Raw genomic sequence first — 72089 nt, forward strand, 5'->3', positions numbered from 1 at the left:
GTCATAGAGGAAGGGATCTAGGGCTCGGTGGGATGACTCCGTATTGTTTGAATTACGGGGGTTGTCACCTAAACCTGTTGCATGCAGGCGTTCGACCGAGGCGGCTCCTCCCGACCACGCGCAGCGCGGTTCCAACGCTAGCTCCGGGGGCGGAGGGGGCCGGTATTCGAGCTCTGCAGGGAGGTCACCTTGCATTGAACGAGCCTCCTGGGCCAACGCCTCAAGAGTTTTAAAGCGATGGGCTCTTAAGTAGTGCCGGAAGCGCGGGTGGCACCGACGGATAGCCCGTGCGACGCGCTGCTCTTCCGTAGCAGTGGGATCCGCTCTGCTGTACAGATCCTGCAATGCCCGAACGAATTCAGATAAGCTTTCCTGAGGATGTTGAGTTCGTTTATGTAATTCGTCTAGGACACGGTATTCGTAATCCGGGGGAAGAAATTCGTTTTTGAACCGCTTCTGGAAGTCCTGGAAGGACGTAAACTCCGATTGCAACCGAAGCCAGGGTGGGCGTCTCCGACCAAAGCAACCTGCAGGATGCGTTGGAGTAGAACTTCGTCCAAAATTCCCATACCCGTCTGATAGGCGGTAAGGTCATCCAGGAAATCGGCAACAGCGGTGTAACCTGAGAAGGTAGGCACCGGTAAGTTGAGTCGTAGAGGTGCTTGTGCCTGCGGCGGCGAACACGACCCGGCATCTAGGCGTTGAACCACCAACGAGCACAGCTCCGTCGTGCGTGAGAGGAGTTCTGCCGTTGCGATGGCGTCAGGTTGCGGCACTGCAGATACCTCAGTCGACGTAGCTTTTGGAACGAAGGCACGGCATATGTGCCTCCTTGCCCTCGGCTGGTCCTTTCGGATCCGATGGCGCCGAGGCGTTGGAGTCCAGCCTCTGTTCCGAAAGGGTCCTCTCCTGTCCAGGGACCTCGGATCTGCTACGGAGGTCGTACCTGTGTAGCGGCGGTGAACGCTGCATCCGCTCCGGGACACAGGAACCGGGCGGGAGCTGTAAAAACTCAAAGAAAAACGCACACGCAAACACACACACACACACGCAAACAAAATCCGACAGCAAAAAACTTCAAACTAAAAGAACTATAGACTGCGCAAAAACTATCACAAACTACGCAAACGAACAGTGCCGGAGACAGTCGAGGATTTTTAGAATTCTTATACACTAACGAGCTTCGAGCGACTGTCGAAGGACCTGGAACTGCATTTGTGCTCCGGTGGAGGATTAACGACTTCATACTTCAGTTAAATATCATTGGACGCGCGAAAAAAAAAAAAGTGTGATCGTTTATATTATTTCGGTATTCTCGACGATGCATTAGAGAAGGTCAGATGTGATTAACGGCTGGTAGTAATTTTCAATAGTTATTATTACTAATTATATATGACAACCCGTGTGCTTGTCTTCGCATTAGTGTCTTAAAAGGGCTTTGAAACAGTTGTATCGCTTTGGAAGAGTCGTCTTGTTGATGCGGGAATATTTTTCCTGAATGTCCGGAGCGAAGTCTTGCACCGAAGTGATCCGTGTCCAAGAGATTTCGCATACCGAAAATGTGGTACAGGCATGTGGGCTCTTTCATTCTGTCCCTCAGTCTCCACAAACCTGCAGCACTATTGTAAAAAAACGACGCTCTCTCCTCTTCGTGGAAGGCTGTGACGCTGCCCTGTTTTTCGCTATAGCTCTGTTCGCTCCTCCGCAGAGAATGTCCAAGTTTGGCGCCGCGTTCCGTCTGTCGAACTTTGGAAAATCATTTTTGCAAATCCTTTTACGAGTACTGTCGACACTGTGCATTGGGACGTGTATTTCCTGAGGAAAGTCTTCCAGTTTATTATTCTTTACGTCCGATGATGATGACCATCACCATCACCACTTTTCATGTCTGAAGAAGGAGTCATTTAAAAGCTCCTTGCAATTTACAGGAAAATATGCAGCATACATTGTGCAGCATACAGCACCAACGCCGCGTGAACTGCGAGCAGGGAACGCTGATCACAGCCCCATCTTGAGCCAGAAAGACGTTGAATTGCGGGGAGCCATCGCTGCACTTTAGTTTCAAGGTGCTTAATGTGGCGAGCCCAGCGCAAGTCCGAGTCGATTACCACGCCAAGCAAGCGGTGGAAGCCGACCGGCTCAAGCTTCTTCGCACCAACCCAAAGAGGGAAATTGGTCATAGCCGTGTTCGCATACAGCTGTGAAAGGGAACTTATACTGTTGTAGATGTAATTTAAAATCAGGGAGCTTGTTACGCAGGCTTCGAGGATTCCATTGCATCGCCATGGGCTTTCTATACAATGCCGTCATGCTGATGCAAAGATAATGCCTCCAGTGCCAGAAGCGCTTGGACCTTGTGCAGTTGCGACGCACCAGGAAAAGCAGAGACAATTGCCTTAAGGGCAGAGAGTATCGCTGAGAAGAGTCCCAGAGAAGGCACATCTAAAATAAAGATTGACATGCGATCAGAACGTTTTTATGTACACCAAAATCTCCATAATATTTTTCTTCCTATTTCTTTCACTGGCTTTTTGGGGACTTTTTACTGCCTCTTTAGGCGCCTAAAAGTGATGTTTTCAGTGCCTTAAAATTTACTCTCTAGACTGATTAACTGTACCTGTTGTGTGCTTTTCGCCGACACACTGAGACGATGTCAGATGGTCGGTTGGCCTAATTCGCATCAGCATTGGCCGGACATTCAATGTCATGCTTCCTGTTGTATGTCCTTTTGATCCTGATTTGGTTGTATGCCGGGTTTTAGTGTTCTAAATTTCACAGCACTTATCAGCTTCACTTATTAGCTCTTTTGTATTTTCGTTATTATACTATTTGAGCAAAATGCCGACATTTCAGCCGTTTGAGCACGGTGCCCTCGTCCTTGAAACGTATGTAGGTGTGCCCCCAACCTCGACGGAGCCTGCGCAGCTGAGGACTCTCTGTCCACGCGTAGGATCGGACAGTTCTTTTACAAAGAAGGCAGATTTCTGCCAGTAGACCAACAAGCATATCAATTGAGACAGGACCAAGTACTTGTCTTTACGAAATAGGGCATACTGCGTGTGGTGAATGAGCCCGTTCACCTCACGGTAAGCTGGCCTACACCTGGTGTGGGGAGCATAGTGGGAAACATCGAGACACAGGCACAAAAGATGGTTTTGAACATGGTTTTACACCCTTGGTGGTATGGGCTACCAATGATGTCGCCGGACTGATGGAGAACCCTCGTACGACGTGACAATGAGGCGGCATCTGGGATAGATCGGGAAGTGCAGTGGAGGTTCCGTCCAGTTCCTTTTTCCAGCGAAGCCAGTCTGAACCCTCTCTCGAGCTGCACCTGCAAGGAACTGCCGCCGCCGCTTCCCTTCGTCCTTCTTCCGCGCTCCCATGAACCAGCGCCACCACACTGCGTGACTTCTGAGGCTTTTACCTCTTTTCCAGGTACCTCAATGGGACTTCCAGCTCATATAACATCATAGTATACGATGGCAATGAAGCAGGCGAGCTGATGTCGTATAGTTTGTTCTTGTCCCTCGGGCTCAGGGTTGATTATGGCCACTTCTAAGGGAACTGTTCAGAGCAAACAAACAAAACACCGCCGGTCAATCAGGTTTTCGGTGGACTCGGGCGAGGCTCCAATATTAAAAAGAAACCAAGCGTGATTTGTTGATTCGAAAGATTCGATGCACTGTTTTGGCCACTGGGACTCGGAATCCTGAATCTCGTATCCTTTCCTATGTATCAAGTATTCGAGGATTCACGGATTCAGTTAGCCCATCCCCAGTACAAAGTCAATTAGCGACAAGGTGACATTTCCCACTATAGCTTCCATTGAGGCTCGTCTGCCAAACACACGTCTACATAAAATACAAAAGTCATTTTTGATCTTTAGAACTTCTTTATTTTTCTTGGTCTCCGTGGCGGTGTTTTCTTGACCGCACGTCATGCCCTCGTCCCACGTAGCTGCTGCAATAAAACACAAAGTTATGCTTCGTACATCATATCACATAGATCATCACGTGCTTCGTACACATGCCGGTAATTCCATTAACATGCCCGTTACCATACGGGTGCGGACGAGCCACGTATCGCCTGCTTTCTCAATGGCTTGTAGCGGATATTTTTGTCGGTTAACGCTGTCCATGAGGTTGGATGCGAAAGGCGACACCCTTGCGCTGCACCTTCGGATGGTACTACAAAGGTTGATATAGGCATGCCACTTCTAGGAGCGCCATCTTGCGTATACTGCTTCGCTTTATACAGAATGTTTTCTGTGCACTTTCTTTAGATTCTTTACAGACTTTTTATTTAAAAAAAGCCATAAGAACAGCATAGATATCGTTCTTGCAGTTGAATTATACTGCGAGACGGACATCCCTTCGGAGACAATATGTATGACTTGTTGGCTGGCTATCGTTTAATTCTTGAATTAGGGGCCATCAGGCAACACTGATATGGTATTAAATGGGAGACAATCCTCGTTGGAAGCGTTGATATTTCTAGAAGAAGTCCATATACGTGCATGCGCTTTGAAATTTCGACGTCAGAAATACCACGAAAACCGTTGAAATACCACGTCAGAGGATCACTCATATTGAAGAAGCTCGACTTCGCGTTGAGCTTACAGCGGCAGTTTTCTTGGACATAAAGAGTGCATATGATACGACGAGCTACAACCATGTCCTTCACGACCTATATACAATTTCAACGTCACAAAATCGACCGTGCAAAACGAGGCTATTTGGGAACTTGAGCCCAGCCTCCAACTGTCTGCTATACAGCACACATTGGAGGCTACATATCCCGTTTCGTTGTGTAGGAAATTTCTTGTGACAATTGTTACCAAAATGTCTCAAAAGCAGGGAAAGCATGCTACTGCTGGTGGACTAACGAATCACTAAGACCGAGGAAGGCCTGGGCGCGTAATTTCTCTCTATGTAACTTCTCTACATGTTTGAAGTACTAAGACAGCTCACTGAAGCTGTGAGAAGGAACCACACTGGAAGCCGCTGGACGGGAGGGGTTGTTGTTGTTGTTTTTAAGTGTTGAGGGAGGTCAGCCGAAGGAGGGGAGATGACAGGAGAGTTTATTATGCCAGCGTCGGGAAGTATTATGTGAAACTTTTGTTTAGAAAAACCGCTAAATTTCGGCTATTTTTGGTATGCAGAGCTAGGAAAAGCCAACTTAAAATGGTTCTAATATGCATATTGATTGATTTGTAAAAGTACATGAAAACTGCATATTTTGCAATTATTATGATGCAATATTTTCTTGTGCGAGAGCTTACTTCTTTTTTCATGATTTTCCTGGAATCGGGACGGCGGGGTCGTCTTTCGGGAAAATTCTGGTCGAAATCGAATGGTATATCCATGTCTCTGTGGGGAGAGGCGCGGTGTTCATCCCTTACCATGTGTGCTCCACACCTCACATCATGTATGACTGTGGGCCGTACTACTCACCTTCGACAGATCAGCGTTACGAAGACGGGCGCCCACTTTAATCGTCATGAGGGAGTGCCAAAGCAAAGCCATGATGAAACAAGCCTGGGAATGGGCATAACGTGAAAAACAGGAACATAGGCGGATGTTCGCGTTCTTCATGTTGACCATGCTCAGGCTTGTTTCGTCATGGGTTTCGTCCACCAGCTATAGCCTGCGTTTAAACTATCTTATCAGTCGTCAATCATGCAATCAATTCATGATTTATATGTCTTGGCTTAAGTAAGGGAAGTTGCAATGCCACGTGTATTTACGCTTCCGGTCCGAACTTCTGTTGGAGTGGTATGGCGTCAGCGTGTTTTCAACGTAAAATAAGCAGATGGCCGACGCTGAACTGCCCAAATTCCGCGGAGAAAGGACATAAAGTGTACCTCGTACGTTGGATCCTGTGCCTTTGGAAAAATGTTATCAGCGTAAACGAAAATTGGTGTAATGGGTGTAGGCATCACTTGTCACCAAATGCCATGCTGACTACTTAGCGTGTTGAATTGTGCGTGGCTGAGATAACAGTATCAACCCATAATGTGAAAAGAATATCGCTAAAGTCAGAGCTTTGTTTCAAATTAAAAGGAAACGACTACATGCGTACTATCCTCATAGTGGAGAAGATTGCTGCGTGTACATTTTGTTGTGCCATATCTGAAATGTTGGTTGTTATCTTTGTTATCTGAAGCGTCAAACTGAACGCGTTGAAGCTGAATATTTCGCACAGCAAAACATCGCGATTTCAAAGCGCACGCCAACCGAAACCGAAACATGCACGATGTGTCACGAAATCTTATCTTTGTCATAAGAAAAGTACGTGCGAAGTATTTGTTAAAGTGAGTTCTTTTCTGGGCAGGCGTTCCCGGGCGAACTCATCTCGGTTGTCGTTTAACCCAGAATTTATAAAGTTTTGCTTTGCTCCAATTGAGCGAAATTTCGGACCGGAAGTTCGAAAACCCAGCAGGCTTAGCGCCACCTCTCAACTTGAAAACCACCTATTCGTAGTTGTGCGCTGCAGACCGAAGGCGGTTATATTTTACAATGTTATTCCTAATGAAATACTTTTTAAACAAACAAACATTTCATACGTTGCCTTCGTCCTCGGAGCAATGGAAAACCTTGCACATATTGAGGATTTTTCCTACATATTTCAGCGCACAGTTGCGCATACTTCGGCAGTTTTAGTGATAAAAAATTCTAACTGGCTACGTACTCGCCGGAGGATTGTTGGACTTTCGACAGTCACCTTCTGGAGACTTTTACCACCATTGAGGAAGGCTTTAGACAATTTCTAATTGCGGGAAATTTATTTTTTCAATTGAATTTTGAAAATTGCCAAGCGAACCCCATTCTTTCTTTTTATTTTTACAGAAATATGAAGTCCTCCACGGATAACCACAGACCCAACCAAAACTATACACAGTGTCGCAACGGAAATAGTCTTAAAAAATTAATAAAAATTTCGCTTTTGTCCCGCCTGCTTGATTTTCGCAGAGAAGTGCCCGCGAAATCTGCGTCTAACGAGAGAGTGTCCCCGCCTTCATTTGTCCTGCCTTCAGAGATGAAAACCGGGCGTGTTGGTGTTGATTGTGCATGACGAACTGGCACTGGGAATGGGACAGAGAGAATAGACGACAGGACAAGTGCTAGGTTGTCCTGGCTTATTAGTGATAAGACGGTCCCCAAGCAACACAATGTACTGAAAGTCGAGTGCAATAGGGGTGGACGGGTAGGTCGAAGGCCTTGAACAGATTCGTGAAACTAAAGAACATTGAAAAAATGGCTAAGAGGAGACTTCGTGTTGTGTCTGTCCCTTCGTGCTCCCTAGTCTCGGGTTTTTTACATTATGTAAAGAACATTGATAAGACACATACCGTCCACCCCTATTGCACTCGACTTCAGTGCATTGCGCTGCTTGGGTTGTTCTGTTTTCTTTTTGATAAGTCAGTTGTCGCCAGCATCAAGGTCAAACCGGAGAAAAGAAAGGTAAAACAAGAGACGAGAACACTTCCTCCTCTCCTCACAGGTACCTTGCGCTTTCCTTTGCGACAACTGAGCACGCGGGTGCTAAAGCTGAATTTTTACTAATTTTTTAGGCTATTTCTCTTGCGATACTGTGCGCAGTTTTAGTTGGGTCTATGGTTATCCGTGGAGGACTTCGTGTTTCCGTAAAGAAAAGTGAGGTTCCCTTGGTAATTTTCAAAGTTTTATTGAGGAAAATAAATTTCCCGAAATTAAACGTTGTCCAAAGCCTTCCTCAATTGTGGTAAAAGTTTCCAGAAAGTAATTGTCGAAAGTCCGACAATCCTCCGGCGAATACGTAGCCAGTTAGAATTTTTTATCACCTTAAGTGAAACACCTTGTATTTACCGGCGCTCTGCTGATCAAATAACTTACCGTGCCGGTGTGGTATTAGCTAAGGCATTTATTCTTGCACTCAGCCTCATTGCCAAATTCGTTCCTGGTGTTAGATGCACGGCCACTCACGGGTACTTCTGTGCACTCTCCACCACTAAAAGTCCACTTCCAATCCGCGGCGTCTCCACGAAAATAGCCCAGAGGCGTTTCGTCGCAAGCCGCTGCATGGAGGGAAGGCAAACACACACACGAAGTTTATTCGCTTCTTATCAATTTCATCCACTTTGACTCAAAATGAGCCCAAGCAGCACAATGTACTGAAAGTCGAGTGCAGTAGAGGTGGACGGTATGTGCATTATCAATGTTCTTTAGTTTCACAAGTCTGTTCAAGGCCTTCTACCTACCCGTCCACCCCCATTGCACTCAACTTTGAGGTTAACAGGAACGACGGCGGCCTGGAAGGGGAGTCAAATACTCTCTCTCTCTCTCTCTCGCATTTTTCTTTTTTTGTTTGGATTCCGCGTTAACGCCGCGAAGCAACTGTGCACCTGCGAAGCAAATGAGCGGCGTATAGAGACGTGGTCCGACGGAGAAAGGACAGCAGGTAGGAGTAGTGGACAGGGGGTTCGTACGCTTCGTGGGCCGACATCACGGGGAACTGTGCCGACATTCGTCTGAAACGCCCGCAGGAAAACCCAGGGAAAACCTCAGCCAGCACTGTCAGCCGTAGGATTCAAACCCACCCCCACACAAATAGACTGACACGCCTTAAGTGTGAGTCTTCTCTAATTGCCTTCACGTTCCTGCGTGCTATGAAGATAGCACAAGGAGTTGGGTATGGTCAAACGCAGAGCTACTGGTTATGGTATCTTCTCTTTTTACAGACCCCGGAAGACAAATAAAAGGATCCATTTCTCCTCTAGCTTAAAGTGTTTCACTAGATAACTAGCTAAGTCTTCTCTAAACGCAGAGCTACTGGTTGTCATAGTGGTGGTTTCCTATCTTTCCACAGACCCGGGAAGATAAATAAAATGATCCATTTCCCTTCTATCTGAACGAGCGCCTTCTTTCATTCTTCCAGGGACGGCCCCGTCTTAGAAGATGTCTTAATCTCTGCTGTAATGATTTTACAAAGTACTACATAAGACATATACTCACGGTCCTTTTTTCCGTGTACGAGGACGGCGCTCACAAGGAGCAGAAAAGCGAAGAGAAAGATCTTTGCTTGCATGGCTGTATAGACGACTGGATACCTTCGATGAAGAACGGTGATACCGACCGGTTGTCCGCCGGGTTTTATACGATGGACAACAGCGGAAAGGTTAAAGGTATGGAAACGATGTGTTCCGCTAATCCGAGTGCGATACAATTGTGTCTTAAAGGTTTCTCGGAACTCTACGCGTCAACATGTCAAATTAATGTGAAATTAATATGCTTCGCGTCCTTTAAACAATACCGCTGTTATGAGGGATAATTTTCAAATCATAAGTTTTCTCATTCATGGAAAATTGACTATTGTTTTGTTGTGAAGAGTGTGTGGTAGCTGAGGTTCATGACGTCTAGCAGGAGTGTATTAACGTTGCGCATAATAATAGGTCACCAGTTTAATTGAATCGCATGCACAATTTCTTATAGGGTTATGGGAAAGCTATTAGCTCTAGAGATATTAGAAAGCTATTGATCATTCTGTCGGGTGAATTATTAGATTGAGCATTACCTCGACCAGTTGCCCTTTGTCTGGACGTTACTTCACCGATTAATATTACTATTGATCCAATTGAACGCATTTGAACAAATTACCCATACAAAGGCGTCGGATTAAGTTCAGCTGGCAATTAGTACGAATGATTGAAAGCAAGGCTGACACCAACTGCGATTGAAGCCAACCTTTTCTGTTTTCATCCTGTTTCAAATATCAACAACAACAACAACTTTATTGCTAGATGATGACTTGGGAATTTCATCGCCAGGGGCCCAAATATCACAGACTCGTATTAAAGACACAAAATTGATTTATGCCCGTTCCGCAAGGGCAGGAAAAACCACATTAGTGTGTAATGTCAGTCAGGCCCCAAATGCCATTTCTTACGATAGTCGTGCTACACGTCAGATTGGAGTGACATTGAGCGCGATGGTGTCGATGGTGGGTCTCCCAGTAGACTCTAAGAGAGAGAGACAGAGAGAAAAAAAAAGAAAAAATTGAGTAAAATGGGCAGTAATTGCAGCGTCTGTTCCCCTAGAGCGCAATTACTCCCGACATTAGTCCCATAACCTCGACATTTACTCCCCAGGACTGCATGTTGTCACTGAACTTTGGAAACTGGTCTTCCGAATGCAACATCCTATACGTAAATATGTGCTCTTCGTGAACTTGGTGGCATAAGGCTATATGACTTACCTAACTTTGCAATTTTCCACCCCCACAGAGTAAGAAACAGTTAGCGCTTCTTTCTTCGCAAACTGTACCGTATGTATGGCGCGAGATTTTACATCACTCGATATATCACGGTTGACGGTTTGATTCAAAGGATTCTCATGCATGGACAACGAATTATGTACCTGGAACTCCTACAACAGCGTGAGAAATGCGGTCTCCACTCTGTGACATTAATTTACTCCCGTGTACTTACTCGCGAAAGGAACTATTTTTTGTGGTCATGCATTTAGTCCCCAAAAAGAGTAAAATTACTCGTTTTCTTTCTTAGAGTGTAGCCTCGCACGAGATGCGGTACTTGAAGAGCGTAAACGTGTTCAAATAGATTGAAAGCGCCTATAATATCCCACCCAATTAGAAAATTTGCTTTATTTCATAATCGATAGTCTGTACTATGCCAGAAACCTGTCTCGATCTTGTTCTCGACACAGCAGCATTTCATTTCATTTATTTTACCTTAAAGGCCCTGGAAGGGCATACGCAGGGCACTAAGGGCAGCAGCAGCAGCAGAAGAAGAAGTGGGTGGTTGACGTTGATGAAGAAAATACTAGGGAGAGGTAGGTACCGGCGTGGTGTGTATTTCTTTTTCACGTTAGCAGCCATTAGCAATGGCAGGTACTCTACCCATAATAACGCTTGTTTTCATGTAATTCACAAAATAATTGCGCGGCGCGCAGTATATCGTGGCTTTGTCGAAGTTCCGAAAATTCGAATACGCCTCCGCAATGTGGGATCCCGCTCAAGCAACCCTCATTGATAGTCTTCAACGCATCCAAAACAGGGCAACACGATTCATATTCGACAATTACTGCACCACGACGCCAGTAACTGCACTGAAAGCTGAGCATAAACTCTCGACCTTAGCACATCGTCGAAGCTCTTTCACTAATCTTTCCATACCATTCCCACAGATCAATCGCCAATCTTTCGTGTCGATATCATATTCCCTCGTCTAGACCATACTAATATAATCACGCGTCTTCAACACAAACGCGCTCTCAAAGACATTCTTTTGTTCCGCCATAGTCATTTGGAATGACCACTCAGAACACATTGCCCCTATACTGACGACTGCCAGCCATTTCTGAACATCATACGACGGTTAAACTGAATTTTTTAAATTCTTAGATTGATTGCAAAATGTATTGAGTATGTTCGTGTTTTCTCTATAGTGCACTCACTCTTTATGTCTTGTGGCCTCTTTTCTTTTTGCCTCCTAATTGCAAAATGTTCAATGTAGTTTACTGGCATTTTATATGTTCACTGTAATTGTTCCACTGTACTGCAATTGCAGCTATGTTTATTCCACCCCCATGTAATGGGGTAACATAAATAAATAAATAAATAACAAATTATGATATTGTTGGAGGACAAGGCTGAGCTCCGCTCTTGTCAAGGAGAGTTGAAAGGGTGTTCCGATGTCAAAGAAAGAAAGCAGAAATAAATATACAGAGCAGAATTCTGAATTTCACAGCTCTCGACCAGCACAAATGCGGCGCGTATGGTTGGGACAGCCAATGTCCTCTGCGTTGGTGGCCATGGTGGCGCGTGGCGCCTCCCGCCGCAGCACTCCGCATTTTTCGCGAGGGCCTCCGCCCACTGCGCTCGGCGCGAGCTGGCAGACACAGAACCATTTATATTGGAGGCGCTGGGCGCACATGTACCCGTGCATGAAACAGAACGTTACTCTCAGTATTTAAGATCCCTTTATTTGGAATTCTTGTCGAACTCTACGGTCGAATCTTCTTGACTGCACGTGACGAGCTCGACGCACGAGGTCTCTGCAATGGAAAACAAGTCGAGTATGAATCTTTGTCGTCCTTCTTATTAGCGCAAAGAGAGCCCCGTTTGTTGTTTCAAAACTGAACGGCGAAGAGAACCTGTACTCAGCTTACATGGCCTCCACAGTAAAACGTTGGATGACCTGTAATGTGGTGAAAGACTACATTATTTTACTGTGATTGCGTTAGACCATGTATAATTGTGTCTGATGTATTCACGTATTCTGATGTATTCACGCGTATTCAAACGTGTCTGAAGACTGCGAAACACGTGTTTATTTTGCGGGGTGTTTGGGCAAATACTCAACCACCAGCATGAACTAGGCGCACCTATAGATATAGCGGGAGGAAACTTGACATCGCGAAGCGATTTTTGGAGAACATTAGTGAATGGTAGCCCCAAAGTCGCGCCCAGTAAGTTTTGGAGTAACCTTGAGTGAAGGAGCTGGGACGTAGAACGTCATCCAGCGTACAATTTGTGCAGTGCCCACTGTATATTTCTCGCACCTCAGCGTATGCGCGGCAATAAATCAAAATGTGTTCACAAGCCATGATGAGCAGAGCCTGAGATCCGGCAACGAACAAACACCTCACACATTCGAGAGCGCAAAGAAAAGAAAAAAAAAGCATTGAGCTCTTGTCTGTGTGCCGTGTGTCTTTGTTGCCGAAGCTCATGCTCTACTCATCATGAATATGGTCCACCACCCTGCCTGCATCTATTCCATCTTCTGTTCAAAAGCTTCCGTTTGCGGACAGTGCAGAGATCCAGAACGGTGGAACTCAAGAACTCCGCAAGAACACGAAGGCTTCGCATCTGGTGGGCAGCGTTCCACTACGGTCCAATAATCTTCGCGAGGTTGAACGACCGTTGGTCAATACGTTGCATAGCAACCTCCATGAGTGCACGCTCTTGGTGATGTTGCCCGAAAGCCAAGATGACGTGGCAGAGATCGTCGTGCGCCCACCGATGAAGGCGGGATGAAGACGAGGCGAAGTCGAGAAGGCGTTTAAAGGCAGGTGTAAAGACAACGTTCAGCCTCATGTGGTGGAAGTGTGCAGTTAAAGTGTGCGGTAGTCGGGGAGGCATTTCAAGGGAAGGCGTGGGGTCCGCAACAGAGTGAAGGGAGCAGGCTATACGGCGTGTTGCCATTGGGCATGCGTCTTGGGGCCGGTGAGGGTCGAAAGGAAGTACCTACGGTCGCCAGGAGATAGCACTGTCGGGGAAAGATCTGCGTGCTGAAGGGCAATCAAGGCTTTTCTCTCTGCTTCCTCATTACCGCTGATGCCCACATGTCTGGGAACCCACTGCAGTGCGACAGTGCGCCCTGCGACGGTGAGCTTCTTATAAACTTGGAGGATGTCCAAGACAACAGGACTGTGGGAGCTATGTATCCCCAAGTTGGCCAGGCACGGGAGCGCGCAGCCTAGTCTGCTTCCTCCAGGAAACGGAACTTGCCCAAAGATTATGACTCAGAATTTATTTGCTCACAGGGCTTCTCACCAATCGTAGTAATGACCTGTCTACAGCTTAACTTTCGACCGTCATCTTTTCATTATGTCCTCTCATCTCGACTACAGTGGTGACGCTGCCCACATGGGTGAGGTCACACCGGCAAGTCAGAATCGTCACCACCGCCGCCTGAAACATGTGGTTCTTGTTTGGACATCGTCTTTTGTTGGGTAATCTCCCAGACTCTAATCTCCTTTCCCCATCGATGTTGAATCCATGTTTCAAAGCACAATGTCAACTCCAAGCTTGTGTTTCCCATTATTCCGAGTCCAACCAACGGGGTCAAACCGGGAAAGGAGGAAGCGGGAAGGATACGCGGATTGTTGACTTACTTGCATGGCACACTCTTTCGAAGTCTAAAAACCGTTTTAACGAAAGAACCTAAGATTTTGCATGTCGCGGCAAATCGTAGAAAATGCGGTGTTGAAAAAGCACGGATTTGGCACCTAGAAAGAGAAATTTATAAACTTTACTTTTTTGGGTGCAGAAAGATGTGAGTTTTGCTTCTGCTTACGGACAAAAATAGCGCAACGCGTTTCGCCATGATTGGTAGACCGTTCTTTCGCCACATTTTCTGGCAGATCGAGTCATCCAATCGTAATCTCAAAAGAGTACAAAAGCATATTCTTCCAATATGCGCAAGGCCGCTCTGGTGAAGCGAAAAAACCGCCACACTTTCGGAACGTACTCGTTCAACAAAGTAGGAGTCTTGCTCGGGTCTACCCATGATTCAACTTCCAGGTTTCGATCCACATGTCACAGAGCGGAGACTCAGCAAATTAGGAATTTTGCTCTGCTGCCAGTGCGAGCGTCTCGACAGGAAAATGTGGTCGTGTGACTTGTGTCGCTACAGCTCTCCTTTGACAGCGCTGCGATGACAACGTAGAAGTTACGTTTCGGTACAAATTGTGAAAAGATTCGAGCACAATATTTTTGTGCTGTGTATCACTCGCGGGAGCAACTGACAACAGCAACAAATAAGTAATGATGAAGTGAAGATGTAGTGGGATGTTTCGCCGCTGAGGCGGCACCCTATCCCACTGCTTGAGGCGGAGAAGATGGCGAATGATGATGAATGTTCAGAGTTCTCGCAGGAGCCCTGTTGCAACTAAATGGCACACGAAGCATGAAAATACGTAATCTGACTATATTGGCGGCATAGTTTTTTGCGAGAGACGTCTATGTTTATGTTATTTGTATTTCATGCTAGCGCCGCGAAGCAACTGCGGCCATGAGCGACGTACAGACATGGAGAGAGGACAACAGGAAGGGGGGAGGACGGGGGGAAGGGTCGATTTCGAGGGAAACTGTGTCGACAAGACGTCTATATGTAACGCTTGAATGTTATCGTTGTCGTGGAAATTTGCGACGAGAGGGGTTAATATGCCAGCGTGAGGCACGTATTATGTGAAATTTTTGTCGCGGAAAAAAGCTGAATTTAAGATATTTTTGGTACGAAGAGCTATGGAAAGCTCAATCAACTGCAAAAAACTCAATGCACGAAAACACAAACAAACAAAGAACGCCACAGAGTGTCGAAGAGTCACTTGGGCGAAGCAGAAGGGCTCTATGGTGTATATAAATGAATGTGTTGCACGTTGTGACATATTTCCCACGAAAGTGCATGTAAAGTGCATATTTTGCCATATTTTCAAGTGCGGGAGCTTACATGTTTTCCATTGATGGTTTTCGTGGACTTCGGGAGCGTTGGGTGGTGTTTCGCGAAAATTCCGGTCAGAATCGAATAGTTTCCATGTTTCGGTGAGGTGATGTGCGGCGTTCAGCCCGTACCCTGACTGCTCCATACTCCACAGCGTGCATGACCGATGGGCCGTCGCACTACACCCCCCCCCCCCCCCGCCACAGTAACGTTACGAAAATGCAATTTAATCGTCATGATGGAGTGCCGAACGCAAATAAAGCCATGACGAAACAAGCCTGGGAATGGGCAACATGAACATAGGCGTATGTTCGTGTTTTTCATGATCCCCATGCTTGTTTCATCATAGGTTTCGTCCACCAGCTATAGCCTGCGTTTACATTATCTTCTCAATCACTAACGCAAAGCTTTCAGCTCCATGATTTATATCTGTGGCGGAAATGTTATTTGTTGCGTGCTGCCGAACGAAGGCGGCTATATTTCACCGCGTTATCCCTAATACAATACTCGCTTTAAAAAAAAAAAAAAGATAAATTGTCATTTGGTGCATTGCCTCCGTACCATGAACAACGAAAAACATTGCATATATTGATAATTTTTAACGAATATTTCGAAGATCTTAAGCATAGTTGCATAGTTGCATGCATATTTCGTTTTTTTTTAGCGCATATATTTATACGCGGTCTAGGGATCAGATAACTTACCGTGACGATGCGGCGTTACCAAGTCCTTATGCATTTTTGATAGCAGTCGCTCCAACTGCCAAATTGGTTCTTGGTTTCTTCTCCTCCACAGATCTGTACTTCTGTACAGTCTTCATTATTATCAAAAGTCCACTTGTTTCCCCCGGCATCTCCACGACACCCCACTAGAGCCGTTTCGTTGCATTCCCCTGCATGGGGAGAAGACGCACACACACACTTCTCAGTTTCTCTAGGAATTTCATCCACTCTGGCTAAAAATGAAACGACCTGAAAAAGTCGTGTGCTACTCGATGTTTGAGAAAAGACAAAATTGAAAGGCAACAAAGACATCGCGTTTTTCTTTTTTTTTCTCTCTCTCTCTCTTGTGTGCCAAGTTATTTTCAAGTTGTTATTCTTAATTTTACTATGTCAATTTCTCTCTTTTATCGCTTAAATGTAAGCAACATTTCAATGTGAAAGGAAGGACACAATCGTATCAAAATCCGAATCGTCATTTATATGATAAAGCGTGAGTGGGCAAGGCCGTATATCGGTAATGGTTATTATGATAAGCGGATCATTTTGTCACGTGCCACGTGCAGGGTCGTTATCGCTGCAACCTGTTGTTCCCCTCAAGTTTGGTGCACGGTTGCTAGGGCGGTTGCTAGGTGCAGTGTGTGGGATGCTTAAGGATTACTGTTCTCGTAAGGGTCATAAGGATTAATAAACGTTCTCTTGTGCCTCTGACGTGGACCGGTGCGTGAGTGATTACAGCAGCGATTGGCAGAGTCCCCAAAAATTGTGCTTAAAATAGAGCACATAGTACCCGCTGTCAATGATACTTAAAGTACGGTACAAAGTACCACATTTTAAATATATTTAAGGTAAAGTACGAAGTACTGCGAATTTTCCTTTAAAGTACCCGCCAAGTACACTGCAACTGAGTTAACGCAGTATTCTATAGGCAAGTTGGTACATCTTGAACAGGAAGAACTTGCAATGTGTTGCGAAAATGTTGCTTACATGTAAGCACCTCATCATCATTCCATTTATGTGTGTGTGTGTTTGTCTGTTACATGTAAACTTTTGTTGTAAATGCTACTTCTGAAGCCCAGCTACTTACGCTTGCCCACGATTATGAACTGTAACAGACGTCATAATTTATTTTTACAGCTGCTCAAGCACCCAGCTGTACTAGGGGAAGATATTCTTTGGCTCCAGTGATGTAGGAAATGCCTTGATTTGGATGGGCACATCAAGGTTCATCACAGTCTCTAAGAGTCTAAAGTCGTGGTCGCAGTCAGAGTCTAACCGTGCATTCACACGAGCGGCGTCCTCACGGAATATTCTAGTGGAAGAAGAAGCGAAAACACTGCTCACAGTGACGAAGTTCCGTCCCGTGCTATGTCGAGCATTCACACGGTGCGGAATACCGGGAGTGGCGTACTGTGCATTTAGCAGACGACACCGACACAGTGTTTTCCTGTCGTCTGCTACGGAATATCTCGTGACTCTGTAGCAGGATATTCCCCACGGTTAGCAGTGTACGTGAAGACACGACGTTGAGCGCTCGTGCTCACGTGACAGGAGAAAGCTATGACGCTTTTCGCATCTTCCGCTTCTGTGGAAATGTCGCTCGTGTGACTACACTGTAAACATAACATAACTCGCGTGTCGTTTCTTGCTGTCTTCGTTGTTTTCGATCAAGCAGCTCTGTGATAGTATCTCCTTCCTTGCTCGTGTCCGCACACCAACACTGTAATTTTTCTTTGACATGAGCTTTCCAACGCTCATGCATTACTAAGATCCACTGACTCGAATTAGAGGATAACTTTTTAAGATGTAATATATTATATACAAAGCGATAACATGTGCGCAACATTAACGACAACGGACGGTAGTAACTTGGTGGAAAGGCAGTGGTGTAGCCAGACCTCCAAGGTATGGGGGGGGGGGGGCTCTATACGAAAACCCGCCCCACTCTCCTCCGCTGATCCTGGGTGCGACAACACACAATACTTGTGCACACCGCAGCATGCGGTTGAAAAAAAGACAACACGAAAATAACGGATTTGGACATTCACAATACGATTATACTGTGATGTCCAATGAGGTGGTGTAACGAGATTGGAAGGATTTTGAAAAGCGCATACTTTGGAAACGATTCAAGTGTGCCACTTAGATAGACGCCATGAACTGTAAGAACTTTCGCGATCGTCACACTGGTCCCCCCCGCCCATATATTATTTTCTCCTCGGATTTGCACGATTTGCGTGGGTCGGTCAGTGGCAGGTAGGGGGGGCCCTAGCCCCCCTAGCCCCCCCCCCCTCGTGGCTACGCCACTGTGGAAAGGTACAAAGGTTGGCTGACCTCTCTCAACACTTAAAAACAACAACAACAGGTACACTTTGCTAGGACACTCCGTCTTCCGCGAGTAAGGTTAAATGTGATGCACCGTGTGGTGAGATTTTGGCGCATGTTAAAGAACCCTCCGGAGGGCAAAATCAATCCACGGACACTACTACTAGTGTGTCGCTCATGATCACCGTTGTCACGTGACGTAAAGCCACGAATTCCTAATTATTATCATTTCCTTTGACTTCAATTTGAGAAGTCTGTTCATTAGACGCAATAGAATCAAATCAGCAGTAGACCCTGTAGCCCTATAAGCTGATGACCGAAGCCAACCCTCCTTCAAACGCTCTTTCTTCGTCCATATTAACTGTTATTTTTTGCGATGACACCAGGTGATTTGTGCAGTCGCCGCTACTCTCTCAGAAGGGCTATCGCGGATGGAAACGATACAAACCTCTATACACGAAAATGACTGCATTGGGTTCGTCCATTCACCTTTCTGTGCGTCGGCAGGAAAGTGGCTATATCCATCTTTGCTGATGACATTTTTCTCTGGACCAGCGACAAATCTCGTCTTGCCCTCCAGCGACGCCTCCGACTCGCGCTCGACGCTATCCAGCAACGTCGCTGTCACTGGCGGGCTTGGACATCTCGACGGAAAAGACAGTAATATTTTCCGTATTTTCTCCGTATTATTTTTAGTCCGTCCAACTCCAACTCCAAAAGACAGTAATACTCCCTTCTACGAGGCAGATCATGAGGCCCTTCCAGCTTTCGGTTGTCTGCATACCATTGAAGCACGTGTCTAAAAATAGGTTCCTCGGTTTTACCGTTGATGCTGTTTCGTGATTCGTGAAGATGCATCAACGCATCATCAACAAGCGTCAACTGCATCGTGAAGCTTGGATTGCAGTGATCCGTCGCTTGACAGGCATGGGATGGGGCAGTGATAGGAGCTCTCTGTTGGCCGTCCACACGGCTTTGGTTCGAAGGTCCCTCGCGTATAGTTTGCCGGTGCTTAATGGCCTCCCTGCATCTTCAGACCATACGCTGCAGTGCCTCCTTGTGCGAAACATTCGTGTATGCCTTGGCGTCCCCCGAACAACAGAGACCAGAACAGTTATTGCTGAAGCGAAGGAGACCCCGCTGGACGTTCTTCGCAACAGTGAGACCTGCCGACTTTTCCTCCGCCTTTTATCCCATCATCGGCGGCACCCGCTCGTATCGGAGATCTTGAGGCGCAAGCACTGTAGAGTCTACCCGGTGATTGCTCAGCTGAAGCCTATCATTCCGCGTTTCGTGGTGAAGGCAGTGGCTCCCAGTGCCCCTCCATGGTTTCTGTCAAGCCCAACCGCCCGCCTAACTGTTCCTGGCCTGCATGGAACGAAAAGGGATACAGCCCTGTGTGTCGCCAAACAGCTTACCCTGGGCATGATGAATGACGGATACACGACGTCAACGTCGGTTTTCACTCACGGATCGTCTGGTCGTGATGGCTCGTCCTCGGCATTTGTCATTCCAGTCAGTCTTCTGTGGTCACCATCTTTCTCACAGAACATCGGCTACGTGTGCCGAGCTCTACACCATTCTTTTTGCTATGAAAAAAAAAAAAAAAATCAGCCAGCCCAGCTCAGTCCTGGGGCGTCTTTACAGACTCAAGACTCGCGCTCCAGTGTGTGGCAACTTGGGGATACCTGGGTCCCTCAGGCCTGTTGTCTTTGACATCCTGCAAGTTTATAAGAAGACGGCCATTGCAGGGCACACTGTCGCATTGCAGTGGATCGCCGGACATGTCGGCATCAGCGGCAATGAAAATGCAGACAGAGCCGCCTTGAGCGCCCATCAACACGCAGCTTCTTCCCCGATAATGATGTCTTCGGGCGACCGAAGACACCTCCTTTCGACACTCACCAGCCTCAAGATGCAGGCTCAGTGGCAACACGACATAGCTCACTCCCTTCTCTCGGATGTAGACCCTACGCTTTCTCTCGTACTTCTTCCGCGTCTACCGCGCCCCTTTACTGCACTCTTCCACCGCATGAGGCTCAGCGTTGCCTTTACACCTGCCTTTCAACACCGTCTCGGCTCCATCTCGTCTTTCCTCTGCCCCACTTGTGGAGTGGACGGCGACCTCTGCTACGTCATTCTGGCTTGTGGGAAATCTGGAAGTTTCTATGCAACGTATTGACAAGCGGCCGTTCAACCACGCGAAGGTCCTCAAACCGTGGTCGCACGCTGCCCACCAGATGCAAGGCCTTCGTCTTCTTGCGGAGTACTTGCGCTCCACCGGCCTGGTGACGGCCCTCTGCAAGTGCTCCCCCCATCATCATCTCCTCATCCGTTCCCAATGCGCAATAGGTCACTGTACTGCCTCAGCGGCGGTGAATCGCCCACCACATCAACATTCAATGTATATGTGTGTTCACCTTTCTGTCCCAGTCGAGGACGATAGCAATGTGGGGAAGGTATACATCGCTCCCAGCACTGTGCGTCGAAGATTTTGGCGCACGTCAAGAAAACCCCAGACATGGTCCTACCATACTGCACGTACATCATTTCGCCAAAGGAATAGATTGACACTCCTTAAGTGTAAGTCTCCTCTAATTACCTTCATGTTCCAGTGTGCTATGAAGATTGCACGAGGAGTTGGGTATTTGTCAAACGCAGAGCTACTGATTGTGATAGTGGTGGTTTCCTCTCTTTCCAGAGACCCGGGAAGACAAATAAAATGATTCATTTCTCCTCTAGCTTCACATGTTTCACCAGGTAACTACCTAAGCTAACTAGCCTTAACGAGCGCCTTCTTCCTTCTTTCCAGGGACCGGCCCCGTCTTAGAATGTACCTTTATTTCTGCTATCTTATTTTACAAAGTACTATAGAAGACATATACTCACCGTCCCTATACCCCTGTACGAGGAGGACGCTGACAAGGAGCAGAAAAGCGAAGAGAAAGATCTTCGCATGCATGGCTAAGACGACTGGATACTTTCGATGAAGAACGGTGATAGTGACCGGTTGTTTACCGGGTTTTATATAGCGGACCACGGCGGAAACGTTAAACGTATGGGGGCGAAAAGTTCTGGTAATCAGAATGCGATACAATTGTGTTTTAATGGTTTTTCTCCGAACTCTACGCGTGAGCATGTCAAATTAATGTGAAATTAACATACTTCGTTTGCTTTGAACAACAAATTTTCTGATTCTAATGGAAAATGAAACCATTGTTTTGTTTTGAGTTGATGAGTTCGAAGAAGCTCCACTTATTGAAGTCTACCAGCAGTGTATCAACAAAATAACGAATAATAAATAAAATAACAAAGCACAAATAAACGCGCAAAATAACAGGTCACCGGTTTTATTGAATCGCACAATTCATTAGGCTTATGTGGAAGTTATTAGCTGAAAAAGTCGAACATTGTGTCAGGTAAACTACTAGATTGAGTTTTTACCTGAACTAATTACCCTTTGTCTGGTCGTCACTTCACTCATTAATATCACCATTGATCTAATTGAACGCATTTAAACAAATTATCTGGACAAAAGCTTTGATTTTAAGCAAAGGGGAAGTACGAATGATCGGAAGCAAGGCTGACACCATCTGCATTTGAAGCCAACCTTTATTGTTTTAATCCTCTCCCAAATATCACCGACTCAACAAAATTGACGCAAGACAGAAAATAGACTAAGGCTATGGGTTGAAGGCCGTGAAACCGGCGAATGAGATGCCAAAAAAATGAACACAAACTCGTGCATTTTTTGTTTTAGTTCCTGCGTGTACGCGCACGACACATTCGTCTAGCAGAGATAGTGCTTACTAAGCTTTACGCATACTGTCGTGCTACGTACAGTACAAGCTCAGGGCGCTGCATGTACAAATTTCTGTTGCAAAGATACCGTGGTCACCCTAAAAAGTTGTTAGTAATCTGTTCCTTTATGAAATCAAGTTTGCCATGTTGACTTCAGCATGAACCTCATGGCCCGAAAAGCGTCCGAATTCTTTCCGAACCGAATTTGGGACCTACCTTTTTTCCGGAGCACAGAATTCCCTGCCGCTTCGGCCCGATTTCGCCAAGCCAGATTTCTCCTACTAAATAGGAAGTGACGTGAACAGAAAAAAGTAGCTAGCATCCAATGGCTATTCAGCCGAAAAGAGAACGATAGCAACAGTGACGTAACAACTGGGTCGGCTGTTGCCAGGTGTGCGGCTTCTACAGGGGTTATCCCATTGAGCTAGAAAGACGATCTGCCCTAAGGTCAGAAGCCTTCGGCCGAACTTGTTCGGCCGAACAGGTTGTGAGAAAAGTTTACGGAAAGCGCGAACGGTGTATTTTCTACTCGGCGCGACACCGCAGCAACGGCCGGAAGTGGGCCCTTTACTCTTTCAGAAGGGCGGGAGAGGAGTATACGCCGATAGCGACACCTATCCGAACCACTTTGCGAGCACATTCAAGCGATACTGAAATTACCGCGGTGTGTCGCGATCCCTCGGGCGACCAACTATCGGTCCGCGGCATTCCAGTTGCTTTGGCGTCGTCCGCGGAGCCGGCTTTGGATCTCGCCTTCCCGCTTGTGGAGCTGGACTCTGCGCTGCGGGACTCTCCTCAGCACACATCCCCCGGGCAGGACCAAGTCACATATAAAACACTACGGAACCTTCCGGATTCAGGTCGTGCTTGCCTCTTGCGGACGCTCATCTCACCACCACCACCACTCACCAGCTGGAAAAGGGACGACGTCATTCAAGTCTGGAAGGCCGCTATGGTGGTTCCCCTTCTCAAGCCTGGCAAATCATCCCGCAACATTGACCCCTTCCGCCCGACTGCCCTTACAAGCTGCGTTGCAAGACGTTGGAACGTTTGTTTTTTCGCCGCCTGAGTTGGTACCACGAGACCGTGCGATTCTTCCCCGAAGTAATACAAGGCTTTCGGCAGAGTCGGTCGCCGATAGGTTATCGACCTAGTGACTGAGACGCAGCAGGCAAGAGCTGAAGATCGCATGACCGGCGCGGTCTTTCTGGACGTAAACAAAGCGTACGACGGCGTTTTCCATAGAGCCATCGCGGCCCTGCAAGAAAGTCGTATCGGTCCCCTTCTTTGGATCCAGGAGTTCCAGAGTGACCGCTTCTTGTTTGTTCGGACCACTGAGGGGGACACTGACCTTCACCCTGTTCGCCGCGCCGTTCTTCAAGGAAGTGTGCTCAGCCCCCTGCTCTTCAATGTCTTCATGGATTCGCCTTCCGACTACCCTACACAGTGTCCTTCACGGATGCGGAGCTGCTCGGTCTGTTCGACGCACTGCGGCATATCATAGGATATGTGCCTGATATGTGTGTCGTCCTCACAGACAGCAAGACATCTCTCGCACTCACGTCAACATACCACCCGGCCGTCGTTAGTGATCTGCGTACCATGGTACTTCAGGAGTACGCACACCTCTCCTCGGTCGGCCACCGTATCTGCCTTCAGTGGGTACCCGGGCATACAAGGCTACATGGAAACACCTGTGCTGACGCGGCTGCCAGACGCTCCGCGCTTTCGGCCACACCGATGCCCCCGCTGCCGCTCCCGGTGTCTGCGTGTCGCCTGCTAATACGGCGTCTCTGCGGCTACGGCACCCGCCACTTTCTTGTAGACGCTATCCAACCTCATGCATTCCAGCATTCCATCGACCCTCACTGACCTTGTGTCATCGGCTGCCGCTGTACCCACGAAGAAGAGTCCCTTTACATCGTCTTCGACTGAACGTTTCCCTCACACGTTCACTCCTGTTCAAAATGGGCCGCGTGCCATGTCCCACTTGCCTCTGCTGCGCCGTAGAAGGCGATATCTCCCATCAGCTCCCCCAGTGTCAGCGTCACCACCATCATTGGGCCGTGCCCTGGCAGCGCCTCTCAGAGCTTCTGTACATGGACGTTTCCCTCGCAACACTCATTGGCCACGTGCAGCGAGCTCCTTTCGCCCTTAGTCCTAACCTCCCCTCCCCCTCCCGGTTTCGATCACATCCTTCCCTTGTTGTGAGGAGTGGAACTGTAAGCATGTAAACTGTAAATATTCCACGGAATGAGTGCAGTAGACCTGCGGTGGGAAACGCATATATAAGCGCCCGTCGTACGAGTGTGTGTGAGTGAGCCGTCATGGTGTTTAATAACTTTTCCTACAACACCAAAATTAATTCTGTGTTATCCGCCGATGATTACAGTTTACGCTGACCGAAGCAACTGTAACATTGTTCTTTTAATGCATCAGCATTAGAAGTATCAAATTCGAAAAAGCTGTATGTGTGTGTGTGTGTTCGTATATGGGATGGCGAAGCCTCACGGAGGTACAGGTATCAGAGGACATGTAAAGGGGATATAAGAGGGTAAATGTAAATGGAGGCAAATGATTTGAAACTGAAGAGTCGAATGTAATTAAGAGTAAGAGGTAAGAGCAATTCAAGGCAACTACATGTAATTAAAGGTAATTAAAGCAAAAAGTTGAGTTTAATGGCACATCATAAAAGCAGCACAGGAGACGCATACACCGAAGAACTTCACAGGACAACTGCTTACTTGCAACTAAAGACGTTTACTAAGACAAAAGTTATTAAAAAGGAAGGAAAGTTCATTGGAATGTGCTACGTCATACACAAGCATCCGAACTTGGATGAGCTCTCCCAACTACAGCAGTCAGGCAGCTTCTTGCTCACGTGGACTTTTAAAGGAGCCTCGTTGCAATACTAAGTCAATTGATGGGAACTTACGCACGTGTCCTACCCTGCGCATTCATTACATATGCTTCCTGTATTTCTCCGGCCATTTTCCACATATTTTCGAACAAGGGGGGCGGGATATGTTTATTAAAGATTCGAACAAGGGGATGTACGAGGGGTGTTCAAGTCAAATTGGGACTTTCTGTCTCCTGAGTGTACAAATGGCTCGCGCTAGACTCCCGAGCGAGCGAGAATGCGAGCTAGACTCCCGCCCCCCCCCCTCTCTCTCACAAAATTGCTTGGTCCCTGGCCACATCCAGCACAGCACCCCTCTACCCTCAAGGGGGCAGAGCGGTTCTGCCTTCACCTTTCTGCGCGCCACAGGACTTCGATCCTTATTGTGAAGGGGCTCATTATTTCATTCCCCGCAATCACCTCCAGCAATGGGGTAGAATATCGCGTCCGGCGATGAAAATCCCCACCCGAAATAAAGTTGTTGTTGTTGTTTAGGCTCGCGCTACTTGTCTTCCGTCATTTTCACACGCGACAGGCCTCCGCGCTCACCACCTGGTGGTCCAAAGTTTGTGCAAGGCAGAAGACACGTGCCGGACAACATGGCCGACAACAAGATGAGCGCGCACATCGAACAGCGAATTGTCATGAAGTTTCTCGTGAATGAAGGCGTAAAATCATCTGAAATTCGCAGAAGACTTCAGGCTCAGTATGGCCACGATATACTTAGCTGCAGCAAAGCGATTGAGCAGGACGATCCTGGCCAGGACGGCTCACAGCCCAGTGTCAGAGTTCTTGAGAACATCCAACTTGTGGAGCGCCTGATCCTGAAGGAACTGGCTCGAAAGACGCACCTTTCTGTGGAAACGTTGAACACCAGCATGAACATCCAGTGTCGGAAAGTTAGTCCCCGTTGGGTCCCGAGGCAGCTCTCCGTGTTTGATCGGCAGAGAAGACTGGAAATCTCCCAAGAGGAAAGGTACCGTTTCGGCACTCAAGGACAGCCGTTCCTTGATCGGACCATCACGTGCGATGAGACCTGGGTGCGCCATTCCATTCCTGAGTCTAAACGTGCGTCAAAACATTGGAAGCATCCGGGCTCGCCAGCGCCATCAATAGTGCATATTACTGCCTGGTTCTCAGGGATGTGCATAAGGCGCTGAAGCAAAAGCGGCCGGGCCTCATCAGCAAAAGAGTCCTCCTCCTACAGGACAATGCACGCCCGCATACCGCGCATCTCACGACACGCACCTTACAGGAACTTGAAAAATAAAACTAATTTCTCGCCTGTAAGTTCATTTTACTTTTGCGAAAAATGTCCCAGTTTGACTTGAACGTAGGTCGTTTTGTCTACGTATTTGCGAAGAAGGGGATGCATTTGCATTGTCTACAGTGATGTGCTCGATGGCCTGCAGGTGTGCTGTTTATTACAGCGTAGGCCTGCTCTTTAAGTCTAGTATACAGACACGCTACCTATTATACCCCACATCGCAAGTGTAGTAGAGTCTAAAGGCGATGAATGTAAGATATAAGTAATTAAGAGTAATATTAAATGAAATTACATTAGCGTAGGTAACCGCAAGTTACAGGATGTAATTAAATCTATTAAAGGTAATTAACGGCAGTTAAAAAGGGAATGCGGAGTAATTCAAGCAACTAAATGTAAATAATGGAAATTAAATGAAATTCAAGTTTACCACAGGTAATTAAGGAGTGACTACAGGGTAATTGAATGTCGTTGAGGATAATGAAAGGTTAATTAAATGGACTTACATATCGTAATTGAAAGTGTCATTCTTTTCTTCCGCCGTAGTCATTTGGAATGACCACCCAGAACACATAGCCCCTACTCACTACTCACGACCGCCAGTCGTTTCTGAACATCATACGCCCGTCAAACTGATTTTTTTAATTCTTAGATTACTTGCAAAGTGCATTGAGTATGTTCGTGTTTCCTCTGTGGTGTACTTACTAACTCTTTTTGTGTTGTAGCCCTCTTTTCTTTTTTCCTCCTAATTGCAAAATCTTCAATGTATTTTACTTGTATTTTATATGTTCACTGTAATTGTTCCACTGTACTGCAATTGCAACTATGTTTCTTCCACCCCCATGTAATGGGGTAACATGAATAAATAAATAAATAAATAACAAATTATGATATTGTTGGAGGGCAAGGCTGAGCTCCGTTCTTGTCAAGAAGAATTGAAAGGGTGTTCCGATGTCAAAGAAAGAAAGCAAAAATAAATATATACAGCAATATTCTGAATTTCACAGCTCTCGACCAGCACAAATGCGGCGCGTATAGTTGGGGCAGCCAATGTCCTCTGCGTTGGTAGCCAGGGTGGCGCGTGGCGCCTCCCGCCGCAGCACTCCGCATTTTTCGCGAGGGCCTCCGCCCACTGCGCTCGGCGCGAGCTGGCACACGCAGAACCCTTTATATTGCAGGCACTGGGCGCACATGTACCCGTGCATGAAACAGAACGTTACGCTCAGTATTTAAGACCCCTTTATTCGGAATTCTCGAATTCTGCGGTCGAATCATCTTGACTGCACGTGACGAGCTCGACGCACGAGGTCTCTGCAATGGAAAACAAGTCGAGTATGAATATTTGTCGTCCTTCTTATTAGCGCAAAGAGAGCCCAGTTTGTTGTTTCAAAACTGAATGGTGAAGAGAACCTGTACTCAGCTTCCACAGTACCGGCCTGTACCGGCCTCCACAGTAAAACGTTGGATGACCTGTAATGTGGCGAAAGGCCACATTGCTTTACTTTGATTGCGTTAGGCTATGTATAATTGTGTCTGATGCGCTGTCTTTAACGAAGGCATTCACCTGTTCCTACAGACTCCGAAACACGTGTTTATGTTGCGGGATGTTTGGGCAAATATTTAAGCACAGCATGAACTGGGCGCACCTATAGATATAGCTGGAGGAAACATGACATCGCGAAGCGATTTTTGGAGAACATGAGCGAATGATAGCCCCAAAGTCGCACCCAGTGAAGCGCGACGGTTTGGGCCTTTAGGGGCGCGTTTTCTTGTTTGGTTATGAATTCCGTGCATTTTCACTTCTATGTGTATTGGCACGAGGATACTTGTGGGCTCTCTCTTCGAATCTGAAACGATAACCATACCATTCGAGGTAATGGTTGGCGCTCAGGGTGCTATGCGGTGAAGTTCTGTGTTTAGAGTGTAGTCTGCTTCCACCAGGATACCAGGACTTGCCCAAAAATTGTGACTCGAAGTTTATTGGCTCAAGGAAATTCTCGCCGATCTTAGCAATGACCTGTCTACAGCCTAACTTCCGACCGCCATCATTTCATTATCTCATCTCATCCTGGCTACAGTAGTGACGTTGCCCACATGGGTGAGGTCACATCGGCAAGTCAAAATCGCCACCGTCGCCGCATGAAACACGTGACCCATTTTTGGTCATCTTCTTTTGTTGGGCTAATCTCCTTTCCTCATCCATGTTGGAGTCATGTGGAAAAGCACACCTTCGACCCCAAGCTTGCGTTTGCCATTATTCCGAGTGCAACCAATAGGGTCACAGCATTTACAAACCGGGAAAGGAGGAAGCGAGAAGTATATGCTGATAGGTGGCTTACTTCCATGGTGTACTCCTTCAATGTTTGAAACAGTTTTAACCGTCCTGACCACAGTGGTGGCAGTGCCCGTATGGGTGTTGGAACACAAAAGAACGACAACCGTTCAGAAGACATGCAAGTGCCCAACTGAATGTTCAATGATCGTGCTAGGCATGCGCACGAGATGAAATGAAATGAAACGAAATGTGTCGCAAAAGAGTGATGATGCTGATAGCAGCTCTGTTACATGGGTGAGGGCACACCGGCAACTCAGAATCGTCACCCCTACCGTCGTCTGAAACATGTGACCCTTGGAAATTGATGTTCTGAGACTGGAACACAGAAGAAATGACAGCACAACGCACAAGCCACAACTGCCTCAGAACAATGAAAGAGAGAAGTCACTGAAAAGGTTAGCCAGCTGCAGAACAAAGCCTGGCTACAACAAGAGTCACTAAATAGGGGCCAGAGTAGCGGCGCCGAGCCACGCCGGGGAGCGAACACGCCATTTTGGGTCCGGCGCGGCCGCGTTGCCTAGCAATGGGACGCCAATCTCCCCCTTCTCCGCCGTAGAACAGCGCGCAGTCGAGCCAGCCCGCAACCGAGCAAACCGGATTTGTATGAAGGGGACTCAACATGGACGGTGCGTTCTTGGGAGGAGAAACCACGTGACACGATCGGCCCAATCGCGGACATCGAATGGCGGCTCCGGCACGTAAAAGAAATGCGGTACTCTGTACCCCTATTCAGTGACTCTAGCTTCAGCTGGCTAAACTTTTCAGTGAGTTCCCTCTTTCACTAGACCCTTGTTTGGGCATCTTCTTTTGTTGGACTAACCTCCTTTCTTTATCGATGTTGGAGATATGTGGGAAAGCAGTGGTCGACCCCAAGATTGTGTTTTCCATTATTCCGAGTCCAACGAATGGGATCACAGCATTTACAAACCGGGAAAAAAGGAAGCGGGAAGGATACGCGGATAGTTGACTTACTTCCATAAAAAGATGTCTAAGAAGCAAGCGAGCTTGTGAAGCCATCGACTTTGGCTTACTTCGCTCAACCCCTACAAAGAAGCTGATGCATAATGTAAAACCCCGAGTTGTTGTGTCGTGTTCCCTAGTCTCGGGGTTTTACATTATACTTCCATGGCGTGCTTTTCCAATGCCGGATAACCTTGGATATCGCATGACACGGCAAATCGTAGAAAACGCGACGACAGGGGAAAAGGTCCATCAAGTGCGAAAATCTCAATGCACGAAAACACAAGCGAACAGAGAGCCTCACAGAGTGTCGAAGAGTCCCGAGGGCAGATCAAAAGGGTTCTACGGTACATATAAATGCATGCTTCGCACGTTGTGACATATTTCGCACGAAAGTGCATGAAAAGTGCATATTTTGTAATATTTTCAGGTGCCACAGCTTACTTCTGTTTTCATGGTTTTCCTGGATTCGGGTCGGCGTTCGATCGTCTTCCGCGAAAATTCTAGTCGGAATCAATAGTTTCCATATTTCGGTGGGGTGAGGTGCGGTGTTCAGCCCTTACCATGTGGGCTCCATACTCCACGTCTACTGCGTTTGTGACCGATGGGCCGTAGTACTACCTTCGCCACATGAGCGTCATGGAGACGGGCGTCGTTCGCATTTTAATCGGCATGATGCAGTGCCTAACGCAAAGCAACACAATGTCCACAACACAACACCACAACACAACACAACACGATGTCCATGGCCACCCTCCTTGGTCCCGTCCCTAGGCCTACTCAGCTGGTCGTCACACACAGTCCTGCTCCGTTTCCTGAAAGACTCGGGCCTTGCGTCTGCCCTCTAACTGGACTTTCTTGCGTCATATCGTTCCTGTGCTGCACTAACTGTTTCTCTTTCTTTTTTCTTACTTTTTCATTCCCTTTTCTTTCATTCGAGTTTCTTTCTTTCTTTTTTTTTTTTGAGTAGCAAGCCGGCATTAGCCTGTCTGACATTTCCATTTCTCTTTCTTTTCATCCCATTAAACGTATCCCCCACCCGCACCCCTAACGCAAAGCCATGACGAAACAAGCCTGAGAATGGGCAACATGAAAAAGACGAACATACGTGTACGTTGGCGTTTTTTATGTTGTCCATGCTTGTTCCGTCATGGGTTTCGTCCACCAGCTGCAGCCTGCATTTACACTATCTTTTCAGTCAGTAACGTAAAGCTTTCACCTCCATGATTTATATCTGTGGTGCAAGTATTCTTTGTTGTGTGCTGTAGAGCGAAGGCGGCTATATTTTACCGTGTTATCCCTAATAAAATACTTAAAAAAAACTTTAGAAAAGGCATTGGGTGCATTGCCTACGTACCAAGAACAAGGAAAGACATTGCATATATTGATAATTTTTAATGCATATTTCGAAGATTTTCAGTGCATAGTTGCATGCATATTTCGAGAGTTTTTAGTGCACATATATATATAGGCGCTCTAATGATCAGATAACTTACAGTGGCGATGTGCCATTAGCCCAGGCATAGGCTCGTGCACTGAGCCTCACTGTCAAACATGTTCGTGGTGGTTTCTCCATGGCCACTCACGCCTTCTTCTGTGCACGCTCCGTCCTTAAAAGTCCACTTGTGATCCGAAGCGTCTCCACGATAATGGGTAAGAGCCGGTTCGCTGCAACGCGCTGCATGGAGAGAAGACGAGCACACACATTTATCGGTTTCTCTGTCGTGGGAATTTCATTTACTCTGACTAAAAATGAGACGACATCGAAGTGCCGTGCGCAACTTGACGAAAGAAAGACGAAAAAATAATCGCGTTTTCCTCTCTTGTGCGCCAAGTTTTATTTCAAGTTGTTATTTTTAATTTTAGCTGTGTTGATTTCTCTTATTTTATCGCTTAAACGTAAGCAACATTTCATAGTAAAAGGAAGGGCATTCTCGTATCAAAATCCGAATCGCCGTTTACATGATAACGCATGAGTGGGCAAGGCCATATATCGGTAATGGCTGTGATGGGCAGATTCCCCAAAATTGTTGTCGCGGAATCGGGCAATTTTGTCCTTTTTGCGGCATTTCTCTCATGTTCTAAGGAGACCCGGGGAGCCAGACCCGCGTCGCCAGAGCCAAAGTGGCTAAAATTGTGGCCTATACGTGGTTCCATTTGCTCGGAGAAGGGTTGTGTACAAAAGAAGTGTTATTCTCAACCTGGATGGGACAAGCACTTAGACGGAGTAAATTGGTCCCAGCCGTTACTGATGGCTTATGCCGTCTCCACCTATCACAGGGTCTTGGTGGGGTCGAACGGATTTTTGTTCTGAAAACGGCTTTGTTATCTGGTGACCGAAGAGATCAGATGTTCTCATTGGAGCAACTTCGTAGCTTTTATAATTAAAAAGTTAATTATTGAAAGTTAACTAAGACATTGCCTTAGGAGTCTGTTAATGCCCCCCTAGGGAGTGCCCTCCAGCATATGCTATATTGCAATTGATTTCATCTCGGAAAAAGTGATTGATATATTTTTAAAAAATCTGTTCACACTTAGCGTGGACACCCTGTATAAAAAGGCTGTATAAACGCTCTATATATAAATAACGCATGTAGCGGCGTCCCTTTGGACATCCGTAACTAGTTAAGAGCCAATGTCTGCTGTGGGCCTTAGGGGTTTCCTCCTCCTCCGTTGTTTACCAGTTGTGTCCCTCCGCTTCTGTGATCAATTAAAGTGCATTGTAGCAAGTGTGTGTTAGGCGCCAGATGTATGCGGCGTCGGCGACTGACAAAGACGTTAAAACCTTGCGACACGGAATAAAACTCTTGAGGACCCCTGTTTAGGGACAGTCCGTCAAATATGTGACCAGAAGTCGGACGTCTCAGCACCAGCTCCCCAAAATTATATTTAAAAACAGTTATCTCATCCGCAATTGTTCATCAATACTATTAGTGAAGTGAAGTGAAGTGTGTGCAGTGATCATCGAATTGGACTTTGTCTGCCAGCCACACCAAGAGGATTTGACTAAGACTTTGATTCTACTTCCTTCCTATACGTGCCCGAACTCTAAACGACCAATTATTTCGACCTAACTGTTGTCTGTTTTCCCTTTGTACAAATTTTATCAAGCTGTTGATATTATTGCTTAATTCTAGTTAGAAATTGTTGCGTTCATTAAATTAGTTGTTGTTAACGTTACTAGCATCTCTCCTTTGTCTCATTGTGTGGCGCATGGGGATGGTGGTGGTGATAGTGAAAGGGCTTGTCGTTGTCGGCCTCACGTATGTGGGCAACGTCACGACTGACGCCCTGGGGGAATGTCCGTCCTGGGCCGACTTCTAAGGGAACTGTGCCGACATATGTCTGAAAGCGTCTGAGGAAAACCGAGGATAAACCCCAGACAGCACAGCCGGTACCGGGGCTCATGGGGACGTGTGCCGTTTGACATAAGGCAGCCCAACCACTCTTCTTCATTGATTTGTCCGGAACGGTGTTGCTAAGTATCCGCTGTGCGGCCGGAAAACTTTTGCCGGTGAATTCGTCTCACCTTTATCCAGAGGTTAAGGACGGGCGATATTTCACCTGGTGCGATCGCGAGTAGGTCCCAGTGGTAGAGCATCCCGGAAACGCACCAGGTTTCCGTGAAAATTGTACTTAAAGTAAGGTACACAGTGCCTGCTGTCAATGATACTTGAAGTACACTACAAAGTACCGCATCTTAAATACACTTAAAGTAAAGTACAAACTATTGGGAATTGTACTTTAAAATACCCGCAGAGTTGGGTTGCTGAAAGCTCCAAGGTTTATCTTATTTTACTAATTTACTAACTACCCACCAAGTACATTGCAGGAGAATTCTATAGTCCATTTGGTGCATCTTGAAGAGGAAAAACCATGAATGTGTGTTGCGAATTTTTGTGCTTGCGAATGTGTCGCTTACATGTAAGCATCACATCGTCATCCCATTTATGTGTGTGTGTGTGTGTGTGTGTGTGTGTGTGTGTGTGTGTGTGTGTGTGTGTGTGCTACATGTAAGATTTTTTTGCAAATGCTAGTTCTGAAGCCCGAGTGGTTACGCTTGCCCACGAGTGTGAACCGTAACGGACGGCATAATTTCCGTTTACAGCTGCTCAGGCAACCAGCTGTTGGAAGATATTCTTTGGCTCCAGTAATGTACCGTAGAACGTGAAAAAAAAACAATGTGCAAGTTTCCGGCGATAACGATTTACAAGTAAAGAGAAAACGGTTGAGAGCCGTTGAGCTCAGTAATGTATAGAAGAAGCTCTTGATTTGGATGGGCACGTCAAGATCCATCGCAGTCTCTGAGAGTCTAAATTCGCAGTCGCAGTCAGAGTCTAAACATAACATAACTCGCTAGTCGTTTCCCGCATTCTTCGCTGTTTTCGTTTAAGCTGCTCCTGTGATAGCATCTCTTTCTTTCTCGTTTCTTCCTCATGTCCACACACCGACACCGCCGTGAGGGGCTTTCTCAGAGGGGCTATCACGGCTGGGAACGACACAAAACTCCATACACGGAAATGGCCTTCCATCCTTCACCTTTTTGTCTCGGTCTAGGACGATAGCAAAGTGGGGATAGTAAACATTGCTTCCAGCAACACCGTGTGTCGGAGATTTTTCCGCACGTCGAGTGAACCCAGGATGGAAAAAAGTTATCCAGGGTCCTACCATGCTGTACGTGCAGCGGGTCTCCACATCAATAGACTGACACGCCTTAAGTGTAAGTCTGCTCTAATTACCTTCACGTTCCTGCGTGCTGTGAAGTAGCACGAGGAGTTGGGTATTTGTCAAACGCAGAGCTACTGGGTGTCATAGTGGTAGTTTCTTCTGTTTCCACAGACCCGGGAAGACAAATAAAATGGTTCATTTCTTTTCTTGCTTAGCGTGTTTCACTGCATAACTATAGCTAAGCCAACTAGCTATCGAACTAGCTTAACGTGCGCCTTCTTTCAGTCTTCCAGCGACGGCCCTGTCTTAGAATATATCTTTATCTCTGGTATCTTATTCTATAAAGCAAGCCTATACTAGACATAGACAGAAGACATGTACTCACAACTACTTCCGTGTGCGAGGACAGCGCACACAAGGAGCAGAAAAGCGAAGAGAAAGATCTTTGCTTGCATGGCTGAGACGACTGGATACCTTCGATGAAGAACGGGGATACTGACCGGTTTTCCACCGGGTTTTATACGATGGACAACAGCGGAAATGTTAAAGGTACGATAACGAAATGTTTCGCTAATGAGAGTGATGTACAATTGTGTTTTAAAGGCTTCTCGGAACTATATGCCTGAACATGTCAAATTAATTTCCAATTGGCATGCTTCGTTTCCTCTAAGCAACAAGATTTCTGATTAACGAAAAATGTCACTGTAGTTTTAGGGTGATGAGTTCGTGGAAGCTCCGGTTATTAACGTCTACCAGTAGTCTATCAACATTGCGCATAACGGTAGATCACTGTTTTTTTTAGATCGTACGCGCAATACCTTAGGCCTCTATGAACGTTATTAGCCGAAAAGGTCGATCATTCTGTCGGGTAAACTATTAAATTGAGCTTTACCTCAACCAATTACCATGGCCACTTCCTGAACCAATTAGTCTGCTGGTCACTTCCCAGACTAATATTGCTGTTACTCTAATTGAACGCATTTAAACAAATTATCCGTACAAAAGCGTTTGATTTTAAGTCCACGTGAAGTAGGAATGATTGACAGCAAGGCTGACACCAACTGCAGTTGAAGCCAACCTTTACTGTTTTCATCCTGTTTCAAATGTCACAGACTTGTATTAAACACACAAAACTAATTTAGGCTCTGCATGAATGCCGTGAAACCGCGAAATCGTATGGGTTAAATCAAAAACGACAAATGAGTTGCAAAAAATGAACATAAACTCCTGCATTTTTTGTTTTAGTTTGTGCGTATATACGAGCACTACACATTCTTCTAGTAGAGATAGTGCTTATACTAAGCCTTATCTATGCTGTTGTACTCTAGAACGAGCTCCAGCCGCTGCAAGTAGAAATTTCTGTTGCAAAGATATCGTGGTTACCATAAAAAGTTGTTAGTCATCTGTTGTTTTATTTAGTTAAATTTGTAATGTTGAACCGCGTGGCCCGAAAACCATCCGAATTCTTTCCGAAGCGAATGTGGGATTTAACGTTTTTTTTTTTTTTGTTTGTTTTGGGTAGCAGAATTCCAGGCCGGTTTTGCCCATATATCGCCAAGCTAGATTTCTCTACGAAAAGGAAGGTCACGCGAACCGAAAAAGTAGTTAGCCTCCAATGGCTATTCAGGCGAAATGAGAACCAGCCATAATGACGTAGCAATAGACCTCTACCCGACAGACGTCATCATGACGTTGGTAGACGGACTGAAACCGAAACAAATCGGGAGGGGAGGGCTGGGCTCCACGAATGGGCACTTGTTCGCTGACTCCCATTGAAAGAAAAGTGGGATCGAAGGTCGCCTCCCTTTGAGGGACCATCGTAATCCCCTCAAGACCGTGGCTTTCGGGTGCTACATTGTTCACCCGTATCTTCGAGTGTAGTTCAACTCAACCAAATTAGTGGCGCTGTCGAACACTATGACGTCATTTGTCATGTTTGTATGTCATTTGTTTACAGACAGGGAGAGGTCTATTGGGTCGACCGTTGACATGTGTGCGATTTCTACCCTTATGAAAACAGGGATTATCTCATTGAGCTAGATGGTTGAAAGGCGATGTGCCCCAAGGTCAGAACTCTTTGGCTGAACTAGGGCTTGCAGTTCGGTGCATACCGTAAGGCGATGCACGGGGAAAAAATCCGGTCCCGATTTGGGTTCGGGCACTTTTTCGTGCCATGCGGTTCAGCCTTGATGGGTCGTTTAATTATTTCTCGTTTTGATTGATTCAACAACAACAACTAAACTTTGACAACAACTTTGATTGATTCGTTAAGTATTGTTTCACTGTGATTCTAGTCCCCTACTGTTTGTTTGATGTTAGCATAATATTTATCTCGTTGAATAATGTAAATTGTTTACTCTACTTCTCCATGCTTTCTCAATTTATCTATTCTGTTGCGCTCTTCAGCTGATAGAGTCGCATAATGCGAGCAGAGAATAATTATTTCCTTACATCTATTTGTGGTAATTGTTCAATTAGAATAATAAAAAAATATCGCCTCTGTGTAAGAGCAAGCTTGGCAATGTTTCTTCATTCCTTCACGGCATTCGGCCTTGGGAAAAGCGTCGGTTTGGGTGTACAGAGAGAGAGTGTCCCCCGCCCGTTTCGAGGAAAGAAGGAAAACACACACACACATAAATGGGATGATGATGTGGTGGGTCATTCACCGCTGTTATCGCGGTACACTGCCCCATTGGTCTTGCGGAAGGGATGAAAAAGAGATGATGATAGAAAGGTGTCCTATTAGAGAAAAGAAGAAAGGAGGATAACGTATGTTTTAAAGAGCGGGAAATCAGCTTACATGGAGCTCACCTTGATTCGTCGTTCTCTCGTTCATATCTTCTGTCTTACTGTGGATTTGTGTGGCTCCAATGGATTCCCCAAAAAAGTAAGCTCTATGGTATCTGGTAGTATGGTATGGTTTGTTAATAGCAGTCAGAATAATCGCCTAAATTGTACCATAATTTGTTAATTGAATCCCCAAACCTTTGATAAATGATCCACAAACTATATACTGTGGATCAGACTGTTAAATCATCCAAATCATCCAATCAGACCAAACTGCTAAATCAGATATTTATTTCGTGCGAGCCAAAAGTGACACACTACATATTTTCATCAACTTACCCCACCCTATGGATAAGTTGAGGACATCAAACAATTAATGCCCGGTTTAAATATTGTCTTTTGTTTGGGCCAGCCGAAAGGTCAGGCACGAGTAATGGGCATGGAAACACAGGGCAATGACACAGCATCATAACGGTGAGGTCATATTTTATTACCCGAGGAGCAGAAGTGAGCAAATTGGAAATCAATGCTCGCGAAAGTTACATGGGACAAAAAAAAGGCCCCTCTTACCTCAACCACATCTGCAAAACAGCGTCTGACGTCTTTCTAAAAAGCCACGTGCAGAACAACATCAACACGCTACTTCAAAGCCTATACAACAACTTTGTTCACCCTGGTGTCACAGACGAGAAAAAAATCATTGCTAAGACAATGCCACTCGAAAACCCAAACTGTCCTCAACTTGCCCCCGTCTTCAAGTAGCCCCCCTTTACCCTACCCATGGTTCAGGTGGTGGCAAATCAAAGGAGGGGGAGGGGAGGGGCGATCGCCCCCAAACGTTATGTTACACATTAGTTTTCCTTCTCTCTCCTCCCCAATTACAGTGTGCACGCCGACACTACCGCCGAGTGTCCACGACAGTACCGCCAAGGATCTTCGTCGCAATGCGCTGCATGCATGGAGAGCAGGCGCTCACGCGGATATATCAGGCTGTCTGTTGTAGAAACTTCAACCACGCTTGCTCGTCGCGAGACAAAAGGGGCACAAATAGCTAACTGAAATACGGCAGTCGTCGACATCATCCGGCTCCTCGTGTGCATTTGTTATCGCGGAGGCGAATATTGAGAGAGCGGTGCGGCTGTCTCACGTCACCTCTGCAACGGCCGCTGAACTTTATGGAGTCCTCTTGGCAATAAGTTTCATCAACTCACAATCTTCGGTTGCTCGCTGGACCATCTATAGCGACTCAAAATGTGCGTTACAGACCCTAGCTACCATATTTACTACGGGATCTCTGGCGACAGCAGCACAAGATGTCTTACACGCACACCATGCAGCAGTTTTAAAAGGTCATGACATCCAAATGCAGTGGATCCCTAACCACTGTGGTACTGCAGGTAACGAGGCTGTGGACGCTGCTGCACGCCGGGCTCTTCAACTAAGGCGCGCCCAGGTGTTGCCCATTTATTTCACCAAGGGTGACGCGGGGCGAATGCTGAACGAGTTCAAACAACTAATGTGCAATTCCTCCTGGTTAACAGGATCGGCTCGGGATTCGCTTCTGTACAAGGTCGACCCGGTTACGCTTTCGGGTACCACCTTCCTTTACGCGACAAACGACAATTGTCCTACATATGCTACGGCCCAATGTACCGTACAGCGCACGTCTCCTCTTCAAAATCGGAAAGCGAGACTCTCCGAACTGTAGTGAGTGTGGTGTTGTAGAGGATGTAGAACACACCCTTCTCAGGTGTCAGAAATACGTCGATGCTCGAAGGGCATTAGAGACGAGCCTCTCTCGTGTGGACTCCCGAGCCTTCGACATCACGAAACTGTTAGGTCCTCCTTCGTCCGACAAGGCGCTAAGGGCACTTGAAGACTTTTTGCATGCAACCGGGCTTATGGACATCCTATGACACGGTGAATGTGTGATGTGTCCTGTGTGTGCCCCCGGCGATTCCGCCACTTTACTCTAACTTGGGCGCAGCTCTTGAACTTTTGACCTACATGTTGAACTCCATTATCATCTCTGTTCGTTTCTGGACATCATCCTTTTGTGTTTTCATCATCTCATCATCGGATTGAACTTTCTGTATTAAGTGTACTGGGGTAGCCAGTTTGACTTCGTCGAGACTCACATCCCCATTTTTTTCTTTATTAACATCACATAACATCACATCAGTCGTCGAAAACCCCAGACAGCGGCAGAATTCAAACCACGCACCTCTAGGTGTCACTGCTCGATAGGTATAGGTTGTAGTAACCCCTAAGGAAGGAGAAACGCTCAAGTCGGAGGCCAGGGAACAACTGTTTAGTCACGATGCATCATGGCGGCTCTAACGCTTGAGGAGCGTGCCAGGCAGCAGGTGATGCGTGGGTGGCAGGCACGCTCGTCGTCTTCAGCAGCTACTACTACATTCTTCCCGCCCCACGCTGCGGAAACCGGACGGGAGGTGCCGCCGAGGATAGCGCCGTTGCAGAGAAGCTGGACTGTAGTGCGAAGGACAGGGCGTACCTGGTTGTGCCAATGCGGTAGACGCCAGTGTTCCCTCGCTAAGACGAAGCGGCATGGTAGAATCTATGCTCTGTGGCAGACCTGGAGGAGATGTAAGGGCTGCGGGTGGTTGATGTATAGAGAAATCCTAATCTTCACTTGATCAGGCGACGGAGGCGTTGATCAGGGAGGCGAAGATTCATACATCCCTCCAGCTCCACCTGGTAAATGACTCGCCCCAACTCCTGTCGAACAATACCTTTAACCCGGTGCTGCTTCCTTGTGGGATCTCTAGCCCAAACTGTGTCCGTTGGAAGAAAGGTGCGCGTCGACATCGTAGAACTCTCTGGCTGCGGAGTGTTCATGCGATGTGGCCGCACGAAGTCTAACGTGAATCGGAAGACACTCTTATTCATCAATGCACTGATGCATTGCGGACTGTTGTCCATCACTAGCTGGTGAGGCAATCCTTGGCGCGAAAACACCTCCTCAAAAGTATGCACTGCATCCTTCGCTGCCGTCTTACTGAGCTGGATAACCTCCTGCCACTTACTGTAAGTGTCGACGATTATAAGGAAATACTTACTGCGGAACTCAGCGAAATCAGCATTCAACCTGTACCATGGCGTTTCGGGGCATTCCCATCGGTGAAGTGGAACTGAGTCCTTGTTGTCTGCTACGGATGCACAGGTGTCTCACCTGATCTGGTTGTCAAATTCAACATCTTGCCCCTGTGCAAGTCGCGAGAGATTGTCAGCATTCCCAAAATACTGCGTTGACTTGTACTCGATGTGCTTGGTATAACCCATGAAAATCAAAGCCCATCGTTGCAACCGGTTAGCAGCAGTTACGGGTATACCTTTCTTTGAACCAAATATCGCCGTAAGCGGTTTCTGATCGGTATACAAGGTAAACCTGCGGCCCCATAGTTATTGATGAAACTTCTTCACGCCAAAGATAAGCGCAAGAGCTTCGCGTTCAATCTGAGCGTATCTCTTGTCTGTCGTTGATAAAGTTTTCGAAGCGTGAGCGATTGGCGCGTCTTTACCATTGATCTTGTGGTAAATCACAGCTCCTAAACCCACACAAGAAGCATCAGCAGCGAGGTAGAGTGATTTATGCGAATCATAGTATACCAGCGCGTCCGCGTCCAAGCCGTTGTCTTCCGTAACAAATTGTTGAGCGGCGCACATGTATCATCCAACCCAGGTATATAAACTTCCCGTAATGTTGAATCATACCTAAGAGTGCTCGTATCTCGGAAGCATTCTTTGGCTGAGGCATATTCAATATGGCAGCGACTTTTTCCTGCGAGGGACGTAAGCCATGCGCGGATACAACATGACTCAAGTATTCAACTTCGCCTTGCATGAGGGCGCACTTGGCTCCCTTGAGCACGAAACCGTACTCCGCCAATCTCTGGAACACCAAGTCTAAGTTACGTAGATGGTCTTCAGTAGTTCGGCCTGTGACAATAATGTCGTCCAGATAACAGGCGGCATGGTCGAGCCCTGCTGTAACTTGCTCCATTGTTCGCTGGAAAACCGCAGGAGCCTGAGCGGTTCCAAGGGGCATACGGTTGGACTGAAACATTGCCTTGTGGGTATTCACGACCAACATCTTTCTGGCCTCGTCATTCAAAACAATCTGCAGATATGCTTCTGATAGGTTCAGTTTAGAAAATCTTTGTCCGCCGTTTAATTCCGCAAACAATTCTTCTGGACGCGGTAGGGGATATTGATCGATGTCCAGCTGTGGATTTACTTACGCACTGAAATCCCCACACACTCGGATTGCTCCGTTTGGTCTCGGTACGACGACTATTGGTGTTGCTCAATCGGATGTCTCAACCGGTGTCAAAACTCCTCGACTGCTTTACGTAAGGCGAACGGAATCGGCCTAGGTTTGAAGAATTTGGGACATGCTCCATCTTTCAAACGCATTTGCACCTTTACTTTAGCGCACCTTCCCGGACCATTACGAAACAAATTGATGTACTTATTTAGGAGACTTTTCAAACCGTTGGATGAATAATCGAGAAGCCCAACGAAAAGATGATTTAGGTTCAGTCCTAGCTTCTGAATCCGCACTCTTCCCAAAAGATTACTATGAAGGTGTTCGATCACGACTTCTTCAAGCATGTGCTTCTGACAAGATACTTCCACTATAACTTGACCTTTAATGTCGATCTTGTGCTTGTTGAAGCCTTGAAGACTGTACTGCGGCTTGTACAGCTTCGGTTTTCCAAGCTGCGCCCATGTCTTGCGACCGATCAAAGTATGCCTTGAACCCGTGTCCACTTGCAGAAGGTAAAAAGCGATAAAAACCCAGTACAGGTGACACAAAAAGACGACACGCACACACGAAGCACTGACTGAGAAACAGATTTTTTAATGCATCAGGCACACGCTTAAGTACACCACTGCTCTCATCGACCCCAAGTGGAAGCAAGGCCAACATGCGGCAATCACAAAACCCGTTATCGCACAAACCAAGAACAAGCAAACGCCCGCCTTTCCGGAACCGTTTGCTTTGTTGTCCTTGTTTTGTGTGATAACGAGTTTTGTGATTGCAGCATATGCTGGCCTTGCTCCCACTTGGGGTCTATGAGAGCAGTGGTGTACTTAAACGTGTCTTTTCTTCTTCTTATTTTTTTAATTTTTTAATTGGGTGGTTACTCCGCGAGACAACTGAGATCATGAGCGACGCCACAGCGGTCGGTCTGTGGATTGCTTTGGCCCACCTGAGGGTTCTTTAACGTGCGGTGAAAGCTCACCACACGGCACCCTGTATTTAACGTCCTTCGCGGAAGACTGCGTGTCCTATCAACTTGTACCCCACCACGGAGTTGCTGGAGTCCTCGGCCGGGTTCGAACCCGCGATCTCGGGATCAGAAGGCGAACACGCTACCGACTGAGCCACCGAGGCCGGTGCTTAAGCGTGTGTCTGGTGCATTAACAAATATGTTTGTGAGTCAGTGCTTCGTGTGTGCGTGTCGTCTTTTTGTGTCCCCTGCACTGGGGTTCTATCGCTTTTACACTTGCAGACCCACGTTCTGACCTCGAATGCAACAACAAACAAATTGGTAGCCTTGCTCCTCATGCATAAAAACGTTCGCTACGGCCTTAACCCTGCCTTTCGATCGTCGACTTACAGGTAATTTAATACAATTAAAGCAGAAAGTTGAGATTAACGGGCACACCATAAAAGCAGCACAAGAGGCGCATACACCGGAGAGCTTCACAGGACAGCTGCTTACTTGCAACTAAAGACGTTTACTAAGACAAACGGTTTTAAAAAGGGAGGAAAGTTCATTAGAATGTGCTACGTCATACACAAGCATCCGAACTATGATGAGCTATCCCCACTGCAGTAAGGCAGCTTTTTGCTCACGTGGACTTCTATCGGAGCCTCGTAGGTACAGTATCTCTTGCGATATTAAGTCAGTTGATGAGGAACTCACACACGTGTTATACGATGCGCATTCAATTAGATATGCTTCCTGTATTTCTCTGTCCATTTGTCGATGTATTTTCGAACAAGGGGATGTACTTGCATCCTACAGTGTTATGCTAGATGACCTGCAGGTGTGCTGTTTTTTACAGCGCAGGCGTGCTCTTTAAATCTAGTATTCAGACACGCTACCAACTATACCCCACCTCGCAAGTGTAGTAGAGTGAATGTAAGTAATGAATGTAAGATATAAGTAATTAAGAGAAATATTGAATTGAATTAAAATATTGAACTGAAGTGAATGAAATTAGATTAGCGAAAGTAACGGCAAGCTACCGGAGGTAAATAAATGTATTAAAGGTAACTAACGTCAGTTAAAAGGGAATGTAGAGTAACTGAAGCAAGTAAGCGTAAATAGAGGAAATTAAGATTACTTCGGGTAACTGAAAGTATTTGAGAATAATAAAAGGTTCATTAATGGACTTACATATAGTAATTTTAATTACTATAGTAATTAATAGTTGTTATGATCTTTTTCTGTCTGCTGTCCTTTTCTTTTGTTTTTTTTTTAGTCTATGTTCATTGTTTGATGTACAGTGCCAGTGTGTTGCATACGTGCTCACTCCCTCATGTAATGGCCTAAAGGCCCCTTGATGGACCAATAAATAATAATAATAAATAATAATTGAAACTGTCAAACTGGAAGTCAAGTATAGAGGGTAAGCGGACAACCGGCAGTCAGGTTTAGACCGGAAGTTGCCAACCGAAAATTTGTTTTAGACCGGATGTGGACCCCCGTTAAATCGCCACTGAATTTTTACACCTCCCTTCACGACAATATACCTCCCATGCATTCGGGAAAATATCCAGGATATACTATGGATATTTTACTGATGCTGGTGCCTATTCAGTTCCTGGTTGGCACCTGTAGCCTCTCATAAATTCCTTCGGGTTCGGCTATCACGCATCACGAGATACACGATATTTTAATGAGGGCGTTAACTATCCATCGCAGCACAAATACAATTCTACTATGAGGCAACATTTCCCAGGTCGCGGTGAGCGGGCTGACATCTCCATATTTTCCTTCTACCATCGTCATCATCATCATTTCCCTAGGTCTGGGGCCAAACTAGAGGCATGGACGAACACCAACGACAATTATAATGAAGATGATGCGGAATGGGGAAATTCGCCACCTGAGTTGACGGGACGAAAATGACTTCCTGTCTTTTCGATGCTCACGAATCACAGTCGAAGCTTATGCGAGACAAGAACGGCATCTCCCATTATCTTTCCTGTAGACGTATCTAGCGTACATATACCCGTGTATGAAACAGAACGTTACGCTCAGTATTTAAGACACCTTTATTCGGAGTTTTTCTCGAATCCTGTGGTCGAGTCTTCTTGACTTCACCCATCGGCCCTTCAGTTACCGGCCCATCGGACGGTCTGTCTGCAATGGAAAACAAGTCGAGTATGAATATTTGTCGTCCTTCTTATTAGCGTAAAGAGCGCACTGTTTGTTGTTTCAAAACTAGCTTACATGGTCTCCACTGTAAAACGTTGGATGGCCTGTAAAGTGGCGAAGCGTCACTGATGTGTCTGATGCATTTTCTTTAACGAAGGCATTCGTCTATTCACACGCGCCTAAAGAGACTGCGAAACACTGTGTTTCTTTTGCGGGGTTTTGGGACAAATATTTCAACCACGAGTATGAACTGCGCTTACCTACACAGGCATATAGATTATATGCCTGTATGCTGATGACTGTGTCATATATAGAACCATACATAATGAACATGATCGAGCCATATTACAAAACGACTTACATTCTTTTCATCTGTGGTGTTCCGACTGGCTAATGGAAGCTAACTACTCGAAATGTAAGTCGATGACTTTCACTCGGTCATGCCAACCTTCTAACTTGAATTACGTTTTGGGAACATCAGTACTAACGCAGGTAAATAACTATAAATACCTTGGACTTCACCTAACACCAGACCTATCATGGCGCACACACATCCGTGCTATCTCATCCAGTGCAAACAAGTCCCTTGGCTACCTCAGGCGAAACATCCGTATGGCTTCACCACTTGTTAAAAAGCTTGCGTACACAACAATAGTGAGACCCAAGCTCGAATACGCATCTGTAATATGGCACCCCTGGCAGGAAACACTAAGCACTGAATTGGAGTCTATTCAAAACCGCGCCATCAGGTTTATAATGAACAGCTATAACCCGCACAGCAGTATCACAGATATGAGGCATACCCTCGAATTACCCACACTGAAACAAAGACGTATACATGGCAGCATAACATTCCTTCATAAACTTTTCCACAGCCCTCTTGACATAAAACACGACATGATATTGAAACCCTTCCGGTCTTCATCACGCATTAACAACCTGAAAAAAATCTGTCCAATTCATGCTTCTACAACCTCGTTCCAAAACTCCTTTTTACCACGAACTATTGACCTCTGGAATAACCTGCCGAACAGTATAGTGACGATCACAGATAACACACGCTTTCAACAGTCTCTGACAGAACACCTGAAAGATTAACACTGAACTAACCTGTTAGGTGTTTTCATTATCACTAGACTTACCTTGATAGTTGCAAAGTAGGCTGTACACTAATGAGATGCATCATCATCGTAGTCTTTTTTTTGTTTTTAATTTGTTATTGTTATTATTATTGTTATTGTAACATTGTAATTAGCATTACTGTGTTTTGCTTTGCCTATGTCCCTTATGTAATGCCCTCGGGCCTTTAAGGGTTAAATAAATGAAATGAAATGAAATATAGTATAGCTGTTACTAGATGGATGTTTGCTGTACGATATTTTGTGCCCATTAATTTGTGATAGAGGCGGTATTATCTCAATTAAACAGTAGTTTTATTTAAGCTAATTAGTCGTAGTTTTATTTAAGAACACAACTGCTAATACAGTAGCATTTTAATCAATAGGGAGAGAATTAAGGTAGCGTATAGTTTGCTCCTGAGACAACAACATGTACGCATCCACACCCAAAAAGTCGTTTCGCCGCTTGTGATGGCTTCGCAATCTCAGTAGTTTTCATGCTTCATGCTTTATGCTAATATAATGTTTCGCTAGTTTCGAGCAAAAGAAATAAACGTATAACTAATGTACCAGTATAATGCTTCAGATGTTCGGCCCTGGTGTCTTAATTTTCGACACTGACTTCATCTGCGAATGACATATTGTTTCTTCGTGTAGCTCGATGTAAGACCAACAAATTGCATTCGATGCGATTGTCATTCGCTGGGAATGCCATTCGGTTTGCCGTGTGACAGGGGTATTGCCGTATTATCCCCAATAAAATACCCACTTAAAAAAAGAAACCCGCATTGGGTGTGTTGCCTTCGCACCAGGACCCATCAAACATATTGCATACATTGATGATTTTGCCTGGATATTTAGAAGATTTCCAGTGCGTAGCACACATGCATATTGCGGCAGTTTTAGTGCATATGCTTATCCGCGCTCTACTGATCAGATAACTTACCGTTTCGGGCCAGCAATGGTTAAAGCACTGTAGCACAGTGTCAAATAGGTTGGTGTCATTACTGGCAAGTGAAAGGTCAAGCATGTCTATCTCTTGGCACTCTCCGTCCCGAAACGTCCACTTGGTTCCCGCAGCATCTCCACGATAAGGCTCCGTAGGTGGTAGGTTGCAACGGGCTGCATGGAGAGAAGACGCACAAACATACACTTATCGCTTTCTCGGTGGTAGCAATTTCATCGACTCTAGCTAAAAATGAGACGACGTCGAAGGCCCGTGCGCAACTAGATTTTTATTTATTTATAATACTTCTGGCGCAAGCGCCATAGAAGGAGGGACATACAAATACAACACTAAACTACATCTCTAAATTACAAAAAACAACCGAGGGCTGTGCACTGCCCATATACTAAATAGGTAGCAAGAGGAAATAAATGCACTGAAAATAAAATGAATACAAGACGAAAGGATGGACATAATCATGGCTCCCGAAGGAGCCATGATAGATACGTGAGGAAACAAAGATGAAAAGCTAATCGCGTTTTTCTCTCTTGTGTGCCCAGTTATTTGCAAGTTATTTTTCTTAATTTTAACTACGTCAATTTCTCTGTTTTATCGCTGCAAGGTAAGCAACATTTCAATGTGCACAAGTGCACAATCGTATCAAAATCCGAATCTTCTTTTACATGATAACGCGTGAGTGGGCATGGCCGTATATAGGTAATGACGGTGATGGACAGAGTCCCCAAAATTGTACTTAAAGTAAGGTACACAGTGCCTATTGTCGATGGTACTTGAAGTGCAGTACAAAGCATCATATTTTAAATACACTTCAAGTAAAGTACGAAACTAGTGGGAATTGTACTTTAAAATACCAGCCAAGTACACTGCAACTGACAGTATTCTATAGGCAAGTTGATACATCTTGAAGAGGAAAAACTTACAATGTGTGTTGCGAATTTGTGCTTGCGAATGTGTAGCTTACATGCAAGCACAGCATCATCATCCCATTGATGTGTGTGTGTGTGTGTGTGCGCGCGCGCGCGTGCGTGCGTGCGCGTTACATGCAGGAACTTTTTGCAAATGCTAGCTCTGAAGCACGAGTGGTTACGCTTGCCCACGAGTATGAACTGCAACAGCTGGCATAATTTCCGTTTACAGCTGCTCAGGCAACCAGCTGTACTAGTGGAAGATATTCTTTGGCTCCAGTGATGTAGGAGAAGCCCTTGATTTGGAAGGAAACATCAAGATCTATTGCAGTCTCTGAGAGACTAAATTCGCAGTCGTAAACTCGCGTGTCGTTTCCCGCTGTCTTCGTTGTTTTCGTTCAAGGTGCTACTGTGATAGTATCTCCTTCCTTCTCGTTTCTTGCTCGTATCCGCACACTGACACTGGCGTTTTTCCTTTGACATGAGCCATCTAATGCACACGCATTAAGATATAATGCATGCGTGATGCCTTATATCATTAAGATATAATGCATTAAGATGTAATGCATCATATACACAGCGGTAACATGTGCACAACATCAACGACAGCCCAATAACAACATACTAACACCGGTCACAATCACAACATCACACGTCGACAGTCCACAAAACCTAGTATATCAGCGGTTTCCAAAGTACACTGCGCAAAAAAAAAAAAAAAAAAAAATGACATGCGCGGTCAGCTTTTACTGGAGGGCCAGAGACGTAACACCTTTACAATGGCAAAAGGACTACCGTCCATTCGGTCGAGAGCGGCCTCCAATGATAAACGTTGGGAAGCATATCCCTTTCAAATGATAAGGATGTGCTCTGCGTCCTCCGCGACGGCGCTTAAGCAGTTCGCAGAGCTGACCCTCCCAGTTTTGTGAAGTGAGTTGAATTTTGGTTTGAGTGTTTAAGGCGGGTTCACTTCTTAAAAAGTCTATGGTGGATTTTTGTAGGCAGGGTTCTCGTAAACCTCGCTAAATTTCTACGCAAAACAGGTAAAGGCGCGTTCCCCTCCAGTTTATCCAGAGAATTACATATTTTTGAAGGCCTGACGTGATCCACAAATTTTTGGCGAATTAAAGTTTGTCAAATTTCAACGCGTAGGAGTATATAAGAGATGCAACAAAATCGCTTCTCTCGGCGCGCCCGCCCACGCTATTTGTGCTAAAATGATGTCATTCCCTACAGTATACAGTAACAGTCGGGGAATTGATTGCAATCAACAAATTCGACAAGCTTACTGCAGTTTTTCATATCCCTGAGAATGAAAATAATGGCTTTGTCATTTGCTATCATGTTCTGCACACTGACGCCGAATACATTACTTCCTTAAAACGCGGGAGGAAAGCAAAGAGAAGAAAACGATTTTGGGACGGTGCAGCCAACTCCCTCCAGAAGCGAACTTTAACTAGACCGCATGAGTCCGCATATTTAAAACAAGCTATGGGAATATTCATATCGGGCAACCCTATAAGTTGAGGACCGTCGCCAACCCTCCTTTGAGCGCTGTTTCGTCTTCGATATGAACTGATAGTTTTTGCAAGGACACTAGGTGATTTGCGCAGTCGCAGCTACTCTCTCAGAAGGGCAACAAGTCAAGGGCTATCACGGCAAGGGCTATCACACAAAACTTTATACACGGAAATGGCTGCATCGCGTTCATTCCTTCACCTTTCAGTCCAGGTCGAGGAAGGTAGCAATATGGCGAAGGTAAACATTGCTCCTGTAGCGGGCCGCGGACAACGACGAAGATGGCCACGCGCCTGGAGCACCAGCCTCAGTTTATACTCAGTTCCACCGGCGCCGGCTAACGGCCATTACTCTGAGGTGGAAGAAGAAGTAGTTCCACCTGCGCGGCCATGGAGTTACTTGGGTCTGACCTGGCTTTAGTTCCTACCATTACTGCACAGACATAGACATAGAGAAACATCGTTTGTCCCTTTTGTCCTGGCCAATCTCCCTTAGTGGCTCACGGCCATCATGTCCTTGGAAGAAGAAGAAGATAGGACACCGTCATCGCCTCTCCGTGGCATACCATCATCGCCGGTCGGGACTCGTGTAGAGGAACTCCACCTCATCTAATCTCCCAGCACCGTGTGTCGGAGATTTTGGCGCACGTCAAGAGAACCCCAGATGGAAGAAATTATTCGCGGTTCTACCATGCTGCACGTGAAGCATGTCGCCACAGAAGAAGACTGACAAACCTTAAGTGTAAGTCTTCTCTAATTACCTTCACGTTCCTGCGTGCTATGAAGATAGCACGAGGAGTTGAGTATGGTCAAATGCAGAGCTACTGGTTGTCATAGTGGCGGTTTCCTCTCTTTTTACAGATCCGGGAAGACAAATAAAATGATTCATTCCTCCTCTAGCTCAACGTGTTTCACTAGATTACTGCCTAAGCTAACTAGCTTAACGAGCGCTTTCTTTCTTTCTTCCAAGGACAGCCTCGTCGTAGAATGTATCTTTATCTATATCTGCTATCTTCTTTTATAAAGCACTACAGAAGACATGTACTCACGGCTCTTCGTCTTATACTGCCCCTGTACGAGGACGGCGCTGACAAGGAGCAGAAAAGCGAAGAGAAAGATCTGTGCTTGCATGGCCTAGACGACTGGATACCTTCGATGAAGAACGGTGATACTGACCGGTTGTCCACCGGGTTTTATACGGCGGACCACGGCGGAAACGTTAAACGTATGGGAGCGAAAAGTTCTGCTAATCAGAATGCAGTACAATTGTGTCTTAATTGTTTTTCCCCGAACTCTACGCGTGAGGATGTCAAATTAATCTGAAATTAACATACTTCGTTTCCTTTGAACAACGAATTTCGTAATTCTGATGGAAAATGAGACCATTGTTTTGTTTTGAATTGATGAGTTCATTGACGCTCCAGTGCTTGACGTCTACCAGCAGTATATCAACGTTGCGCGTAATAACAGGTCACTGGATTTATTACATCGCACAATTCCTGAGGCCTATCAAGAAGTTATTAGCCGAAAATGTCGATCATTCTGTCAGGTGAACTATTAAGTTGAGCTCTACGTGGACTAATTACCCTTTGTCTGGTCGTCACTTCACTAATTAATATCACTATTTATCTAATTGGAGGCTTTTAAACAAATTATCCGGACAAAAGCGTTTGATATGAAGTTCAGGAGAAGTACAAATGATTGACAGCAAGGCTGACACCAACTGCAGTTGAAGCCAACCTTTACTGTTTTCATCCTGTTTCAAATATCGGAGTCTTGTATTAAACACACAAAACTGACTTAGGCTCCACCTGAACGCCGTGAAACCGCGGAATCGATGCGTTAAAGGTCAGATATGCCGATTTTGAAGTGCCGCAGAACTGAGCGATACTCGCGCTGTGTGTTCATTACCGAACACTGAATATGTGTGCGAAATATCTTGCTCCAACTGTTCGTAGTTTTTTAGAAAACAGTTTTTTTAGTTCCCACGCCCGGTCGTCAGACCGTCGGCAAACCCTGCGCACGGGCGCACCGACGTCACTGCTCTCGGTTTATCTGTCTTTGGCTTGGCATGGACTCTTGGCTTGGCTGCTTGGCTTCTTTCGTTTCCTCCTCTGTGGATCGTACATAAGCGAACAGCTGTTACGTTGTTGCTAAGCCGGAAACAAAGCATGTGAATGTTTTTTTTTGGCACAGCGTCGTTGGGAAAGTGCACTTCCTTGTTCTGACCTTGCCTTTTATGGGCTGGAGCGATATGAATCGTAAATATGCCACGGCGAAGTTGTCGAAGATGCGAGAGTGCTACGCTGTTAGAACAATTCATCGGTGCATTCAAGTGTTACCTATTATAAGCTGCCAAAAGACCAAGCAGTGCGAAGCTCTTGGCTGACAGTGGTGCCTGCTAATTTCCACTGCAAGGATTTCGTCCACGAATGTTATCATAGGTTACGCGCGACTCCAGAGGCAATTTGGAATCTCGGCACGAAATCGTCTGATGAAAATCTGAGGTGCCCGACGCATAACATTTTGAACGTGCCACGGAGGATCAAGGCAAAAAACGAGAGCAAAAAATGGTAAGTCGAGGTTCATATATAAGAAATAGCAAGCGTAATGAATCGATTGTGCAGCTGTCCTACTGCGCTTACTCTGATATAACCACGATTAACAACACAATAGTACTATTGATAATCTAACTTCTGAATTATCACAGGTGCACGCTGAAGGCGGAAATGAAGCATGATCTGGCTTGCATCTGGTAATGAAGAAATTGCTGACACGTTAGTTGCAGTCCACCTCCACCAACAGGTATGACAATGTGATGTTATAATTTGAGTATTCATCTATGTTCAACTTTTCATGTGCACTCGCATGCAGACATTTTGACACCACTTTTAAATCTGCCCTCAAAGTTACAACCTGTGCTTCCAGGGTGGAAAACAAAGATCGCCATTCCGATTAGCTGCTATCTCCCAGTTCAAGCACTTTTGTGTCTGGACACTGATTCCTGTGGATGGGGTGTTACAAGCTTTACTGTCTGATATAGAAGGTACGTTACATTAGTTCAGTTAATTTGTCTTTTGCACATTTTTGTTACTGTTAGTTGGATTACTGTTGGACATACAATCCTTTGACACACCGAAGCTGATGTCGCCTCTGATAACATTTTAGAATTTTCAGTGTCATGAACGTCCATTGAGGAAGGTGCCTTTACTATCTGTGAATCTTCAACTGAAGAATAGCCCAGAATTCATGTTAACATTGTCTACTCTTATTAATTCACTGTCTGTTTTCTGAGAGCTAAGAAAAATGGAAGCTATTTATTTGTCACAACTTCACACTGGATGCTGGTGTGGTACTGGCTTGACATGTAAGCTAAAATACCTGGATTCTACAATAATTATGTTCAACTTGGTGCATTACCGTGGGCAATGCCACATTCACTACATTTTTAGTGGGTCCGGTGCACAAATACTGTGTGCATACTGAATACATACATACTGTTCGATAGGCAAAAATACCTGAGCAGTGCTGTGTAGTCTTTTTACCCAAAGTCCATACTCTTACTGCAAAGTCACAGTACGTAGAACAGCAATGTGCAGGTATGCTGCGATAGAGATTCACAACAGAAAGAAGACTGTTGAGAGCATCTAAATTTTAATGAGACGAGACTTTCGTGCACAAGGCTGCTCTTGTCAATGTCTGACATGAAGTTACAAAATCCCAGAATACATAAAACATGTTGTAATGTAGAGAGCGAGGGGTGGTACAGACTTAAAGATAATTATATAATCATATATAATAAAATAAAAAGGGGGTACGACTGCCCCCTCAACTCAACTCGACAACTCAATAACTCTACTTATTCTCTACCTTACAACATGTCATATATTCTGGAATTTTGTAACTTGATGTTAGACATCAAGAAGTACAGCCTTCTGTGCAAAAGTATTCTTTCTGTTGTGCATAATCATTATGCAGTAAATGCGACTATCCATTTCTTGTCATTAAATGCTTTTCCTTTCTTTCTTTCTTTTTTTCTGCAGTGATGAGCATCCATAAGGACACATGCCAGAAAGGGAGTCTCTTTGGGATGACAAACCCTCATCACCTCGTGAGGATACAATGGTTGACGAATGGTTCTCAAGCACATCGAAACTTCCAACAAATAATTCATGAAAAAGCCAGTCAGTGCTAGCACCAGGAATTGAACGTGGGCCATCCTGCTAGCAGTCAGAGATGTTCAGTGGTGTAGCCACGAGGGGGCTAGGGGGTCTCGAGCCCCCCCTACCTGCCACGGACCGACCCACACAAATCGTGCAAATCCGAGAACATAATATATGGGGGGGGACCAGTGTGACTATCGCGAAAGTTCTTGCAGTTCATGGCGTCTATCTAAGAAGCATTCTTGAATGGTTTTCAAAGTATGAGCTTTTCAAAATACTTCCAATCTCGTGACACCACTTCATTGGTCATGACAGCCTATACATGTAATCGTACTGTGAACGTCTAAATCAACTATTTTCGTTCCCTTTTTTAATCCTCAGTTTGAAGTGTGCACAAGTATGTGTGTGTTGTCGACACAGGATCAGCGGGGGGGGGGGGGGGGGGGAGTTTTCGTATCGAGCCCCCCCCCTACCTTTGAGGTCGGGCTACGCCACCGGCGATGTTACATTTCAGGCGCTCATTGACTTTTGGTGAATTACTTGTTGACTTTGTCCCAAGGTGGAGCTCGCTACAGCTCATTTGCTATCTGTTAATGTTGTGGCGTGTGTTGCGTTTTTTTCTTTGTGTGTTCCAGACTCAGAACAGTTAATTTGGATCAGGTCAGGTACGTTTCATTTAGACATGGCAAACATAAAGTGGTGTTTCTCAACACAACTTAGCAGTGGTCTTCATGCATTACTGATACAGGCGTGAATAGAAACCTAGCCAGAGCAGCTGATACACAGAGAGAACATAGCCCGTGTGTGTTTGTCTTTTCCACCGCAGCCCTTGGGTTTCCTCCCTGATGGCTACACATGTCAGGGATAGGTTTCAGAACCGGTAGTTCCCGCCAAGTGTGAATTGCTTTTCAGGGGATCATCACACTGGCAGATGAAACATATGGTTTAAATTATTTGCAGGACAGGAATTGCGCAGCTTCACACAAATACTACTACTATGACGTAAGAGTGGTTTAAAATCTATATTTTTTGTGTTCCTGACATTATCGCACAAGATGTAGTATCCACTATGATCCTTTATGTGGGGGGTATGTACAGTGCAATCAACAGATGCTATTTACAAATCTGTGTTTTCTACTGTGTTGAAATGGGGTAGTTTGTATCTGAGAGCCATAGTGAAACACAGGCCCTCGAGAAACATGGCAACACATTGCAGGGACTCTGGATGCTGCCTAAATTTCCAGAACACACAGCTCAAGGCAGCGGTTAAATAACAAGTGGTTAGAGAAATCAAAGATAGTTGCATCCGTAAGCAGTCCACTGTTGGATTTGCTTCTGTCAGAGATACGTTATCTCAAAGGGAATGCACGGACACACTCAGAATGATACTAGGGCTGCCTGTGAAATAGAATGAGGAGAGGGGAAGATATATAACCTTTTTCTTGTCTGTTATTCTATTGGTTAAATTTGATTTTCTTAGCAGCGTATGTGTGTATATTCCAGAGTCTGCTAATAAATATATCAGTTTAGAGCTAGCAGTCGCATTGTAGATGTCTCATCCTGTCCTTGGTTGCTTGTGATTCACTATGGCCATGCTTGCTAATGCAAAAACAGAAAACAAAAAAAGACAATAGAAAAACACGGAAAGAGCGACCTAAAAAGCTGCCTGTTCTAGTGCTCACATGGAGGCAATGCAATGAGGTAACATGTTCCATTCATGAATTGTGCATAGTAGTACATATCACAACGGCAACCGATTAATCAGATTTTTCTTAAGTACTTTGTTTTTTTTTTAGCTTTGTTTGCACAGTCTATTATTGGAGCTTTATGTGATTCCCCTCTTCAGATACTTTAAGATTGCTGATGCTGTGCAGTTTGTTAATTTTGAAACTGTACTGTGCTGAGGTACAAAAACAGAATTGTCATATCTGCATTTGAGCACATTGGAATAATTTGTAAGTACTTTACTTGTTGACATTAATATTTGCACCAGGTCACAACATTGTTGATTTATGGAAAATGTAAATAAATATATTTATTTGCTTGCCAAACAATGCACAAATGTCTTCTTTTCTAGTGAGATATTCCCTGTTCACCAGACATAAATGTGGAAAAGTTAAAGGGGCACAATGATGGTAGAGTCTAGCGTTGCTTTTTGCCACTTCACATATATGCACTGTTATTCGTGTGCACATGTAGGAATAGGAAGGTAGAGGATGCGCATAAAACATTTTGTATGCAGCCACACATATGGTTCAGAAGATTAATTAGATGATGTCCAAGCATATATAATTGTGCTTCATGTGCAATGGGTATGCTAACGGATTGCTTCCATGAAGCCTTTTTATTTATTTTTTATAAATTCTTTCTATAAATGTTATTTTTGATTTTATATAAATTTCATATTACATATTGTATACTTATATTTTTATAAATTTTATACTAAAAACTCAAGTTACACGGCCCCTGTAAGAGTGCCCTTTGCAAATGGTTTGATAACGTGTCTCGAACTGTAAAGGTAAGAGGCAATCGAGAATGCTGCAGACAAGGTTGCAACTTACATATTGCTTATCACGTCCTACATACAAAGTGCTTTGTACAATAATTCCTGAGCACGGAATTAATCCCGAGGCTGGCCAGTGATGTCACCCACGACGACAAGTCACATAACTGCCTTTAATACTTTTACACCCCATGGGCTGAGTTGTGAATTGAAAGAGCACTCTACAGAAGGATACGGTGCACCTGATTTCTAGGATCTATGCTATGCCGTAACTCTTCAGACACCACATTTCTAAGTGGCAATATGTGCTCTGGTACTTCTTTTGCGTCTGCATAGTGTGCAACGACATGGCTACTGGAGGTTCCGTGTGCATGTTTTTGTGCGACGGTGTTCATTACAAACAATATCCAGATGTTAGACATAAAATGCAGTAGCTTGTAGCGTACCACACAACGCAGCGTGACATGGGAGTGCGTGATTCAAAGAAAGCTTCTGGAAAATACACAGAATCTCACAAAAAGTTTAAAATGTGATTTGTATTTCGTTTTACGTCTTTCGTCGTTACATACCATCGTCGACGCTGTTGCACATTGATAAATCGTACGTAAAACTTGTCCCATAGCAGTATGCGGTTTCTCAAATACATAGCAAAATTTTCCTGCAGTAATAAAACGCTGTCGGCACGTTCTTCGGCTGTTCTTGCTGACACGGCTGTCGAAACGTCAGCCTCTACAATGGGCAAGTGCTGTAAAGGGGCTAACGCAGACGCGACTTGATACAAATTGTACGTGCTCACAAAACACAAACGACGAATTCCAGTCACAACATCGCACAGAGGTTGGTTCGCGAATGAGTTCGCAGCTGCTGCACTGTTTACTTATCGCGGAACGGTGGAACCCGGCTGTCCGCCATCTTCAAGCACAGATACGTGAAGCCGCGAGAAGCCGTAGCTGAAATCCACTGACAAGTACGAAGGCGCGTACACGTCACAATGCCCGTTCGGGCGCATTTACGTCATAAAAATGGCTGCGCCCATGTGTGTTTCGGAATGAATTACCTATTTTTTTGACATGGTACTGTACCGAACTGAGAGAATGAAGGTGTATTTTGGGGAGAGCTGGATGTGGGCTTTCAGAATATCACAACCGTTTCGACTATTTGGGATATCGGCATAGCTGACCTTTAAATCAAAACAGAAAAATGAAATGCAAAAAATAACAAACTCGCGCATTTTTAGTTTGTGCGTATACTAGCTTTACACATTCGTCTGGTAGAGGTAGCGCTTATACTAAGCCTTACCAATGCTGTCGTACAAGCTCAGGCCACTGCAAATAGAAATTTCTGTTGCAAAGATATCGTGGTTACCATAAAAAGTTGTTAGTCATCTCTTGTTTTATTTAATTAAGGTTGTAATGTTGACTTAAGCATCAGCCGCATGGCCCGAAAACCATCCGAATTCTTTCCGAAGCGAATTTGGGAGATAACTTTTTTGGAGAACAGAATTCCGGGTCCGTTGCGGCCATATATCGCCAATCCAGATTTCTCCTCTGAAATGGGAAATCACTTGAACCTAAAAAGTAGCATCCAATGGCTAGTCAGCCGAAAGGAGAACCAGCAACAATACCAGCAACTTCAAGCCCTATGAATTATTCTATTACTATTATTGTTGTTGTTGTTGTTGTTCTGTTCCACTCTTCTTCTCATCCACAGCTGATAGAGTCGCATAATGCGAGCAGAGAATAAATATTTCCTACATCTATTTGTGCTAATTCTGAAGGAGCAGTAGCAAACCTGATGGGCCTTAAAGCGGTCGATACCCGACAGTTGACAACATGATCCAATACAAAAGGAAGCGTGCTGCAGCCAAACGCACAAGGGAGGAGGCCAAGCACAACTCGTGGAAGGAGTTTGTGGGTACATTGAACTCGCGAACTCCAGCCAAGGTTGTGTGGGACCGTATCAATAAGATCTCCGGGAAATACAAAGGGTTTACAGTGCCTTGTCTTTCGCAGAATGGCGTTCCCTGTACGTCCTTGGAGGAACAGGCTAACGTACTTGGCGGACACTTTGAACACGTGTCTAGCTCCTCGCATTACAGCCAGCGTTTCCTGTCACACAAAACCGCTGCTGAAAAACGCATCATTAAACAACCTAAACAAGATACAGCACCTTACAATGTACCCTTCAACGCACATGAACTTCAGAGAGCCCTACAGGCAAGAAAGAACACTGCACCTGGCCCTGACGGCATACACTATGACATGTTGCGGCATTTAACACCCCAGTCGCAACAAATCTTACTCCACTTTTTTAACCGTGTGTGGAGAGAAGGAACTCTTCCGTTGTCCTGGAAGCTAGCCGAAGTGGTTCCGGTTCTCAAGCCAGGGAAAGACCCGTCTGCTGCTATTAGTTATCGCCCCATCGCATTAACCAGCTGCCTTGGGAAGACTTTCGAGCGCATGGTAAATGCAAGGCTCGTATATGTTTTGGAAGAGGCAGGCATCTTTGACAAACACCAAAGCGGTTTTCGTTCCGGCCGGAGCACCCAGGACAACCTACTCCACCTAGAATCACAAATCAGAGAGGCTTTTGTTCGAGGGCAGTTCTGCGTATCCGTGTTTTTTGATCTCGAAAAGGCGTACGATACCACATGGCGCTTCGGGATTCTGCAAGATCTACACGCATGTGGTATCACAGGGTGCATGTACAGGTGCATCGATAATTTCCTCAGAGATAGAAAGTTTCGTGTCAGTCTGGGCTCAACTTTATCTAACGTCTTTGTACAAGAGAACGGGGTTCCACAGGGGTCTGTGCTGAGCGTTACCCTATTCGTTGTGAAAATGAACTCGATAGCCAGAGCCATCCCACCTGGCGTCCAGTACTCCCTGTACGTAGACGATGTCCAGGTTTCCTACTCGGCATCAAATCTTTCAACAGCTGAGAGGCAGGTGCAGCTCACGATCAACCGTCTATCTAAGTGGGCTGATGAAAACGGCTTCAGGTTTTCCGCGCAAAAGACAGCGTGTGTTGTCTTTACTAGGAAGCGAGGCACATTTGCTGAGCCCTCGCTGCTCCTCGGTGGCAACACACTACCAGTTTCTGATGAGCAAAAATTTCTGGGGGTGGTGTTTGACAAGAAGCTATCTTTTGTGCCACACATAAACTATATAAAACAGAAGTGCCTGAAATCCTCCAACATACTCAAAGTTTTATCCCATCGATCGTGGGGAGCCGACAAAGTCACACTGTTGCGGGTCTATGACTCGGTTGTGCGATCAGTAATTGAGTACGGGAGTGTCGTGTATGGCTCGGCGCGGCCTTCGGCATTGAAGGTGTTGGACCCCATCCACCACGAAGGCATCCGACTCGCCACCGGTGCCTTCCGGACGTCCCCTGTGAAGAGTTTGTATGTTGAGGGCAATGAATGGTCGCTCGAGAGACGGAGACAATTTGAACATGTGAAGGCTGCGCTAAGGTACAGATGCCAGGGCGATGACCCAGTTGTACACTCTAGTGTGAACCCCGCTCTGGAGCGACTCTTCCTTGCAAAGCCCTCTGTTGTACCCTCGTTCCCGCTTCGTGTGGAGGCGGCGAGTTCCCGTGTGGGATTCAGCCCCTCTGGCGTTCCCTTGCAGCAGGCAGTCCTCGATGCTGCGGCTTGGCAGAGACATCTAATACAATCCAATTTAAAAATGACACAGTTTGACAAACAATCCACTGCACACACTGTCATTCTCCAGGAATTCCTGGAGATTCACCATAACTTCGGGAACCACCATGCAATCTACACTGATGGGACTAAAGTAAGCAATGGTGTGGCGGCCGTTGCCCTTGAAGGTGATTCTATTATGACGGCACGCCTGAACACGAACGCCACAGTTTTCACCGCAGAGCTTTACGCGATTCTCCTGGCTCTGCGGCACATTCAACAAAACGACCTTCAAAATTCAGTGATTTATTCCGATTCGCTAAGCTCTGTGCGTGCGCTGCTTTCATGCTATGACAGCAAGAATCACCTCGTCAAGCGAGTACGAGCGCTTGCGACCCAACTTTGTTCCCGAGGCTTTTCAATCTGTCTCTGCTGGGTCCCCAGCCACACTGGGATCCCGGGGAATGAACGAGCCGACCGTGAGGCTCGGCGAGCGTTGGCACAAGAGGAGTCAGCTCTAGGACTACCCTACCAAGACATCCTGCCAGTGTTAAAGAGAGCTGTCTGCACACAGTGGCAGCAGGAGTGGGACATGGAAGAAAATAACAAGCTACACCTCACACAGCCACACGTTTCTCCCCCGCATCGGACTGAACACATCAACAGATCATCCGAAGTTCTTTACGCGAGATTGAGGATTGGACACACATGGCTCACGCATCACCACCTACTCAGAGGTCAGGATCCGCCAGCTTGTGCGCACTGCGGTGACAGCTTGACTGTCTTGCACGTACTGGCATCCTGCCCTCACTTCGAACACCAACGCCAACAGTATTTCACCGCATTCTACAGATACCATGTCCCACTCCACCCAGCCCCTCTTGTGCCGTTTGATAACGTAATCAAATTTTTGACCACGTGTGGGTTTCTTAGTCAGATGTAGATGATAAGCATTGCTCCGCTTTTATCCATTATCACCGAACTCCTCATGTAAATATCTCATTTTCACACTTGTAGATAGCTTTTAACTGCCATGCTCGCTTGCTATCGTCATCCCCCTCCCTCTTATCCTGGTCAATCAATCATCGCTCATACCTGTAGATAGGTTTTAACTACCACACTCTCTCTCACATCATCTTTCCCATAATCGTCTCCGACACACTCAGCATAGTTTTGGCGCTCTATGGCCTTTGTTGCCTTTGTGCCACTAAACACATAATCAATCAATCAATCAATCAAAGCGGTCGCCGGACTGGATGTTGCAGTCATTCCGTCATCGTATCTGCACAACATGGGTAAAATTTATGGTGTACCACTTGACTACGAGGACAAGGATATTGTCTCTTACCTGGCAGGGGAAGGTGTCACTTCGGCTCGCCGGCAACGACGTCATGTCTATACGGAGGGGGGTTTAGACTACTATACGCCCCTCAAGTCCGTAATTCTTACGTTCAAATCCAACATGAAGCGGCCAAAGACTCTTTCTCTTCGGCTGGGTTTTAATACTTACCAAGTCTCTGAGTACGTTGAAGGCCCCGTCCAGTGTTACAAGTGCCAACGTTTTGGTCACCTGGCGCGCTCTTGTCGAGGGTCAACACGGTGCATGATATGTGCTGGGCCTCATAACTTTAAAGAATGCACTGCTCGGAGGCAGCCTAAATGTGCCAACTGTGGCGGTCCTCACGCCGCTTCTCACTCCATGTGCCCAAAGAAGCGGGTGGCAACAGTGGCGTACCAGACGGAAGTCTTGAACCCAACAAGCCCATCGCCTCCGAACGGCAGTTCGCGACGTGGCCAACAACGGCGTGTGGGCGCTTCGCGTCCCAATCCACACCCGGAACCACCCAAGAACGCTCGCGGAAATGTCATGCTGGCTAAGAGGACTCCCAGACAACTTACAACAGTTCAAACACCTACCAGTGTACCTGACGAGCAAGTCCATGGCCCGCCAAACAATGGCGGTGTGAATTCTCGTCCTCAAGTTTGCCCTACATATGCAGGCGTAGCTGGGAGAACCTCGAGTGTGGGAAACAAGAGGCCACACACGTATCAGCGGTCGGAGCCTGAGCGTCGCATCGACACAAATGGCTTGGCCGATCTTCTGCTTCCCTTGATTTTCGCGGCACTCAAGGCCATCCTGCAATCTTTCCCGAGTTCTTCAGAGCTCTCAGCCGTTAAGCAGCTTCTTGCAACGGAGCGTTTCCTCGCATCTGTGCATGGACCGCTGCTATAAAAACGCAACTCTCCTCCAATGGAACGCACGTGGCTTGCGCAGTAAGCTCCCTGACTTGAAATTGTTTTTATTGAAGTGTCAGACCCCCATATTGGCCATCAGCGAAGCCTATGTCAAAGATGACTTTCGACTTAGCGGATACCACATAGTGCGATCAGTAGGTGCGGCCTCATCCAGGACAATATTGTGCGTACGAAGTGACCTGACTTTTGCTGTACAGCCAAGGACGCCGGGTATTGCTGTGGATTACGTCACGTGTGTAGTACGCTTCCGTGACGTTTTGCTCACTGTGGTTAGCCTCAACGTTCCACCCTCGTCAGCCCTTACAAAACGTGAGGTGAAGCATCTTCTGGAAAACTTGCCTCCTCCATTCATTCTCGTAGGTGATATCAATGCACATCACCCATTGTGGGGAAGTCGGAAAACGGACGCCAAAGGGAGAATATGGAGAGACGCCATTGACGAACTCGATGTGTGCTTGCTGAACGATGGCTCCTCCATATTTATGCGTAGGGACTTCACCACGAATGTCCTCGATGTCCTCGATGTCTCTATCTGTTGAAACCTTTACAGACGACGACAGTCTGCCCCTAGAGCGTGGCTCGTGCCACATGCACTTCGTCATTCCTTGTATCACCTGCGCACCAGTAAACATCTTCACCCCGTCTTTCTGTCCTGTCTTCTACATGGTGCCGTGACCAGGATCGCTTGACAGAACGTGAGGACGACAGAAGGATGCGGCCGACAGACCTGACCACAGCCATGGAACGACAGCATCTGAACGCAAAAAGGAACTTGCTGCGTGCGCAGGTGAGGGCCATAATGAACCAAATGGAACGACAAATGGCGTCTCATCGACAGCAACCGACTACAGGATCGAGACTACAAGAGGACGTGGAACGGCTACTGAACCTCAACGATGCCCTGAGGAATGCGGACAACGAAATCGAAGCTCACTACGATGAGGAAGAATTCGAAGACGAATATCTAACGCAACTGAATTACCAGGGCGACATCGCATTTGCGATTTCCAGGGTGAAGGCTTACTTAACCGCAAGACGAATGTCTATCATCAGCGCGATAAAGGCTAGGCATGCAGCGTCACAAGCAGGTTCCCAGAAAGACTGCACATCGCAACGGGGATATGCCAAGCCTCCAACCGATAATCAGGGCCAAAACAGACCTGACAGCAAGACCCTGACTATGGAGGATACTCTCGGTGGGAACGATAAAGAGGGAGATGCGGAGGAAGTGCTGTGCAAGACTGTGACGGCAGAATCGCTTGTTGTGGAAGTCAGTCAGAGCGTACAAAACGGCTCATCAGAACACGCAACGACTTCCACCTCCTCAAAGACCGCAAGTGAAACGACATGCTCATTGGTTGATGAATGCCAAATGATCGAAGGACGGACAGTCATCCACCATAAAGCTTTTCTCGTTCCCCAAATAGCCATTCAAAGGTGTCATGGAGAGCCGAGCCGCCAGCATGGCATACCACACAACCCAAACGTTCCGATGAATAACCAATCGCAGTTCCAACCGGAGCTTTCCGACCCTTCGATCGACAGCGGCAAACATTTCTCCTCAGCAAAGACCGCAGTGCAACACTGCAACGGGAGCTACACCGCCTGGATGCAGCGCAGTTGTTACGGCACGTCTAAACAAGCAAGGACGAATCACTGCGGACTTCTCAACGGTACATAACGTGGCCGCCACTACCGCTGACCAGATCATCTGCCTGTGCCAACTGGACTTCTCAGCTCATGACAACGCAGCGCGCCGTAGACACGCTGAAATCCGCACACGAGCTCCGAAGCATCGAGACTGCCACAGGAGTGGTCAACTGCCCTCCAAAGAGGATGAGACGCAAAGTGTGGCAGTAGCGCCCTTGCGGCACACCCAGAAGGGCGAGTTGAGGAACCGCGACATCAATGGTTTGCAGCGCTCGACTGCATGGATGAGGAGATTTATTGATTCAGCGAGACCGACCTGCGTTCCGTACTCGGACTCTGGAAACTTCGCGCCGACCCACTTTGCCCCTCAATGCATCATCTCAGCAACGTACCAGCATCCGCCTCCACGTCGTCGGGGGGGCAGGATGTTGAAACCTTTATACAGACGACGACAGTCTGCCCCTAGAGCGTGGCTCGTGCCACATGCACTTCGTCATTCCTTGTATCACCTGCGCACCAGTAAACATCTTCACCCCGTCTTTCTGTCCTGTCTTCTACACTATCTGCTCGAAAGATGTCTTCAGAAAGGCGTCATGGTCTACGGATTGTGATGGGAGAGGAAGTGACTACCTTCCTATATACATAGCGATCCGTGGATGCACCATGCAACGTGGCAATAGGTCCGTTCGTCTGGTTAACTGGAAGGTGTTCCGGGAGCGATGTGAGGTGTCATCACAGCGGGAGATGACCGCAGACCACTTCTCGGAGGTGTTGACAACTTCTTTTCGTGAGTCCTCCAAACACGTAACTGTTGCAGCAGGACATACGGGCTCTAGTCCCCAGGTGGCACAGCTACGTGCCTGCCGTAGAAGAGCTGAGCGAAGAGCTCGACGCACGGGTTTACTTTCCGATATTGTCGCAGCCCGTCATTCACTTAGAGCTGTGCAACACAGGTTGAGAGCCCTTGATCGACAGCGTTGGCGCTGGTTTTGTGAGACGCTGTCGCCCTTCAGCAGACCCGCCAGAATTTGGCAAGTTGCGCGTAGCCTGCGCGATGGCCTTCCACGCACCAATCCTCTGGGGTCACTTGCTCTGATCCTCAACAAGTCTGAGGTCGACGTAGCTCTGGTCTTGTGCGAAACTGTGGCGGCGGCTGCGGAAGCTGCGGGAACTGCAACGTTTCATACCTACATGGTTGAACTTCGCAAGGATCTTGATCGTATAACGCTCCCGTCGAACGCACAGCTGGATGCGAATTTTTCTCTGCCAGAGCTTCAAACTGCCCTTCGTTTGTCCCGACCCAAATCGTCCCCTGGTGTAGACGGGATCACCTATTCAGCTCTTCGAAATCTTGGCGCTGGGGGCCTTCGAAACTTGCTGTTTATATGCAACAGCTCATGGAGATCTGGCCAGGTACCCGCAAGCTGGAAGGAAGCCATGGTGGTCCCATTGCTGAAGCCTGGCAAGCATCCGTCGCAGCTGTCCTCATTCCGTCAGTAGTAGTTACTGGACACAGACTGTCCGCAACGCTACAAGGCTTCTGGACACATTTAATTAGCAATTAGAGCTAATTGGGACCCCCCACATTAATCAGGACCCTCCAGGGAGTCATTACACTAATTGGGGAACATCTAAGACGTGTCCAGACCACCCTGTGCGTTGCCGACAACCTGTGTCCATAAAAAATAAAAAATAGGTAGAAAATAAAATAAAAAGATAGAATTAGAGTGGAGAGAAACAATTTATTCGAAAATCAACGATGCCGCGGCGAAGAAGGCGCTCCGCAACACCCGAGTGACCAGCGCCCGCCATGTTGGTAGTTGGCGACGGGCAGTTGCAGACATCGACAACAGGTGGCCACTTAGTTGCAAGGCATCACACCAGATGGCGCCACCATCATAGCTCTAGGCAAGAAAGACAGAACAAGACACCAGCGGCAGGTTGAAAATGGCAGCACTGCTAAACAAGTCTAGACATGCGAAAGAAAAGGTTTAACACACAGTACACACAGAAAACAGTACACAACGGGGAAAAGGCAATCGACTAGGCCTAACCACAGCGCCTCAACACTATACACCTAACACAAGGCAGGAACCGCTAAACAACAGGCTTGCTCTCCGCTAAACAAGTCTAAACATGCGAGAAAAGGCTTAACACGAGCGTGGTCAAACATCGACAAATCACTCGTTGGTCACCGCTAAACACGGCAAACATGCGAGAAAAGGAGCGCGGCAAATCACTCACCTTTTCCCCCCGCGGCGACTGCTCATCAGCCAGGCAGAAAATGAGTGAGCGCGGAGCAACCGAGCGTACGTCTGCTCTCCGCGACAGCCAGCCAGAAACTGAGCGAGCGCGGGGACCAGGGTTGCCAGATGGCGAAGGCCTTGTATAGCCCGTTTTCCGGCCACCTGTAGCCAAAATATAGCCAAACACGCAACTATCTTCTAGCCAAAAAATAGCCAAAACGCCCTATGTGTTTGCGCATGCTACAGATGCTGCGGGAAGCGAAATTTGCCTGGTGCAATCCAGTCTGAAAGGTTCAATGCTCTGTGCCAATCCGGCTGCATAGGGACTCACCTTCCAGAACTTCTTTCGTGTTGCGCTACGACGCGTTATCAATTGCACACACTTTTAAATTCTGGAGCATTCTCCCACTCTCGACGGTAACGTCGAGTATACTTTGCCCACTTGCTCATATGAATCGAGGGAGCCAGCCGTGATTACCAAACCATGTGCACGCAAACGAAAGCAATGAAAAGCAAACTACAAGACGCTTCTTTGTTTTATTACATGTATTGCACCAGCAAAGCGAAGCTTTAGCATATGAAGCACGAGCTTTCAGGGCCAGTTCTCACTTGGCGACGCCCGACGCGGCGTCGTGAACGGGCGGCGGAAATAGACGCGCATTTCCGGAGTCGGGAGAGGTGAGACGTCGAGCCAAAAAAAAAACTGCCATGCCGAACTTTTTTTGCGACGTCGGCGAGAGCTGCCGATAACGACAGTTGGCGACCAATTAGGTGACACAGAAAGGCCACGCCTCCTGATTTTTCGTCTGCTTTGCACGACGGAATGCCATTGTGGTGGGAACATGAAAATCGTGCGCGCTGACGGAGCGGCGGAAATACGCCTCTACTTCTGCCGCCCGCTCACGACGCCGCGTCGGGCGTCGCCAAGTGAGAACTGGCCCTCAGGGTCAAGGAGAACGCACTGACGCAGCCGTGGATGCAAGGAACGTCTGGAACTATGGATTTTCCCCTTGTTTCACACTTTCGTCGTTTCTAAGCGGAACCACTGTCGAAATGCAGAAAATAGCCAAAAAGTAGCCAGATAGCCAAACCCGATATTTACCCGCCAAATGCGAGCAAAATTAGCCAAATTTGGCTATTTCTAGCCAAATCTGGCAACCCTGGCGGGGACTGCGGAGCAACCGAGCATACGTCTGCTCTCCGCGACAGCCAGCGAGAAACTGACTCAGGCGACGTGCCGCGGCAGCTACGCATACGCGCGCGCGCGCTCCTAGCGCCTTCTGCGCCGTCCGCCCGCGGGTGTTTTCGGTTTCAGCTCTCCGCTGCGCGCGCGCGCTCCTAGCGGCGACGGGTGGCTTCTCACTTTCGGTTTTACTTTCCTTTCTTTGCGCGCGCGTTTATCTGTATAAAGGCAGCGCGCACCGCACTTGCGTCATCAATACGTGAAGATGTTCAGCTACCACTCGTTACAAAATTGTTCCCGCACCCACGCTTCTTGGGAAGAAGTGGAGGAGGAATGTTTCAGCAGCGAAAGTCCCCGTAACGAGCTCGTCATCACTGCTTTTCGCTACGTGATAGACATGGTAGGCTTTGGCAATATAGGAGAGATCTCGCCGGGGCCGCTGCAGGAGATTGTGCGTCGGATTTACGCCCGTTACAAGAACGTCTGCATAACGGTTCTGGACGGACCCCTGGGACTGATGAGAGAATTTGTGAGTCTGGCCAACGCAGAATTCAACTACATCGCTGCAGACATCGTGGACCTTCTCGCTCGTGCCATCGCTCATATTAAGCACGCCCTGTGGAAGCAGCGACATTTGCAAGCAGTCTACATTGCCAACTTTATCATTGATTTATTGAAATACCGCTTAGTTATTGACATGCAACGCATTAAACAGTCCGAGTAACTTTGACGAGGCTCTGTGTTTTCTTTCACTCACACATATTTATTGAATACATACAAAAGAGTTGGTCGATAGATGCCTGCACCCTCCCTGACTTGCCTCAACAGAAAGGATATGGGGAATCTTCATCACAGCGTCGTCATTGCGCGGGTCACTGCACCAGCACGATGACGGAATGGTCATTCTTTTCGTACACCCATTCCGCTACCACACTGCCACGATGACCCGTGCATCTCCTGTGTGCGAGAGAGAGAGAGAGAGAAGCATGTCTCGACTAGAACTTTTATTATCGATTACATGCGCGTGCAGCTCTTTGTTCCGCGGTTACTCGATGCCTGACGACGACGCTTTCGGGCTCTCTTCCGGGTTTTCCGTTGCTGCACAAAGAGAGAGCATTATCGTAATCCTATACACTTCAAAACACTAGGAAAGCTTACCGTATTCGCAGTTTCCATAAGGGAAGGAGTGTACGGCATCCACGAGATAGCGCTCGTCGTAGGGGACCAAGCTCTTCTTGAGTCTCGAAATGGTCTACATCGTTTGCTTTATACTCTGGATGGTGCACTGCTTCTGAGAGACCGCCTTTTCATTGAACAGAGAATCTCGGTACACTTCGTGCAATAAATGTTTCCTCACCACGTCTTTCTTAACTCCTTTCGCTCTCGCGATCTGTTTGTGTGTCCCAGCCAAGAGAATGCTGTACATTTTCGCCCTGATGGCTACGACTTCCTGAATAACTCCGCCTCCCGTCTCGTCTTTGAAGTACCCCATCTGATTCGCGTGCTCATCGTTGAAAAGTGGCTGGTCCGGCGGATAGGAAGACAGATCTAACTCACTCTCAATCTTCATCAGCTGCTCTTCCAGGCTTTCACACGTGAGAGAAAAAATTATGCTGTCCGTGTCGCTATAGATCAATTGTACTGGACACGTCAAGCGAGAAAAGAGCGACTCGTAGATGAAGCTGTACATTCGGACTTTAGATATCTCTAGAATGGCAAAGCCCACGTAAAGGGGGTGCGTGCATTTGATGCGGCGTTGTTTCATCTCATACAAGATGCAATTATCACTCAGAATGTGAAAATGCTGACTGTCGACGGAGATAGCTTTTCGGAGCGCACTTTCTTTGTCGTAGGCTAAAGCGTACCTTTTCATGCGTCTCACATTTTGTATCGACTTACTGAACGTGATGTTCGACATGGTTTTGTACAGAAGTCGCTCGAATTTCGTGGTCGCGGCATTCCTCAACGCGACGTTTCTCTGCACGAAGGTTCGCAAAAAGTTGTCTTGGCGGAAGGAGAGGATGCTGTGAACACGTTTTATTTTCATACCCAACCTCACGTACAGAGCGAGCAATGCATAATGAACGACATAGCGTTCTTTGTCGTAGCACGTCAGCAAGAGTTTATTTGTGGGAGGGGCGTTCAACGACAACGCATCTTTCAGGTGGCGTTGGTAGGGGGAGAGTTCGTTCTCGTCCACGCAACTGTGTTCGGGTGCTAGGGGAAAATCCCTGGTGAGCGCGTGCAATTCTTCGGGATACGACAAGTCTACCACGTAGACGTAACCCACTTCCGAATCGTGAGGAATGTGAGGAAAATCGATCTCACTCCACCTCGAAGGATCGACCCACTCAAAACCACCTGTCGGGAGATGGAAAGTCATCGCGTAGGGTACAAACTGTTCACGTCGAGGCACTCGATAAAAGTCTTTTCTTGCTGGGGGTCGTAATCGTCACACCCCTCGTGATTAGCCCGACAGTATCTGTGGAACCTGTTACAAATGCCTCCCCTGATTCCCTTCTCGATCGTTTCGTACATCTCGCGATCGCTCATGAGCTCGAGTTTGACATTGGTGAGCTTCAGAGCGCTGCTCCACGCGCAACTGATGAGGGACACGGTGCGTAAGATATCTATCCTATCCGTCTCTAGCGCAATTTTCCTGAAATACAGTACGACGTCGCAGAGCTGACAAGCGTCGAGCGTGACGTAGAGACGCGTGTAACCGCCGAGGTTCTTACATTCGAACAATTCGAAAATCTCGAGGGCGTACTGATAGTCCTCGTCCGTGATCTCTTGGTCGTTCAGGTCACTTTTGAACGCTTCCTTTGGCGGTAGTGTGGGCAAATTGTACGCTTCGAAACTGTCGACGATGGTGTACGGGTAAATGCCCTTCCTGAGGAGATGCCGGAAACGGTCACCATACATTTGACGGGTACAATGAAACGCGCTCTTGCCACCGCTGGCGAGGAGGGTTTCCACCAGGTTCGACAAGGACAGGTTGAAAAACTGCGTGGTATCGCGGAAATGGAGATCGCCAATGTTGAACCCTCTTATCTTTTCCGAGCTCGAAGCTAAGATCCACGGTTCGCCCAGATTTAGAACGTGCATGTGGCGGAGAAGGGAGCTCAAATCGTACTGCAGGTTGTGCACGCACAAGCAGGTTACACGTATCACACAGCGTCGCGACAAAATTCGAAGAACCGGGCTCTACAAAGCGGGTGTGGTCGTGATGCGACACCTTTCGCGTATGTCGGTTAAATAAATTCGTTTCCACAAAATTCGCAGTGTGTAGCGCTCGCGTGTAGCAAGTGGTCTTCCATACTCATGACCAACGGTGAGGGACAACGGTTCAACTTATCGATTTGATCGCTAAATCGCTTTAGCGAGAGCAAGCATTTCTCTGCCGCGTTGGGTCCCAAATAGCCATCTAGGCCTAGTATTTTTCCGTCCCAACTTCTCACTACAACGATGCAGTACGAGCTCATCCTGTGCACACTCACGGCGTCCTTAACGAGTGCGTCCCTTTCCAAGACGCTCTCCGTGTGCAACACCGCGAAATAGGGATAGGGATGCATGTACTGTATCTTGCTGAAGGAGACACTCTCCCCCGCTTTTGGCATTTCGAGAATCACTTCGTTTACGTCTCGACACAGACGTTCGTGTTGCTGCAATGCCTCTCTCGTCCCGTAACCGGACGTGCATTTCTCGCAATAAAAATAGTCACTTCGTCCCATGAAAGTGCTAAATTTTTCAATGCCATAGAAATGCTGCCTAACCTCGAGCAGATGGACTTTATCTTTATGGAGCGTGCAGGGAACCCGTCCGGTAGATATCGAACTCGTCTGCTCGTCGAACACGTAGATGTACACGGAGATTTTGTTTTTTCTCTCCCACAGGGTAATGTCTTCGTAAGTGACTGGGAAGCAGGGCGGCCAGTACGTTACGCGCGTCTCCGGATTCGAAGGATTCATGTATCTGCGGAATCTGGCATAATCGTTTGGTTTGTTCCTCAAAGAATGTAAGAGTGCCAGCACGCTATACTTGAAACACTCGTTTTCGTGATTCGGAGGGAGTTTGACGTTTGCGAGAGTCCTTGTTTTTCTTTTCAACATTTCTGGAAGCTCGACTGTGCACCCAATCCGCTTCGGTTTTAAGCGCGTTAGTTTTAAGTCGACACATTTGACGTCGTTCGAGGTGAAACCAGACCCTTCTCTAGCATAGTTTTCTACGCGTTGCGAGGACTCTGCGATGGCAGCGTTTATGGCGCCTTTGATTCCTTGACGGTTATGAACCACTCTCATGTGAAGGTTCACGTGAAGGAGATGAGAAGTCAATCCGTCGGCTCCGTCCTTAACCATGAGCGCCTTCGAGCACAGACAAAATTTGAAAGGCATGGGATAAGCTTCGAGGACGCGCGTGATTACTGGAGCTATGCTCGGTAGATAGAGTCGCAAATCGTCGACGTTGTCGTCGTGCGGGGAACAGAGAAGCGTGTACCAAGTAGCCGTTCCGTCAAATGCCTCATCTGTGACAAAGAAAGGAAGGAATCCGGAGGGATGATTCTCTACGACGTGTTCTCGTAATTCAACGATTCTGCGTCCCTGGACAGGCTCAGCTTCGTTTCGAAATTCTGGGCTCGCATCTGGTGATTCATCTCTAGCCCTACCAGACAGAGGTATGAAATCTGCATACGACTGATCCCCTTCCCACATGAGCAATTCGTCTGCACTGTCGTGCCCATCTAGGGGTTCGTCGTCGTCCGTTTCAGGTATTACGAAAGGCGGACTACTAACTCTGTTGTCGTCGTCATCATCTGAAAGGACGACTGGGCTGTTATAGAGATTCTCTATTCTAGCTTCGTGCTCTCTTTCTACGGCCACGAGCATGGCATCGATGGGGTCGTACTGACATACGAGACAGCGTGGCACTACGGTCAAACAAAATCAGTACGAGATTCTGAAACAATGTGAGAAACAATGCTCACTTTTCCCTTCAGTTGAGGAATGCTTGAGATTGATGATGATGATGAGAGAGGATGGGATGAGTCCCTGTGTGTGTTTAGTGTCATGCGGTGACAGCGGCTATTGGTTCCTGAAAAACAATGTCATACATAGAATACACTCTTACAGCAGAGACGGTCAACTTACATTTTCGTCCACGAAACGCCTCGTGTCGTGGATGGATGCCCCTCATGGGCTTTCGATCAATCGACGTAGAACCTTTTATAGTCGCTACACCGCTCTCCTTCTTTTTTGTTTCCCTCCCTCCTGTTTACAACACTTTTGCTGCGCGTGAAGTCGATTTTTTCCCGGCTCACATATTTCGGGAGATTGGCAGCGCCCGCTTCTTCTGCACCAATTGCGGTGGATTGCGGTCCAAAGGTACGCTTCCTCGTTATTTTTTGTAATACGTTCTATAATCGTTCACTTTTTTTTTTTTCAGAGCAAAAGCATTGGACGGACCGATTGATTCGCCCGTTTCTCGGCTGTCGGACGGTACCGTTCGACGTACGTTGCGAAGGACTTCGACTATT

At 46.7% G+C, this 72089-nt stretch overlaps 4 long non-coding RNA genes across 4 annotated transcripts; 1 reads left to right on the forward strand and 3 right to left on the reverse strand.

Annotated features, from left to right (window-relative positions):
• Positions 1–3875: 3875 nt before the first annotated feature.
• Positions 3876–9120, reverse strand: LOC135401569 (uncharacterized). Its single transcript, XR_010424846.1, has 3 exons — positions 8997–9120; positions 7878–8059; positions 3876–3963 (listed from the first exon to the last, which is right to left on the reverse strand). It is a non-coding gene; the product is annotated as an uncharacterized LOC135401569 (long non-coding RNA).
• Positions 9121–11966: 2846 nt separating this feature from the next.
• On the reverse strand, positions 11967–21241 carry LOC135400102 (uncharacterized). The gene is made up of 3 exons (XR_010424519.1): positions 21157–21241; positions 15928–16115; positions 11967–12053 (listed from the first exon to the last, which is right to left on the reverse strand). It is a non-coding gene; the product is annotated as an uncharacterized LOC135400102 (long non-coding RNA).
• A 6211-nt stretch (positions 21242–27452) lies between these two features.
• On the reverse strand, positions 27453–34690 carry LOC135400103 (uncharacterized). The gene is made up of 3 exons (XR_010424520.1): positions 34580–34690; positions 31023–31204; positions 27453–27542 (listed from the first exon to the last, which is right to left on the reverse strand). It is a non-coding gene; the product is annotated as an uncharacterized LOC135400103 (long non-coding RNA).
• A 15530-nt stretch (positions 34691–50220) lies between these two features.
• Positions 50221–53509, forward strand: LOC135400104 (uncharacterized). Its single transcript, XR_010424521.1, has 4 exons — positions 50221–51479; positions 51617–51711; positions 51835–51952; positions 52950–53509. It is a non-coding gene; the product is annotated as an uncharacterized LOC135400104 (long non-coding RNA).
• Positions 53510–72089: the final 18580 nt, after the last annotated feature.

This window comes from Ornithodoros turicata, chromosome 7 (genome assembly GCF_037126465.1).
Source record: "Ornithodoros turicata isolate Travis chromosome 7, ASM3712646v1, whole genome shotgun sequence".
NCBI lineage: Eukaryota > Metazoa > Arthropoda > Arachnida > Ixodida > Argasidae > Ornithodoros > Ornithodoros turicata.